Source organism: Tachysurus fulvidraco, chromosome 3 (assembly GCF_022655615.1).
Source record: "Tachysurus fulvidraco isolate hzauxx_2018 chromosome 3, HZAU_PFXX_2.0, whole genome shotgun sequence".
In the NCBI taxonomy this organism is placed as follows: Eukaryota; Metazoa; Chordata; class Actinopteri; order Siluriformes; family Bagridae; genus Tachysurus; species Tachysurus fulvidraco.
Window position 1 is genome coordinate 26,802,096 of NC_062520.1, and position 71,082 is coordinate 26,873,177.

General features: G+C 38.9%; 4 protein-coding genes and 1 long non-coding RNA gene across 5 annotated transcripts in view; 3 read left to right on the forward strand and 2 right to left on the reverse strand.

Annotated features, from left to right (window-relative positions):
• cadm4 (cell adhesion molecule 4) overlaps positions 1-1,288 on the reverse strand; it is a 199,305-nt gene extending 198,017 nt beyond the window's left edge. Inside the window, exon 1 of the mRNA XM_027153494.2 lies at positions 1,022-1,288. Coding sequence (XP_027009295.1) covers positions 1,022-1,094 — 73 coding nt within the window. The 5' untranslated portion in view covers positions 1,095-1,288. The remainder of the gene's footprint in view (positions 1-1,021) is intronic.
• An 8,775-nt stretch (positions 1,289-10,063) lies between these two features.
• On the reverse strand, positions 10,064-18,283 carry si:ch211-79k12.1 (uncharacterized protein LOC568891 homolog). The gene is made up of 7 exons (XM_027153527.2): positions 18,125-18,283; positions 15,885-16,006; positions 15,061-15,271; positions 13,188-13,342; positions 11,973-12,117; positions 11,551-11,692; positions 10,064-10,776 (listed from the first exon to the last, which is right to left on the reverse strand). The coding sequence occupies exons 1-7, from the start codon at positions 18,180-18,182 to the stop codon at positions 10,689-10,691; spliced, it is 921 nt and encodes a 306-aa protein (XP_027009328.1). The 5' UTR covers positions 18,183-18,283; the 3' UTR covers positions 10,064-10,688.
• A 20,754-nt stretch (positions 18,284-39,037) lies between these two features.
• On the forward strand, positions 39,038-40,243 carry LOC113644063. Its single transcript, XR_007140219.1, has 3 exons — positions 39,038-39,282; positions 39,439-39,833; positions 39,921-40,243. It is a non-coding gene; the product is annotated as an uncharacterized LOC113644063 (long non-coding RNA).
• Positions 40,244-45,803: 5,560 nt separating this feature from the next.
• Positions 45,804-47,120, forward strand: LOC113651946 (fatty acid-binding protein, brain-like). The gene is made up of 4 exons (XM_027160921.2): positions 45,804-46,239; positions 46,407-46,564; positions 46,729-46,830; positions 46,921-47,120. The coding sequence occupies exons 1-4, from the start codon at positions 46,170-46,172 to the stop codon at positions 46,969-46,971; spliced, it is 381 nt and encodes a 126-aa protein (XP_027016722.1). The 5' UTR covers positions 45,804-46,169; the 3' UTR covers positions 46,972-47,120.
• An 11,146-nt stretch (positions 47,121-58,266) lies between these two features.
• LOC113644794 (fatty acid-binding protein, brain-like) lies at positions 58,267-59,334 on the forward strand. The gene is made up of 4 exons (XM_027149902.2): positions 58,267-58,427; positions 58,578-58,735; positions 58,969-59,070; positions 59,158-59,334. The coding sequence occupies exons 1-4, from the start codon at positions 58,358-58,360 to the stop codon at positions 59,206-59,208; spliced, it is 381 nt and encodes a 126-aa protein (XP_027005703.1). The 5' UTR covers positions 58,267-58,357; the 3' UTR covers positions 59,209-59,334.
• The last annotated feature ends 11,748 nt before the right edge of the window (positions 59,335-71,082 follow it).

Here is a 71,082-nt window from a genome sequence, read left to right on the forward strand (position 1 = left end):
CAGATGTTTTTAGCTCCCGAGCGATCGTTGCTTATTCACTCCTAAGAATGGTTCGTACTTTTCGGATGGGTCGAATAAAATATTTGAAGAATATATCATTTAACACCTAATCTTACTCATATGTGTATGTGCACCGGTTACATGGACCACTGACCATTGAAATGGAAGTGTTTCAAAACAAGGGAATAATAAAACAAATATAGATCTTATGCGTTCAAATTTCAATTAGTTTCACAGTGGTTCCAAAAGTTCATGTAGATCCGTCCTCCAATCTCTGAAGCCCTCTAAGTGATGACAGGAAGCAGGGACCGGAGCGCAAAGGAGTCTACAGTAGAGAACAGATGAGCCAGAGAACAATGAAAGGATCAAGGGAAGAAAGAAAGGGTTATGGTTTCGTCCCAAACCACACACCACCGTACTAAGGAACGTGTAGCAGCACGTACACCACCGAATCTTTATAGTTACTACTATGAGTTGTATTGTACTGACTTCCGATTTAGCCTAAAGGTCCGCGCCGGTTTGGAACGCAGCCGTGTTATGACGTCATTCTACACCCAGGCTAAATGGACTGCACGCGCTTTGAAAGTCAAAATTTATTTCACATCCGTGGGAGAAAAGCCAAGCTTATAGACTATGCAAAATTGATATACGCAGTACATAACCCCGTGTTATAAAGGAATGAAGCAGTTTTCAAACTGAATGGAGCAAAATTGAAAGTAAAAGTACTTCCTGTGTAGGTTTTTAGTTCTGAGTAAACTGAGCACACGTAGTGCATAAACGTTTGTAACAATGCCATGTGGAGAAAATGAAATGTTGTGATAAAGCACGAGAGCTGCACGATTACGCACGCGCCGTAACCACATGCGCACTGATTACTGAGATGAATGGAGAGAAATCATGCACACAGTAAACAGTGGTGTTTACCCGCATGGACATTATTAAAGGGAAGGACAGAAGAGAGAGAGAGAGAGAGAGAGAGAGAGAGAGAGAGAGAGAGAGAGAGAGAGAGATCTGGTCTTACCTGTGTACAGAAACGTCAGCAGGAGTAGTGTGAAGGAGACACCGCAGTACTTCCAAACGCACGGAAATGCCATGACAGCTCTATTCCTGTATTTAAGTCCTCTTCGAGTCGGATCCCGAGAAAGGTGAAGTTGCTTTCTGAACTCCAGCGTCGGTTGGAATGGACTGGTTCTTACATACTAACGCCACTTTGACAAGAGCTGCGCTGAATCGAGCGGCTGCTGGAAGCTCGTTCACTTCACAGCGCTGTCAACTAGCAGGGGAAGGGGGCGTGGCCTTAGTCCGAACGCGACCAATAGCGTCGCAGTGAAGGAATCATGGGCGGGGTTTTGATGGCAATTTAAAGGTGATCGTGGGCGGGGTTTGTTTGGCAATTTAAACCAAAGAAGTCTGATTGTAAAAAGCAGCCCGCTTTTTAAAATAATTGAAATCAATGCGCCATAAACGTGATTAACTGCAAGCATTAGCGACATTACAGACCACAGGATGCGCTTTACAATCCCAACACATTACAGCCTGATCTAAAACTTCTGAGGCTTTGCTAATGAAAATGGATTTAACTCTGCATTTAATGCTGTGCATTACAGGTTGGGATTAGATAAATAATAAATGGTGTGTAAGACGACAAAGGAAAAGAAACTTTGGGACATGGGACAAGGGTACAGAATGCGCATCCTGAAGGCATTGCTTTTATAATGTACAGATAAGGTGATGTGATAAAGCAGAAGGAGATTGCTGTAAATGCGCAATGCAAACCTTGTGTTTGGCGACACCTGGTGGTGGGTTAATAAAACTACAACGCTAAAGGCAAATGGTGGCGAGGGCACAGATTTGGTCCTGCAAAATACAAAATCTTGAAGCCCAAAGTGGGACAAAAATAATCACTCTGGGACTAAGATGGAACCTAGAATTGATTAGGTTGAAAATAATATTTTAGATGTGTTAGAAATGCATCTCATGACATATGAGAGCATATGAGATTGCTTATTTAATGTTAATGAGCTGATGAATTTAATTAAATAAGCCAGACTAGGGAAATCATCACACTCTACTGGCCTTTATCATTCCATTTTTTACATGAAAAGAGTTAGCCTATGATTTATTTAGGTTTTAAACTTTGTTTATTTCTTTAGTGGTTGTTTTATTTCTTCACTGGTTTTAATTCATGACTGACTGAAGATTATCTGTCAGTCAATCTTCGTGGGCAGAATTATTACCAGGCTATTACCAGTTGTTATGGTTTACGGCGACTGGAGTAAACCTTTGACAACCCTTGGCAAAACCTTAGATTTATATTGTCTATGATTGTCTTTAAAAAATCCTGGGCTCTAGGAATGATTTCTCAGCAGTTAAAGAAAGTAGTCGAATCCTCAGAAGCTTGGGTCAGAAAGTGTTGATTAATTTTCTGTTACAGCAGGTTTGACAGTATTGCTGGCTGCAGGGCAAATCGCAGGTTTATAGTTAAGTGCTTTTTCTAATGCATTAAGGTTTCCATAGAAACTACTCTTTCACAGGGACATACAGTATAGAGCAGCCATTAAACATAATGTAGGTCTAATTATAAAGGGAGTCTATATAAAAACAACAACAACAAACATGTTATTTAAAGCCTCAGGACACAGACTGATTTGGTTACGTGACAAACCTCACCTTATGTCTTATTAGATTAGGAATAAAGAAAATGAGACTGGTGAGAGAAAGATTATTTATAGCTGTTGTAGAACAAGTGATAATAGGAACTATTTTAGCGGGCCTTCCACATCATTAAACAAACTATAAAGAGATAAAAAAAAAAAACAAGTGTGATTATAATATAAATAAATAATGTTAACTCAGACAAATTGCTTTGATATGCACACATTGGGAGTTGTTAATGTGTTTGACTATATTATCACACTCAGACATGTTTTATTCCGTAAATGGGATTGTATAGGGCTTTTTATTTGTCATATCTTGTCATTGTGTAATTTATATATTTAGAGTATACAGAAGTATGTATACTGTAGAGTGAATCTTTGGAGTGTGAAGGAAACTGCTGTATTGATCTCAAGTTCACTGCATATCAGGCCACAACGATAAGGGCGGGATTTAAAATTTTCACAGAATCGGCCACATATTGTTGTCTCCGTATCATTGTCATGATGCTGAGCATGTTCACTGAGCTGAGATGATGAGTGAAGGTGTAGATCAGACTTCAGCTGCTAGCTCAACTGGAGGGAGCCGCTCATCGGCGCCAATGTTCGCAAATTAGGAAGTGAAAATCTTTTGTTTACACACATGCACGCAGAGTGTGAAAACGACAGTGAAATTCTGAGCACCCAACACTTTTCAGAACACTCACTCATTTACACTAACCTCTATATCATGAGTCAATCGCTGGAACAACATGTATGAGGTGTGTTGCAGGGGAGGCCATGTGCTTGGAGGCAATTCTCAGAAAAAGATATTCTTTGGTATTTTTTTTTAAATAAATTATTAACCTTGAGTCCTTTTTCTATTTCTTTAAACAGCTATTTCAACATTAGGTACAAAGAAATGACCAAGTTGAGATGTTTCCATTAGAAAAACATTTCTTTCACAGCTTTCCAAGCCTGCTCTGTTTAGGCTTCATTTTTCTTTTTGCTATGTTGCTGAAATAACATTATATTTTCTATGTGAATGCCATCTGAAAGTGTATTGTTGTGGAACCCTTTCTCAGGTGTCTTCACAAAACTATGCTGATTCAAACTGCCACTGGCTCCAGTCAGCTGCGATAAAACGCTCTCATGGATAACGAGGTGGTACACGGGAAATGTTTTCTTCTTTCAGTAGCTCGCAGGGGAATGTGTGTGTAAATGATTTCACTTATATATTAATTGAGATACCTACAAAAAAAAACATCACCCTGCAAGCATGTTAGGTTGAGTTATAAAATATACAGTATTGCCAAATAGAAGTCTTTTAGGATTGGTCACCTTGTGCCAGTGAAGTCTGTTTGGTTTACAATCTTTTTTACTGAGAGTCATAAAAAGCATTACTGAATGGCTCTATAAATCCTTGGCCAAATTGAATATATTTGTCATCTCAGTTTTTCATCAAGGAGTTTATTCATAGTTTATTGCTTCAGCTAAACTATTGTACAGGAAGCTATTTTTTCCCCCTTACCATTCCCTTTTTGTAGCATAATTTATAACAGCTTAAATAAGCAAATACAGACAGGTGAAAAATTAAAGGGGAATTAGTAGTCCTGTTATTCTGTAGGAGGCATTTGGTTGATTTAGAGATATTAGACTCCAAATACTAGAGAATAGACATGCTAAAGACTACTCTAGAGACTAGAGATACTAGAGGCTCCAAACACTTGCGACTAGAGATTCTAAGGAAACCAGACAATAGAGACTAGCGATTCTAAAGACTCCTAACTCTAGAGACTAGAGTTACTAAAGACCTCAGAAGCTAGAGACAAGAGATATTAATGACTCCAAACACTAGAGACTAGCAATAGTAGAGGAACCAGACAAGAGAGACTAGTGATACTAAAGAAACCAAACACTAGAGACTAGCGATTCTAAAGACTCCTAACTAAAATGTTAGATACTAAATAAACTAGAAACTCCAAACTCTATAGAATAGAGATACTAAAGACTCCAAAATCTAGAGACAAGAGATATTAATGACTCTGAAATCCAGAGACTTGCAAATATGAAAGACTCCAAATGCTAGAGACTAGTGATACTAAAGCAGGGCTGTCAGGTGTCACGCATTGAGAGTGACAGTCACGCATTTCGGTCTTTTGTCATGCTCTCCCGCCACACATCGTGTTTCTCACGCCGCAAAAACCTTTTGACTATTTATCATATATTTAGATGTCACGCTTGCCTGTCTTCAAAACTTGAGAGCCCTGCTAAAGACTCCAAAAACTAGAGACTACCAATACTAGAGGCACCACACAAGAGAGACTAGCAATACTAAAGACTCCAAACACTAGAGACTGGAGATACGAAAAACTCCAAACACTAGAGATTAAATAAACTAGAAACTCCAAATGGCAGAGACAAGAGATACTAATGAATCTAAAGCTAGAGACTAGAGATACTAGAGATTTCAAATGCTAGACTACAGATAAAAAAAAGACTCCAAACACTAGAGACTAGAGATAAAAAAGACTCCAAACACTAGAGACTAGAGATACTAAAGACTCCAAACACTGGAGACTAGAGATAAAAAAGACTCCAAACACTAGAGACTAGAGATACTAAAGACTCCAAACACTAGAGACTAGAGGTACTAAAGACTCCAAACACTAGAGACTAGAATTACTAAAGACTCCAAACATTAGAAACTAGAGATACTAATGGCACCACACAAGAGAGATTAGCGATACTAAAGACTCCAAACACTGGAGATTAGCAATACTAAAGACTCCAAACACTAGAGACTAAAATGACTAAAGACTCCATACATTAGAGACTAGCGATACTAGAGACACCACACAAGAGAGACTAGCGATACTAAAGACTCCAAACACTGGAGATTACAGATACTAAAGACTCCAAACACTAGAGAATAGAATTACTAAAGACTCCAAACACTAAAGACTAGAATTACTAAAGACTCCATACACTTGAGATTAGTGATACTAAAGACTCCAAACATTAGAGACTAGCGATACTAGAGACACCACACAAGAGAGACTAGCAATACTAAAGACTCCAAACACTAGAGATTAGCGATACTAAAGACTCCAACACTATAGACTAGAGGTACTAAAGACTCCAAACACTATAGACTAGAGATACTAAAGACTCCAACACTATAGACTAGAGATACTAAAGACTCCAAACACTGGAGACTAGCTATACTAAAGACTCCAACACTATAGACTAGAGATACGAAAAACTCCAAACACTAGAGACTAAATAAACTAGAAACTCCAAATGGCAGAGACAAGAGATACTAATGAATCCAAAGCTAGAGACTAGAGATACTAGAGATTTCAAATGCTAGACTAGAGATTAAAAAAAGACTCTAAACACTAGAGACTAGAGTTACTGAAGCCTCCAAACACTAGAGACTAGAGATACTACAGGTATAGGGAAAAAAATCAGACCTCAGTCACATGTCCACTTGACCATCCCAGAGCCAGCCAGACTGGTTTGAATGTTTCAGAAACTGCTAATCTCCTGGCACTATAGTGTTTTTTGTAAAACCAGTAGAACTGCTGGTATACTGTTTTGCTATGATGGCTTAGGACTACAATTACTATAATAGCTTTAAATGCCTCCATCAGTGAACAGTTGATAACTAACAAAATAGGGTTCATTTTAAAATCAGAATGAATTTCCAGGTTACATAATTGCACTATTTGACCATATAATACACAGTTAAAGAAAGGAAATTATTTATAATCACACGCTCCAGCGTATCCCAGATGAAGTTCATTTTTGAGTCGGTTCCTCACAAGGTTTCTTCCTCATATTGTTTCAGAGAATTTTACCTCAGCACCGTCACCAACTGTGTCATATCATGAATATATATATATATATATTTCTGTAACAATGCTTTTGACAATATGTCCATTGTTAAAAGCAATAGACAAATCAAATTCTATTGAATTGAATTGTGCAAGGGGGGCACGGTGGCTTAGTAGTTAGCACGTTCGCCTGACACCTCCAGGGTTGGGGGTTCGATTCCCGCCTCCGCCTTGTGTGTGTGCAGTTTGCATGTTCTCCGCGTCCCTCGGGGGTTTCCTCCGGGTACTCCGGTTCCCCCCCCCCGGTCCAAAGACATGCATGGTAGGTTGATTGGCATCTCTGGAAAATTGTCCGTAGTGTGTGAGTTTGTGAGTGAATGAGAGTGTGTGAGTGCCCTGTGATGGGTTGGCACTCCGTCCAGAGTGTATCCTGCCTCGATGCCCGATGACGCCTGAGATAGGAACAGGCTCCCCGTGACCCGAGGTAGTTCGGATAAGCGGTAGAAAATGAATTGTGCTACAAGAGCAGAAGGCCACGACACATTCCACTCCTGTGTGCCAAGAAGATGAATCCGATGCTACAGCAGGCACAGGCTCACTTACAAAATAAACAACTGAAGCTCAGACAAACTTTTTCTGCATTGGTCTACTGCCACATGATCCATTAAATTGCATGAATGAGCAGGTGTAGAATTGTTCGTAATGAAATGGTCGGTAAGTATAGTGTGGTTCTCCATTCTGATAATCGTGTAGTATATAGTAGTGATTTGGGGCATAGTCCTATTGAACACCTCGCTATCACCTCATTTAGAACTAAACGCACTAGCAAGGTGAGATACAAAGGACATGAAAAGTTAACTCAATAACATTTTCACAGTCGCGCTCTGTGGCGCATTTCTCTGTAATGAAGAGTCAGTGTTTAAAAAAAACAGTTGCTCCTGCATTATTAATTTCAGCCTCCGGTCAGCCGCACAGCAATAAAATCAAACATAAAATGGTGTAGGGAGTAGTAATCAAATTAGCAGTTATGATAGCATGGACATTAATGAAGTGTAGCACCTCACTACAGTTAACATTATATAGGAGCTTATATACAGATTGAAGTTGTTGAGGAGGGATGGATGCTATATAGCCAGTTCCAGAAGTAGAAGACGATATGGAGTATAATAAATCTGGTACCAGTCATGCAGCACACTTAGATAATAGGCCTTTTATGGAATTTTTAATGAGACCATTTTACCTAGTACAGTTCTCGCCTATTAAGACTTTCACTAGTAGAGCCTATTTATTTTTAGCCTTACCTACAACCAAACCATTTTTTCACAAGCACACACGACATCAAGGTCTTTTTGACCTTCTTTGCTTTGGAATATAGCATCAGAATCCGAGCATCAGAGAAAATATCATTTCATTGAAAGTCAAAAAGCGTTTAAAAAAAAATGAAAAACTTACACTAATCATTTGCTAAATATACACGAACACTCTGTGCCCACTTTATTAGCAACACCTGTCCAAGTGCACGTTCATGCAGTTATGTAATCGGCTGATCGTGTAGCAGAGGTGATACAGATACAGTGATAGAAAATGATACAGGTACACGTCATAAAATGAGGATAATGTTCTCATTAATGATCTCTGAGCATGATTGTTGGTGCCAGATGAGCTGGTATTAGTATTTCATAAACTGTTGGTTTTCCTGTGATTTCCACATACAACAGTTTTTAGAGTTTATACAGAATGGAGTAGAGAGAGAGTGCAGCCTGAAACCCTTGTTGATACGAGAGAGAGCAGAGGATAGTGGCCAGACTGGCCTAAGTGATATATATTATAGTGTAATTAAGTATATTAAGTATATAGTAACTCAAATAATCATTCTGCGAGTGTGAGCAGGAAAGAATTTCAGCATGCAGAACACAGCAAACCCTGTTGTGGATGCAGAAGAAGCATCAGGTTCCACACCTTTCAGCCAAGAACATGAATAAGAGCCTCTCATTGTTGGTTTTAGATTCCTGTTCTTAATTGGTACACTGTAGGAGTGGAACTTGATGTGGTCTTCTGCTGTTGTAGAAGCCCTTGACCTGCCCAACTACCTCATGGTTCAATGCTTTAGACATGCTAAAATGCTTTTCTGTTTGACAGGATTTATTATCCGAGTTACTTTACAGACTTTAAGGCAACTTGAGCCAATAATTTTCCTCTGATCTCTTTCATTTCCATTCACAGAAATGTAATGCCACGGTTTAGGTCAATAAGAACACACTTCGATGTGAACACTAGCTGTTGACCTGTAAGTGCATTTTTTTTTTGTTTGTTTTGCATTATGTTGCCGTCACACGATTAGATAACTGCATGAGTGGGTTCTTAATAAAGTGCTCAGAGAGTGCAGCACGATGAGACTTTTCCATCTTTGGTGTTTTTAAATCTTAAGTCTCAGGAGTGTCTTCACTCGCTGTCAGATAATCTAGTACTCCTTAGAGGGGAATTATATATTTTTTTTAAAAGATTTGCTGATGCTTCATGAAGATGGTAAACCTGCTCTTTCTAAAATTATTACTGTGGAAGGTTCTCTGGAGGCTTGGTGAAAAGACATTATTAGTTAGCACTAAGGAGGACTCAAAACTAGAACAGCAGCAGTGCGACTGGGGTGTAGAGGATGAAAAGGTATCCTGGAAATACTGGAATTATGCTACAGTAGTAATGGAATTTCTGTGAATCATGAACAGACTTTCTCATTCTCCTATACTGTGTGCTTCATTTCTCAAGCTGGATAGAAATGAATTTATAATTCATTAATCATTTGAAGGAGCATTTGCACAATACAATATGGTTGCATAAGAAAGCTCGTTAGCATACATCTTAGAAATCGTAATTAACAGTGACGCACTGTGATTTTACTGCACCCACATAAATGTAATGAAATCTCGGTAAAAGGCATTATTTTATAATTAAAGAAATATAAAATGTGGAAAAATATATTAATAATTGGAAAAATGAGGCACCAGACTACTGCTTTTTTGTCATGACAGTTGCATGAGAGTGTGAAGAGGATTTTTTAACAGTCGAGAACACAGCAGTTTCCCTGTGTTCCACGTGGAAACAGTGTAGATACCATTTTTTTCTGTATTTTCATCTCAAACCATTTTCTTTTCACCTCGGTTAATTTGTATATTTTCTATAATGTCTGGAAATTTCCCAGATGACAACATTTTCAGCTACTGTTATATTTCAGCATAATAGATTTTTATTAGCGTAGACATGAGTCAAAATAAAAGTTCCACTGCTGCAAAGTCCTTTTCCTTTGCAGTTTTGCAGCTGCTATGCTGCATCACAGGGCGGCTTAACTGACACAGAAAGTGCAGTCTGCCCTCTTTCAGGTAAACCACCTCACAGATGCTCACGATTGGTTAGTGTCATTGTGACTGACAGTGAGAAAGAGCATGCCATTCTTCCCAGCCAGACAGCATGCCCGTTTGCTCACTCGGATTTTCGGATAGCTTCATAAGTATTTATACACGTTATCTCTGGATAATAGGGTGAAATGTTTTAGGAGACTTTATCCAAATAAAATCAGTAACAAAAAAAGCCATTTTATTCATTTTAAAGATTTTAATGGAATTAACTTTGAAAAGTACAAAGAAATGATCAAAAATAGTGCAAAAGATTTAAAGTGCTATCATATTTTTATATAGACTTATAAGTTTCATTTAGTAAAAGTACAGTCGATGGAGAACACAGTAATAAACCCTTCACCTAGTTTCGCCATCATATTGTGTATGCCAGAATGATTGTCTAAGAAAAAGATGCTGCCAGCATAAGAGACTTGTTTACAACTCGAGGCTGGAGAAAATGACTAGCAGGAAAGTGTTCGCATGCGGTTATATCTCAAAAAGTTCAGAGATTTAAAGCTCACACCAGCATAGGCTTTGACAACAAGCGTGAATCTCAATTTTGTTGGGTTGTGAAATCAATACAGAGAAAATTGCACACCTTTTGTTGAGGAGTACTGCTGCCAAACCTGCTGAATTGGAACCATTACCATGAAACAATCATGTCTGTCGATCTATCCCACAAACCCTTTTCCTACTGTCTTCAATTCAATTCACGGCCTGTGTTTCACTAGCAAACTATATCTTATCCAATCTGGCAGGCTCTTTCTCTCCTAAACCTCACCACTCCCTGTCCTCATCCACCTCTCCCCCCCCCTCCATCTCACACATTACACCAGCGGCTGTTTGTCTCCAGTGGTGGAATTCAGAGATTCCACGCTGTTCTTGTAGATAGGTTTCGTCTGAGACTGGTCATCGCTGGGAAAGAGAAAAAGATAAGGATAAGGAATAGAGACAGAGTGAAGAGAGCAGTTTATTAAAAAAAATAGCATAATGGATTAAAAGGAGTGCGAAGCAGACAAGTGAGGGAAGCGCAGATGGGGCTGGTCTTTCTTATAACACTGCAAGTAATAACATGCAGGAGGAAAAGACAATCGCAGCCCACAGGCTTTAATACAAACTAGAGAATGAGGGCATTTTACTAATGGAACAGGACCATCGGTCCTCAAGCCTAATGCGACCGTATCGTCCCTCGGCGGCTTTGCAATCTGAACTGTTGCTAATCCTCAGGTTATGTGTAACGATATGTGTAACGATCATTTTTTAATAATAATAATAATTCCCCCGATTTTCCCATCATTTGTCTCTGTTTGTGTTACATTTACAAATATTTACATAAAGTAAAATTTAAGAAAAGTGTGCTTCCATTTTACCTTGAAATATCACGATTTAAATGCATTTCAATACAGATCCTTTTTTATGCATTAATGTGTGCATCTATTTAACGTCTCATGCTGGAATTATCCATTCCCAAGAATCAGCTTTTAAAGTTAGTGTAAACAAAAAATGTATATTTTAATCTTAACCCTGAACACATTCAACACTATGATACAGTATATTGATCCTTTATTTTTAGTCTATACAAGGAAATATAGATATTGAGTGACAAGCATTTACCCAAATTATAGATCATTATTCACTTAAAGAAAGCTAACGCTAGCAGAGCTACATGGCATCTCAGTCCATACTTACATCGGTCCCTTGCTCTTGTTTGGTCTGGTACGGCGGCACAAGAAGATCGTCATGGCCATGATGATCACCAAGAAAACTGCCAATGCTGCACTCATGATGAGATAAATGCGTCCGGTTGTCGACTCATACCATGCGGATTCCTCTGTGATGCACAAAGCGAAATGCATTATTTTCTCTGTTGTTTCTTTCATTGTTACTTCTTTCAGTCTCCTTAAGCACATCTCTCTACCAAGGCCACAGCTTTACCTAACCCGGAACTGCAGGTGTAATCCAGTGACCGTGTTTTCATAGAATTAATCACACACTCAAATCTAAACATCTAGCCATTAACATGAACATCAGTTCAGCTCACGGACCAATTCTATTATTTGTTACTGAGCCTTATCAGCAGCCCTGCGGTGCCTCCAGTAGGTAAGACTGACCTGGCAGGACGGTGAGTTTGATTGTCCGTTTCTTGATGAGGGAGCTCACAGTTGGATGCTGAGCCGTGCAGGTGTATTTCCCACTGTTCTCCTCATGCACATTCTTCAGTTTGATCTTACTGGAGGGAATTATCCAGTCCTCTCCCTGCAGAAGGACACAGACACCAATTTATTTTGACGTGTAACAGTTAAAAATAGAGTAATATCAGAGGAAAAAGTAACATCCATCCAATCTCTACACCCCTTATCCTACTGGGTCAGAGAGACGCTGGAGCCTATTCCAGGAGCCTCGGGGCACAAGGCAGGATACGGCCTGGACAAAATGCCAGTCTATTGCAGGGCACAATTGCGCACACACAATTTAGTGATGCCAATCTGCCTAAAACAATCCCCAGGGCACAGGAAGGACATGCAAAATCAACTTACACGGTGGAGGCAGAAATCAAACCCCCAACCGTATGTGTGTTACAAGCAAAGTGAAATAAATTTGAAATTTTTTCACTATTTCAGCCTTGCATCTGCTAATCCTGCCGTTTAACCATGGCCTGCATCTTCCTCCCTTCCTTACTCCCTTCCGTTCTTCTTTCCTTCCTTAACAAAAACCTATAAAAAGGTCATCCTCCAGTTTGCTTTTTTTCCTGCTTAAAACTAAGGATATCTGCAGTTATACAAGGACTGGAGCTCATTTTCCAATCACTGACACAGTAATGACACTGTGACAATTTTCCCATAAAATTCCCATAAAAGTCCGCATTTCAATCAAAAAAGAATTCTACAACGAGTCTCATCGTGGGAATCGGTGATTACTGTACGTCACCCTGAAAACCTGCTGTCATGGAGTGTCGTCTTCTTCATTGATTTTTCTAATGTACTCCGTTCACTGATGGCTTTCAGCAGAGTTCTTAAATCTTAATAAAGGAGCACCACTGGGTCCCATTTACACACTATTATTATTTACTCTGGAGATGACAAGGCCATTAAGAAAAGCAGGGTGCAATTTTTTATGCTGGGGATCACAATTCTATTGGAGGGAAGTAGGGGTTTTCATGGCTTCGGGGTGTATTTCATTACAATTCCCTTACTGACGATGTGTTTCCGGGAGGCTTATATATAACTTCTAAACACCATCTCCCTTTTTACTCATTGCTACAGTGTTTAGAGAGAGTAAACATATTCATCATCATTACGGTATAAAGATTTCTAAAAGTTTAGTACCTCTTTCAGCCAGGTGTAGGTAGGAGTCTCAGAGCCAGAGCTAGAGCAGTCAAGCTCCACATCCTCCCCTTGTGGTACACGCAGCTCATCCTCTGGGGCGAGATAGCGATAGAACGTGCTGCTGCCTGCTCTGTTCACCGACACCTCTCGCAAAACTGAGGAGGTCAGTGGAGGAAACAGGATGAGGATTAAAAGATGAAGCCAAAATTATAAAGGAGTCGTTATAAACATGGAGGACCTAAGGCCTAAATTTGGATTGTTACATATAAAGCATTGGGAAGTTAGCATTTTCCTCTAAAGCCTGTTTTAACAATCTGTAAATTCATGGTCAACAGACCATGTGAGCAAATGTTGTCTGTTCTCGGATCATATATGTACAATCTGCTTATGTCATCACTGAACATTCTTCACTGAGCTGAAGGTGTGTGTCCGTTAGCATGTTTTGTTTCACGCTCTACATTTTCATTGTTACTTTCACGGAATTCTATGCCGCCCACTTATCGGTGCATTTTAGTCAGACGTCATAGCAGCACTGACGCAACGAGATTTAAATAAAAACATTTTTTACACAATGCAAGAACTTTCAACTGTTTTCAGATGCCTTTGGTCAAAGTAAGACTAAATGGGTTGGCAGTGTGCATGTCTCATTATACTGTATGCTTTTAAAATCTCCACCAAAAAACTGACGCGTGATCCAGAAAAATCAGGCTAAAATTCATCTGTCGTGAAGCCGGCTTACAACACTGCATGAGCGCTCAGTCTAAATGTCACGGTGTTCTGCAGAAACAAAATATAAGCATACTAGTTATTTTTCTTTTTTTCAAAGACTGGTATGTGTCATGTGCCAGACAAGACCGAGATAGAAGGAACTGGAAAAAAGTGAAAACATGAGTAAATTTATCAGCCATAGCTCCTATATATTAAACTGATAATTACACAAGAACTATGTGGGATGCACATAATGAGATCATGCCATGTTGAAGCACTATGGGAGATTCTTCCCAGACTTATAGCTCTGAGACGGATCAATAGAAAGAATAAATTATGGTTTAAGTCTTGGCTCACTATAATATTACATGAAATGGGTATTTTCTTCATATATGTGTGTATTGGCCCGTTTCTTTAATCTTTCCATCTACCCCATTGCGATTTTCTGATAAGCCACTATTATCGACTTGTTCGGAGACACAGCATAACCCCCACTCAATATCAAGCCCAGTTCTGTCATGTTGAAAGAACAATAATTTTCCCTCTGCCTCGGCTCTCACAAGCAATTTCGTTTCAACTGTAGCCACACGAGATGCACTCGCCACACAAGGCATCTTACATCAGAGCCTCAGCTCAGCTTGTGTTTTGTAATTACATGCTAAACTCCAGACACTTGACAAACCTGATTCGGGTTGTGGGTAAAACGATGGTTATTATTTTCCTGAAGAATGTGGAAGGATACTGATAATTATAAAGAGACATCAAAGCACTTCTGTAAGTAGGCAGAAGCCAATCGGCAGAAATATTAAATTGTTAAAAAAATTTCTAATTAAATTCAGCTAAAAAAAAAAAATTGGATCAAACTCAACACTTGTACTCATGTAGGTCAAAGGTCATGTTGATGTACAACGTAGGATGTTCGAGTTTCACACGTGGCTGATGTGTATAGAACGACTAAACTGTTGGTTTAATTGTGGTCACATGACTTCAACCTCTTATTTGCATTCACATCTGTGTGCACATCCCTATCCATAAATACATAAAAACATCCCGTTCGGACAACTTTTCGCACTGCACTCAAACCCGGAATCTGTTTCCCCAGAGTTTATAATGACCCAGAGTTAACTATTAAAGTGTGACAGGTTTTAAAGCTAAAAGCACTCACAGTGCACTGTTAGCTTAAAAGGCACTGATGAATTGTCCAGGTCGGTGATGTCCGGCATGCAGCGGTACATTCCAGCAGACCAGGACTGGACTCTTGCTAACGTAAGAAGCAGACGGCCATCTTCTCTTGTCACATCCGCATCATACCAGAAACAGCGGCGGTAGTAATAGCCGTACCCGCTCATATCCAGCCGGTGCCACATCTCCGTGTGCTGCAGGGAAAAGAGCAAAGGCATTCATATGGAACCTACATAACACAGGTCACAAGAAAAAGTGGACTACATGGTTCCTTGACACACACATTTCATAATGCAGAAACCTTTCAAGAAGGTTCATCTGTTCGACAGCTTTACATAGCACAGATCTGTAGAACTAATGAACATTAGAGTTTCAAAGCCACCAAAAACAGTTTCTATGCCGTGGCAGATGCCATGAATCCTCCCAAGACCAATTGCTCTGATGTGTTAATTAAACAAAGTGATAAATGTTCTCTGTGGCCTCTTTTAACGCACACGGCTCCCTGGCATTTGCTCAGGCCGTTCTTTTGAACAGCTTTCCTAAATAACGAAACCCAAATCTGTTGCTTTTTCTCCTTTTGCTCAGTTAGGTTTACACTCAGGCCCGAGCACCACCATAATGAATCACCCGAGCGGACCGGCTCTGACCGTCAAGGAAATATCAAATCGAATCATCTGTTCAGATACATAAAGCAAACCAGCATACTATTCATTTAGTCTGCTTCATGCTTCCTGGTATTTAAAGCTATATGCATGATAAAGTGTATTATAATTGAGACATTTTTAATCACTAACGTATAATCCATACCCGTGATAGCTTCTCAAAGTGTACTGAGCTCATGTTGGTCTCAGCTTCTGTGTCAAGACATTCCAGAGTTACTCTATCTCCCTCCATGACATTTTCAGTAGGACCTTGCACGAACAGAGAGGCTGCAAAACACACACACACACACACACACACACACACACACACACACACACACACAAATTAAAAATTAAGCATATAATATGTTGTTCAGTTAACAGACAGTGACATGTTTGTTAGCACAGAACCAACGAGTTAGACTTTATGTCTGTTATCTCAACAACAGTCTATTAAGAAATATTCCTGCTTTATTTGTGCTTTTAACTTTTTGTACTTATTTTTGAACAGATTTAATTTACTACTGTAAATTTTTTACTACTCTTCAGTAGTTGAATCAGCTGAATTAATTTAAATTTAACCATCTTACATTCAAGAGACCTTGATTAATAAACACCAAAAACATTTGACAAGTGATATATTAAAATATCCCTTTGTGTTCCTGTAATGTAATTTTATACACTACAAACTTGCAAAGTAATAAATTACTTATTTAAACCACAAGCATTTCCAAGCCTGTAATAATTATCTCATTTGAAAGATACCTCCAGGCCCAGAAAGGAGCGATATGACCGGAAAGTTATGTTAGTAAGCTGCAAGTAATAAAGAGTTAACAGAAGAAGATTCACAGCAACTAAATTAACTAACTAAACAGTAAAATACTTTATATCTTTATGGACGTGTAATGTATTTAGTAATGTAGCGTGGTCAGAATATAAATGACACATTGTTATGAACTTTTTTGGCTGGTGGGATAGGTTTGAAGGAGCTGCCTCAGTTCCTTCCATGTGAACAATCAAGGGAACTTCCTGAACTTTGTGCAAAGTCATTCTCTCTCTCCTGGTGCCAGTGGCATTCGCGTTATGAAAATAAGGTCATGTGATATACAAGATGGTGGACTTACTGTTGTGAGAGTGTAGTGCTGATGTATGAAAGATAAAAGTAGGCCAACTTTCTACTGTGTATATATAAAGAGAGAGAGCGAGAGAGAGAGAGAGAGAGAGAGAGAGAGAGAGAGAGAGAGAGAGCGTGTGAGAGAGAGAGAGAGAGAGAGAGAGAGAGAGAGAGAGAGAGAGAGAGAGAGAGTCTAGAACCTGGAGTCTATCCTAGGACACTCAAGGCACAGGACATCCTGGACAGGGTGGCAACCTATCACAGGGCTCAATCATAAACACAGCACACACAAACCAGACTAATTTAAGATAATAATCATCCTCTGATGCATGTCTTTGGACTGAGAAGAAATCAGAGAGCATGGGGGGGACCACTGAAGCACAGGTAGCAGAGGATACTCCACACACACACACACACAGATGTTTGATTCGAACCGCCAAATCCGGAGGTGTGAGGCAAACTTAATAACCACTAATTTACAGTGCCCTATATACATAAATTTAAACGAATAGCCACTCCTGTGTTATAAGTGCAATGACAATGCCAAATGTAGTGATTTATTGCCCCGATGTTTACTGTTTTGCTTTTCCTTTATGCTATTAGAGTGATGACGTTCGTCCTCAGTGCTTCCCTCTAGAATTAGGGAAATAAAAGTGAACAAACCTGTTCAGCTACATGACCAAAAAAACAGGAAGAAGAAGAAGCAGAAGGAGAAGAAGTAGTAGCAGAATTATGGCGCAGTTTGATAGGCTTGTGTAAGGCGTGGGGGGAAATCCAGGTACTTTCTGACCTTTTGTTATTGATATGAGAATGTACAGAAGACTGTAAACACACTTCCCTCATATGACTCGGTGACATTTCAACTTTATCTTCCCATTTTTGATTTTGCTTTGTTTTCTTCAGAAATAGAAGCCTAGACATTGTTCCTCAATTTAACAAATACTAGTCAGATTAACCAAGTTCATCCAAATTAACCGTTTAACTTCGATAGTTTAAAGATTCTTTTGAAAATTCCTGATGTTTTTGCCGCGTGAATGTTTAGTTTCATTTTCTTTTTAAGCACCAAATTGATATTATAATTTATTTATAAAAAAAAAAACACTGCGTTTTGTTTATTGTTTCTATTATTAATAATTATTAACTAATAAGCGTTCGACAGGGAAACCAGGAGGCTAGACAATGTTTTGGTTTCGCCTCATTTGAATAAGAACATACTAGAAAATTCACAGCGATAAATAAGTCAATAGCGTCCGAATGGAGTCAGATGATTTGATTAGGTTTAAGATATTTACCCGTGTTGTCCCGCACCAGCCCCACCATCACGGCGATGAACAAAACGGAGAACTTCATTTTGTGCGACGCTTCAACGTTTCTTTCTTCTCCAGTGTTAGACAATAAACTTCTAAAGCGAAAGTTTGCTCTGGTTGTTTATCAAGGCTTGGGGGCGGAGCCACAATGTTTTGCGTGTTATTCAATCGGCGTTACATGGATAGCCTACTGTACCTGTGATGGTAAACTTCGGTTAAATTACACGCTGCTTCTTTGATCAAAGAAATAACTATCAAATCGAAGCAAAAACAAAACATGGTGCATATATTTAATTGTAATATCCTTATAATTCCTTAAAGGGTGCAGCTCGAGCGCTAATTTTGCTCAAACTGAACACGCGCTGGTTTCCACTGCGTCACCTGTCTCTATGGAGATACGACCTGGCTTAGGTTTCACCTGAGTGTGTGTGTGTGTGTGTGTGTGTGTGTGTGTGTGTGTGTGTGTGTGTGTGTGTGTGTGTGTGTGTGTGTGTGTGTGTGTGTGTGTGTGTGTAGATAGATAGATATAGATAGATAGATGTGATTCACCTGTGTGATAGATAGATAGATAGATAGATAGATAGATAGATAGATAGATAGATAGATAGATAGATAGATAGATAGATACTTTATTGATCTCAAATTAAATTCAAGCATCCAGTAGCAATGTACACGTAGTTCAGTGAAAGAATGGCGTTATCATACAAACTTAAAAATATATATATAAAATATAAAAATATAAACTTCCTAGCAGTAGTTATTCACAACTTGAAAAAACACGGTTAATTATTTAAAAGTTGGATTCCGCTGTGACAAAGGCTTTTGTATTAATATTTATAGATCATACATTTTTATTTAGCTGGGGTTTAATCTTTAATAGGCTAAGAGACTGCATGGGAAACGGTCCTTTTGCTTTTTACTTAAACTTCTGAGGAGAGAAAAAGAGAAGTGGGGCATTCTTTGCATGAGACTGCATGAGAAAACAACAAGTCTAAACGTGTCAGTCTGGCAAAGTGGAACTGCACAATGGCAGAAAGAAAAGCTGTTAATGCGCGTCGGTTACTGTTTGTCATGACTTGCTGGTGGATCAGTGAACACTTGCAGAAACCCTTCGACACTGTAGGTGTTAATTCAACGCTTTTTCTCTTCTTTTTTCAAGCTGGTCTTGTGCTCGGTTAAGCGTTGTGCTTACACACACACTTACACACACACGCGCACACACACACACACACATAATTATTTCTAAGATTAATAAACACTGGTATGAAACAGTATAGGCTGTATATGATTAATTGTATTGCCTATAGTTTACAGTGTAGACAGGAACAAAGCAAACAGAGAAGCAGCCAAACACACACATTGTGTAACAGATTTTAGCTTTCTTCATATCAATTTGGAGCGAGATTTGGTGTTTCTATCTAAAATTCACCAGTGTTTAAATACATCGTATCATATGTAATTTAGCATGAATCACATGTGCTCTGTTGTCTTCACTCCTATTAGTTGTCACTGTACCAAATCACTCAATATGAATGACTGCACCTCTAATGACCCCTCTGTCAAGGTCCACTGATCGGCCTTATCCAGGACGGTGACGAGTCTGCTTACAGACTGGAGGTTGAGCGGCTGGCTGTCTGGTGCAGCCTTAACAACCTGGAGCTGAACACGCTCAAGACAGTGGAGATGATAGTGGACTTCAGGAGAAACCCCCCTGCTCTCCCCCCACTAACCATCATGGACAGCATTGTCACAGCAGTCGAGTCATTCAGATTCCTGGGAACCACAATCTCCCAGGACCTGAAGTGGGACATTCACATTGACTCCGTTGTAAAAAAGGCTCAGCAGAGGTTGTACTTCCTTCGTCAGCTGAAGAAGTTCAACCTGCCACAGGATCTGCTGAAACAGTTTTACACTGCCATCATAGAATCTATCCTCTGCACCTCAGTGACTGTTTGGTTCAGCTCAGCCACCCAATCTGAACTCAGGAGACTACAGAGGGTAGTCCGGACTGCTGAACAAATCATTGGCACAACTCTCCCCACTCTCCAAGACCTGTCCTCCTCCAGAGTGAGCAAAAGGGCAAATTCAATCACTCTGGACCCCTCACATCCAGCACACTCACTCTTTGAACTGTTGCCATCTGGTCGATGCTACAGAGCCCTGAGCTCCAGAACGACCAGACATAGGAACAGTTTCTTCCCTCAAGCAATCCATCTGATGAACAATTAACACCATGGAACACACAACACCTAATATGTGTACTATGTATACCTCAATTGCACATTTCATACTTGCACATCTGTACATACATACATACATACATACATACATACATACATACATACATACAGTATTGTCTATATGTTTACTGTTACTTCAACCGCACATTTCACAATTGCACATGTGTACATACAAATTGTATATATTGTACACCTCAATTGCACATTTCTCACACTTGCAAATTTGTACATACAATTGTCTATATTTGTATATGTATATTTCATATGTATATTTAAACTGCACATTTCACATCTGTAAATGTGTACATACAATTATACTGTATATGTCATATATACTGTATATGAATTTTACAGGTAAAATTGATTCATTTTTCATTGGGTCCTGTGCAAATGTTTTCTCCGTGCTTCTCAACCCTTCATGTGTATTCACAAAGCAAACCGGCATTGATCTCTTCATTTCTTAGGCCACTGATATCTCTAAAGCAAAAAAAGAAAGCATAGAAACACAAACTGATAGCGATTAATCAAGCTGTTTCAATGTTTCAAGCTAATTGTTTATCTGACTCTGGTTCTCCTGACTCTTCTACACTTTCACTTCCATTTACTATGCTTTAAACAGCAGTTCCAGTGAACCATGACTGTTTGAGGACATATTAGATTCTCATTTATCATGTTTATGTGATAAGATCTGTTCACATGACATGTTCTTGCAGGAATGTTGTATTTCTTATTTTGTACATATTATTTTAGAGAAAAACTTTAGGAAATGATATTTGGCAGTTAGATAATCAATATAGTTCAGTACAGTGAAATAATAGGATTAGTCATATTAATTAACAAGGTTTACCTTGTACTCCTGCCTATGACACACTTTTTAAAGATGATTTATTATTCAGAACAGCTTGCAGTGAGGGCTTGCAGTGGGGTCAATAATATCTGATATCTGAAATCCTTTAGCCTCATCTATTATGTTTGTCTCTTTGTATCCGAAGCTAAACCATTCATGCTGTACCAAAAACGGAATAGAGAGCTGAAGTAGATTTTACTTCCTTGTTCGGTTGAATTTCATAATGATTCTCTATTTTAATAGTTAATTGTAATAGTCAATATAGAGCTATGTGAGACCAGGAAGTACTATTTATTGAGAAACAAACAATCCGAATCCATCTCAGATGAAAGTTTAATATTTTAAATAGTATCAATTCTGATCTTCTACCCCTGGTTGGAGTCTCGTCGCTCGGTGGTCACCTTACCAGGGATTGATCTACATGGTCAGCCAATGTTTCACGGGATCATTATGCATGAAGTCGCCCGGAGACTTTCATGCCTTCTTTTGAACCAATGTTGTGTCAGTCAGCTGTATGGTCTGGTCTTTATCAGCATTCAGGTCTGTGCTGAACTTAGAGTTTACGATGACCCATTAGTTCCTCAGGAGCTCTCGGTTGCACTATTATTCAATTCAATTCAATACAATTTTATGTGTATAGCGCTTTGTACAATTCTCATTGTCTCAAAGCAGCTTTACAGAACAAACATAAAACAAAAGGTTATAAAGAATAATATAAAGATTAACATAATACAAAATTAATATTAGATACATTTAAATGTATTTGTATTTATCCCCAATGAGAAAGCAGTGGCAAAGAAAAACTCCCTTAAAAGATAAAGGAAGAAACCTTGAGAGGAACCAGACTCAAAGGGGAACCTCATCCTCATATGGGTGACACAGGAGGGTGTGATTATAAATATACAGTCTGAAAAATGTTGTATTGATGCAAAAGATCACATGGAGTTCAGATCTCCTCTATAGTATTGCAGAGTCTAATTGGAGCTGGTAGATCTCTAGATGCCTCAGGATTCTCACAGAGTCAGCCTCATCTCAGTGAAGGTCCAAAATCTTCATCGCATGGAAGACAATTGGAGCTGGTACAATTTCTGGATGCCTCGGGATGGGCAGAAAGAGAGAAGCAGTGGAGAGGGATTAAAGTAGCTGTTGTTCATAATATTAGAAAGCGCTAGATGATAATGTCCATTTGGTCTGACGTATTAGAGCACAATATTATGGGATGTATTAAGTTTTTAATCTACATTTAAACTGGGAAAGTGTGTCTGAGCCCCGACCACTATCAGGAAGACTATTCCAAAGTTTGGGAGCTAAATAAGAAAATGCTCTATTTAGTAGACTTAGATATTCTGGGAACTACCAGGAGTCCTGAGTTTTGTGATCTCAGAGAGCGTGAAGGATAGTAACGTGTTAAACGACTAGTTAGATAAGTGGGAGCTAAACCATTAAGAGCCTTGTACGTACTGTAAGTAGCAGCAATTTGTAATCAATTCTAAACTTAACAGGTAGCCAGTGTAGAGATTATAAAATTGGGTTTATATGATCATATTTTCTTGTCCTGGTAAGAACTCTGGCAGCTGCATTTTAGATAATAAACTGTTGTAGAAAGGACATAATTTACATTTACAGTTTTTACTGTAGAGTGTCACCAAAATGAGGATGGGTTCCTTTCTGTGCCTGGTTCCTCTTAAGGTTTCTTCCACATATCATCTCAGGGAGTTTTTCCTTGACGCCGTCAACTCCGGCTTGCTATAACACTGGTGGATAGATATATAGTATCCTAAATTTTAAGTTTATCTTTTTTAAAATTAATTTTAAACTTTAATTGTATATATTCATTTATTTATTTTTATCCTTATTTCTTATTATTATATATTTATTTCTTTTCCCCTCTCTTCTGTTTCCATACTTCTGTAAAGTTGCTTTGAGACAATGGGAAATTGTTAAAAGTCCTATACAAATAAACTGAATTGAATTGAATTGAATATCAAAATGTGAAAAGGTCTAATAGTCTATCAAATGATGGGTATAAAGGTTGAGATCTAAACAAGTGAATGGTCATAAAGTAATCAGAATAAAGCTTTGAATGATATATGTCTCATTCCAGAAACTAAGACAAAGAAGAGCAACATTTCAGAACTATACATAGTAATAGTCCAATATTTCTGTTCTAACTGAAATGCACACCTTTTGGGGTGTCGAGTATCTGCACCAGCTGCTCTTAAACAATGGTTGAGACCAACCATCTTGGGGTTATCCACAAACTTTATTAACTAGTTCTTTACTAGTTGTTTAAAATGAGACAATGGGACTGGGCTTGCAGTAAAGAGAGTCCAAGGTTTTCTAGCTGCAGCTACTACTGTCTTCTGGAAGTCTAATCAGGCCCAGCGGACTGAGAGAACTTGACTCACAGCAGACACTTATCTAAAGTGTCCTCCAAATGAATATAACAAAATCTTAACTAAAAATTTCAACATTTCATGAACCAACCATTTTTTAATTAAAATTTTTATTATATTGTTCATTAAATGCAATTACGCCTCAAGGTTTTCGGAATTCAAGGAGAATTAATAAAAAGTAATAGCATAATGATGATGTACTTCCTGTTGGTGAATGCTAGAATAAGATAAGTATGTAAGCCATTATTTTTGAGACATGAAGGCTTCATGCTCTGACGGTTGATTTCAATACACACAGGGTGAATCAAGACAAAACAAAACAGGGCAGTAGTACATGGAGGACTTTTCAGCTTAAATTGAGCTGGTCTGGTGTGACATCGCAATCACAATATTGAGTGTATAGTTCTGTTCACCCTTCCTAACCATTAGGGGGGGTAACAATCACCTGGATACCTTTGTGTGTGTGTGTGTGTGTGTGTGTGTGTGTGTGTGTGTGTGTGTGTGTGTGTGTGTGTGTGTGTGTGTGTGTGTTTGTGTGTGAAAAGTCCTACGTAAATGATAGAAATTTCTTTTTTTCTTCTCACCTCATGCAAAAAAAAAAGCTTCTTGGTTTGACTTGATCACATGTACATCTACTTAACAGCTTGTGACTATGCTCTGTGCTTTAGGGAAGCTGTCCTCCAATGCTGAAAATAGATTTCTGCCTTCACTTCTGCCACAATGAATGTATAAAATAACTTTTAATACATTTTGATCATTGCCAGATGAAAAACAGTGGAACTCCCTTACTTAAAGTGATTATAAAGTGAGGCATGTTGTACAACATGCTCGTGCAGTCGATGTCTGAATCCCTTGGAAGCTGGAAACAGGCAGCAGTTGATCCTCAGCTTTGATCATTTTTTGATGAGCTGTCTGTTTCGGATTAGTCCATGTGTCTGAACACAGCGGGAGCGTAGTGGCCATCATGGAAGTTTTACCATCATAGTTCCAAGATGAGATTAATGAAGAATGTGAATTTCTCTCTGGGATGAAAAATGATCTTTCCATCTATCATCTGTCTCTTAGTGGAGTGAGCATGGAGATTGTCACTATGCACCCTTCCAGATTATTTAATTTCAAATAACTTCAGAACCAACATAAACCACATCTCAATGATATGGTTCCAGACATGGAAATAGATATAATTTGAACATTGAGGGGCTCAGTATGGGTGTCTCAGTATGGGTGATTATCTGGGCTTTATTAAACCAAAATGACATTCAAGATTTATTTAGGTTTATTTCTCAAAGAGCATATGCTTTAAAGGGTAACGGCACAATATACACTCCTGTGAGAACAACATTGGACAACCTTTATTCAAAGACTAATACAATCTGCGTACTATTATGCTATGTTATTGAAGGTTTTGAAGTTACCTTGGAGAGTGTAGACAAGTGCTGCATGACAGGTTGTGTTTTTATGAACCTACTGACAGTACAAACCAGCACAGGCACATTCGAGTCATGATCACTGATCTTTACTAGATGTCATAGTGAGGACTACATATAAACTGTGTAAATGACATTTGCTTACTTCTGTAAATGTAAATACATTTAACAATGTTTGAATGCTCTAAGGGTGCGACCCAGTGGCGCAGTGGTTAATATTACTGCTTTACAGCGCCAACGTTCCACGTTGGATCCTGAACTTTCTGTCTGGAGTTCCTATAGTATGTGCCTCTTGTGTCCATTTGGGTTTCCTTTGAATTCTTCAATTTCCTCCTACCTATTAAAAACAAGCCAATATGTGGATTTGCTATGATGAATTGCACCTAGGTGTGCATATGCTTGGTGTGCTGTGATGGACTGAAGTATTCCTGCCTCATGCCTGGTGTTCAGGGGTTTGGCTCAGGATCCGAAGCAACCCTGACAAGAATAAAACAGTTACGGAAAGCGAATGAACAAATGCTCAGGGCAGCAGTTTTCCACTATCTGTGTATTAAACTAATGTCATCTATTGCTAATAAGCACATATAGAATAACAGAAGCATCCTTCAACACTAAGGTGTGAGGCAGCATTGCAAGGAAGGTCTACCAGCACTGCTGTTTGTTTTGCAGTTATTTTCAAAGCATAAATGATTCAGATTTCATTTGCGAAATCAGGCCAAACCTATAGAGAGTCTCGGGTTGTCAAAGTTTGTGTGGCTGCTAGAGTAGGTGGCATTAAAAGAGGCAGTTTTGATGTTGATTTCGAGTGCACCATGCTTTAGACAAAATTATCGTGCCCCGTGAAATTTAACTGCTTATACCTTAAACATTTCCCTTAATGACTGTAAATTTAATGAGTGGCAAATGAGCTATTCATCAAATGTGAATGAAAAGTTTGTATTTAGATAAGAGATAAATACGAAGGACTTTTTTTTAAGGCCTAAGCATGGAAACCTAAGAGTCATTTATGTATATTCATACATTTATGCCATCTGGCAGACAATGTCATCCAGAGCATTTTTGCTAAGCCATTTCTACTTATATGAAATAAATGCAAAGTTAATCATTAGCTTTTGTTTGTCACCAGTTTGCTACGAGTTTATTAAGGCCACAGTCGCACACCAATATACGCCAGTAGATGTGGTTAAACATTTTTTGAATAACCAAATGACTTCTGAAATGGAAACAGGTCAGCTGCTAGTCAGGCATTGATAATCATATACTGGACTGGAAACGTATAATAACAAATTAGAATAAAAATTGATTTTAAATAAACACCACAGTCAAAGCTAAATTAATTTATTCAGTGTGCGCAGATTAAATACAGTACCATGACATAAGAAACTGATTTAATATTTGACAGCAAGGCCACTAGATGGCAGCAAAACCTGCATTGACGTGCAACAGAAAGTTCTAGAAAGGTGACGTCAGTCCGAGTCTTTGTCTCAGTCATTCAAATTTAGGTGTTTATTCTTGCACCGAAATTAGCTTAGTATTAAACCACACTTACTTATATAGTATATACACACTTGCTTATATATTAATTCACCATACTGTGGACAAAGTACTGAAATATATAATGTGTCAAAAATATGGTGTTGCTTTTGTATTCAAGCATTAAAATGTAAAAAGTACTGATGAAACTGATGAAAAGTCTTTTATTATTATTATTATTAATGAGTGGTAGATAAGTTTTTTACATTATATCATTAGGTAAGTTTGGAATATCTTCCATCATCTAGAATTTGAGTTGCTACCAAGCCAAATAAATTAGCTACTTATTTTTGGAAAATGAACAAAACTTACTGCCAGACGCTTTTTCAAATTAGATGGAAATATGGCTTTTACAGAGCCAAAGGAGACACCATAGGCCATGGTTGCTCGTCATCCATCGTTATCCTTATTAAAAGGCACAAAGTTAACTATGTGATTAATGAGAATATGTAGCATGAGAAGGTTTACATGTAATGCTGAACTGGCACTTTTTTATTTTATTTACCTTAATGTGTCTGTTAGGATACTATAGTCTACGTCATTGGTTGCATACAGGCATAAAGGTGTAAAAAATAATTTTTTTTAACTGATGAATAGTCATTTTTTTTATAACTGATCTAAAAATGGTAGATAATGTTCCACCTATGCCATTTTGCCTGAAAACATCATTACATAATTATGTAAGTTCAGAATATATGCCATCAGCTAGAATTTGACTAGCTACCTTTTTATTGAAAAATTAACAAAATATTAACAAAAAAATCCATCAACATGCTTTTTCAAATTAGATGGAAATCATGGCTTCTACGGAGCCAAAGGAGACACCATAGGCCATGGTTGCTCGTCATCAGTTTTGCAATTGCTGACTTGTGGCTTATCCTTATTAAAAGGCACAAAGTCAACTATAGGATTAATGAGAATGTGTAGCATGAGAAGGTTTACACTTTTTATTTCTTATATATTTTACATTAATGCACCTGTAGTTTTAATATAGTCGGACGAGAGAACGAGATACTTTAAAATTTGTAACAAATACTTTGAAGATTTAAATAAAGTATTAGAGAGAATTGAAGTAAAGTTTATGTTTTCAGCTCCCTTTGTACCTCTAGTGTAGTAGTCAAAAATCTCACTAAAGCACTAAAACTGACACTTTGTTTAGCTGATAAAATGTCTTGTCTTCTTAAACTTAGTTTTTAGACTTTACTTCCTTTATTACCTTTTCAAAGCTGTGTATAGTCAAGTGGTGGTTGTGTAACCAGGAACTTCTGAGCAACTTACAACTCAATGTATTTTATGAATTTCTTATAAATTTAATAGAAATTCCTCCCTGCCAAAGCCATCAAGTATTCAATTATTGAGACCCGAGAGAAAGACTGTAGCAATAGCATTTCAAAGCCGTTGCCATAGTCTTCAGTTAACGTAACATAACACATATCTGATTAGACAAGACAGACATGTCCACCTCCACTTTTGGTAAAAGAAATTAATCAGAGGTGATTGTAGTGAGAGCAGTATAACAATCTGATAAGCCTAAAAAGCCTAGTATGGAAAACTGTTGGATATTTAAAATGGAAAACATTTGCAAAAGCCATTATCTGTTTTGTTTTGTGTGTTTTTTTTTTTTTTTTTTAAAGCAGCAAGGTGTTCAATAATCGTGTATTTACATGCTGTTGGAAAGCAACAAACGAAACAAATATGAACACGAGTACATTCAAATTTATCATTCAGTTAAATCAAATAATAGAAAATTAACCTAATTGTGGCCAAATTATTCTCTGATTATAATTATTGAAATATTAAAAATTGATCTTCATTAAGATATTATGATTAAAGTGAAATATCTTTTTGCCCACCAGCATCTAACTACACAAATCCAGTCACTGAAAGGTATTAAACATGTTTATTTGGAGAAATGGATTACTGACAAAAAGGTCATTTTCAAATTGAAAGAAAAAGCTTGAAGCATTATTTTAAAAAAAACTTTATCAAACAGTGATTAGCGACAAAATTTAGCTGGCAATTCTCAGACAGAAATAATGGCATGTAAACATAAAATTTTATTTCAGTTAAGAATTTAATTTAAGTTATAAAAAAAGAAAAGGATTAAGAATAAATAGAAAAAAGTGAGATCGCACATAGATGTGTAATGCCTTGTTTATTTGAACATATTATTAAGATATGTATTTACACTTATAGCAGTTTTTTGTTTGAAAAGTAACCAAATATAATAATTATTGACGAATACGTTTATATAAAAGCTGTGATGCAGATTCAGGGGAGTCACAAGTAGACTCAACAGGCAAATATTTATTAAATAACCTAATAAAATGCACAAACAATCCAAAATAGTTAGCTGGATTCATAGTCAAACAGAACATGGAGTAGATCAAATCCAAGGTGCAAAAGACAAACTCTGCAACGGAAAGTACATAGAAACTGTCATACACACAATAGCAAGAAACAAACAGCAACGATTCAGAATTGCAGCTAACACTTACAACACTTCACTCCAATTTTGGTTTGAGCTTGGCCTCTAAAGAACCAGAAAGTAAAAGCGGTGTTCAAACAGCTGAATGTGGCATGACTGGGCATCTGCCTTGCCTTTTTGGTTCCTGGTTGGTAGGTCACAGTAAAGCTAAACTTCAAGAAAAACAAGGCACATCTGGCTTGGCTTGGCCATTCAGGGTCAGGGTTGAAGGTTTCCTACAGTGATTGTTCTGTAAATCTATCAGGGCTATCAGTTAAGCAGTTTATTTTTTTAAGATTTGCTTTATTTTTAAAAAATACTTCTAAAGAGCCAGGGTAATAAACCTAATATACCTCAATTTAATATTCCAACACAATAAATAAAATATATTGTGTTCTGAACAGCTGACTTAACAAACTCCAAAACATTCCATGAGCCCTCAAGCCCTGTGGATCAATAGAACTTTACAGGTTTGTTTTTCCTATTTCTTTTCTTCACCTTAATCACAATCAAATTAGGTATTAACACATGTCCGCATGTGAGAATTACAGACGATTTTTACTGTATCTCCTCACAGAAGATATATACCATGGTAAACGTTTTTCTTGAGCAGTTCCAATGCCTCCTGAGTGGCAACAAGTGAAGTGTCCTGGTCATATGAAAGCTGCCGAGAGGGCCTCCTCAATGTCTTGAGTTTCTGTGGGTAAATCATGCTTTTGGGGTGTGGGTGTTGGGAAGGAGCTCTATATCACAATATCATGACTCTATGGCAAAATATCATGGCCAGGGAAATCCCAGAATCACGGGGTTAGAATGCCTGTGGTGGCATCTCAGGACAGGCAGCACATCGGTGTTTGGTTTAACTGCAGAAAAAGCAAGGCGGTGCCGTACAGTAGTAAACGACGGCACTGCCCTGTGGAAACCATGGTCCTGCTCAACAGCATGAGTTTTTGGTGAAGTTCATGCTGAGTAGGTCCTCCGTGACACAAGGGACCGGGCATGGAGTATATCTGGGGCCCTGCTTTGTAATAGTTTGTCCAAGTGGATGGTCAGCATGATTTACTGTGCTAGAAGAATGCCGAAGTTAGAAAAGCTACATATTAAATTTTTTTAATAAAATGCTTTTTTTTTTTTTTTAACAAATAACTTTAAGTAAAAACAACAAACAGCATTTTGTCCTGTGGGAGACTCTTGTGTCCACAAATAAATAAACAAAAAATTTCACAATCTGTTTTTTAAAGCACCAGGTTGAAACTTGGTCAAAGCCCAGAGGGTTATGCAAATGAACATTCATTTGACTGCAAAGGTTTGGCAGATGGTCAAGGTGTCATTTTTGGTTCCCTACAGTGATTGTTCTGTGAATCTATCAGTGCCATCAATTAATCCGAATCAAGTTTTCAATTCAAGTTTATTTGTATAGCGCTTTTTACAATGGACATTGTCTCAAAGCAGCTTTACAGAACATAAACATAGAACAGAAGGTAAACATAAAGAGTAATATAAAGAATTTATATAAAAATTAAGCAGTTTTTTTTAATGGTTTATATTTAAAAAATATGTTCGAAAGAGCCAGGGTAATAAAATCCCAATCTTATATACATCAGTTTGATGTTCTAACACAGCAAAAAAAAAAAAAGTTGTGTTCTGAACAACTGACTCAACAAACTTCAAAACATTCAGTGAGCCCTCAAGCCCTGTGGAACTTTACAGGTTTGTTTTTCCTATTTTCTTTTCTTCACCTTAATCACAAACAAATTAGTGTGCATGTGACAATTACAGAAGATTCTTATCTCCTCAAAGGGTAGGAGGTATACAGAAGGTATAGTATGAAAAATCTTGTAAAGCTCTTGATAAGTTCAGCAACATTTTTTATACAAACAGGGGCCTGATACTACATTTGGAACATGGACGCCTTCTTTAGAACATGGAAATTCGTCAAAACAGTTAACCTTGTTGAATTCTTGAAAGCAATATGTAATTTTTAATACTGCAGTTACATTTCTTTTAAATAGTGAAAAATGACTCCCATTTCCATTTTTTTGTTGATTATTTATTATTTTTTTCATTTGCTGTATATTTTCACAAGTGTACATGAAATAAACTGTACATGATGCTCCACTAACAGCTCTACTAACTTTCCAAAAAGGAAGCCATTTGGTGTGGAAAATAAAGAGAGTCAGACATACCAGTCAAATAAAGTTCACACTGGATAAAGTGTTCTGTGATGGTACCATAGAGGGTAGACTATGTTTCATAAGAGCCTAGAAATCATTTCCAAATCATTCCGTCATTTCTTTTCACAAACTATGTTGAAGTTTCTCACATTATGTAACTTGGCCGGGGCTGTTCGGGGTCAGGGTAATCTTTCCTTGAGAAGTTCCAGTTTCTCCTGAGTGGTGACAATTGAAGTTTCCTGTTCATATGAAACTTACCAAGAGGGCCTCCCCGATGTAGTCCTCCATGGCTTGAGGATCTGGAAGAGAGTAGGTAAATTATGCTTTTGTGTGTTGGGAAGGAGCTCTGTGGCACAATATCATGGCAATTGTGGTGGCTCTTTCTGATTAAATACCTTCTAGAGGTCTTGGAACTCCTGGGGACATGGGCCTTTTGGGTGAGAGTGGGACTCTCCACTGATGTTGCATGGTAGGGTAGGCTAAATTGTTTCCTAAGGCATAGTTTGGGGACCACTGTACCAGTTCCTTTTGTTGCCACAAGATTTGTGGATCATAGGTGTGGAACCAGGAAATCCCAGAATGAGGTGGTCCAGGGTGAAAAAGTGACATACAGTGTGAGCTCCTCCTTATAGAACAGGCTAATTTAGAGTGTGATCGATGGTTTGTGATGTACAGTATCTATCCCCGATGGGTTGATTATCCACTGCTGTGACCTTTATGAGATGTCTCATGGTACGGTGGGGAGCTGGAGGTCTTGCACCAGTTGGCAGTGGATGATGTTGACTGCTGTTCTGGCATCTATCAGGGCTGAGACAAAATAATCCCGAGTAGCATGGCGGAAGGCGGAACTGAGCAGCTATCGGGAGATTAAATGGACAAGAAGCGAGGCTCACCTTTTGTGGCCTGTGGGGGCTATTCAGGACAGGCAGCACATCTGAGTTTGGTTTGGTTGCAGAAAAAGCACAGGCGTAAAATAATTAAATAAAAATTAATACAACAATCTGTGTTTTTAAAGCACCAGGTTGAAACTTGGTCAAACCCAGGTTTTCTGCAAATAAACATTCAATTGACTGCAAGAGTTTGGCAGATGGTAAAGTCATTTTAGGTTTCCTACAGTGATTGTTCTGTGAATATATCAGGGCTATCAGGGAACGCCTCGGTATTCCCCTGGAAGAGAGGGAAGTCTGGGCATCCCTGTGTAAGACTGCTGCCCCCGGAACCCGGTCCCGGATTAGCGGTAGAAGATGGATAGATGGATGAATGAACTTCAAAAAAGCCAGAGTAATAAACCCCAATCTTATATACCTCAGTTTGATGTTCTAACACAGCAAAAACAATGTTGTGTTCTGAACATCTGACTCAACAAACTTCAAAACATTCAGTGAGCCCTCAAGCCTTTTGCATCAATCGAATTTACAGGTTTGTTTTTCCTATTTTCTTTTCTTCATCTTAATCACAAGCAAATTAGTTTTTTCAAGTAAAGAGTCCTGATACTACATAGTATACATGGACACTTTCTTTGGAACGTTTTAAGCTTGTTGAATTCTTGCAGGGGGCTTAGTGGCTTAGTGGGTAGCATGTTTGCCTCACACCTCCAGGGTTGGGGTTCGATTCCCGCCTCCGCCTTGCGTGTGTGGAGTTTGCATGTTCTCCCCATGCCTCGGGGGTTTCCTCCGGGTACCCGGTTTTCTCCCCTGGTCCAAAGACATGCATGGTAGGTTGATTAGCATCTCTGAAAAAATTGTCCGTAGTGTGTGATTGCGTGAGAGAATGAGAATGTGTGTGTGCCCTGTGATGGGTTGGCACTCCGTCCAGGGTGTATCCTGCCTTGATGCCCGATGATGCATGAGATAGGCACAGGCTCCTCGTGACACGAGTAGTTCAGATAAGTGGTAGAAAATGAATGAGTGAGTGAGAGTGAATTCTTGCAAGCAATAGATCATTTATAACATAATGGTGCTATAACATAATGGTGCTTTAACTCTCTACATTTGATTATATTGTCTTCTGGTAAAGTAGGTTCCTGTCTTTTGTATACTATCTGCTTAACTCACTTTGTTCTAGAGTAGTGTGATTTGAATTGTGTTATATTCTATACCATTGTTGATTTTTATAGTGTTGGTTTTTGTTGTTCTCTCAACTGATTAATCAGTAGTAGTTTCAGTCTCCCTTAAGGTGTGAATTGGGGGCAGGGCTTACCTACTTAAATTGAAGGTTCTCGGCTGTAGCGGTTTGTTAGTATCTCTCTCTCTCTAACATTAGTGTCTAGTACTGTTTTGATATTCTACCATACCTTAATTCTCACACTTGTTTGACTACAAATATGTGCATTAAACCCATCTCTGTACTCAAGGCCTACTCTCGCAGACGCTCTCATCCACAAAGCAGAGGTCACAATCCCAGTAACCTCATCTACCTTCCTCTGTTGTGTAAGTCTCAAACAGTGGTGGTAGGTGGGCTCTGGAATTGTCAGTCTGCGGTAAAGAGAGCTGATTTTATCTCCGCTTTAACTTCCCATTACTCCTTTGACTTCCTTGCTCTAACAGAGACCTGGATATCCCCACAGAACACTGCTACACCAGCTGCTTTATCCTCAGCCTATGCTTTCTCTCACTCACCACGAGAAACAGGCAGGGGTGGTGGTACAGGTTTATTGTTGTCAAAGAAATGGTGCTTTACACCTCTACTCTTCTCTCATTTAACCATCTCTTCTTTTGAATGTCATGCCATTTCAGTTACCTCTCCTATCAACCTTGTTATCATTGTTGTCTACCGCCCTCCTGGTCCGCTAGGAGACTTCCTGGAAGAAATGGACTCAATGCTTTGTGCTTTCCCTTCCGATAGCTTCCCCCTGACAGTGCTTGGTGACTTCAACCTCCCCTCTGACAAGTTACATTCATCTTCCCTCCTGTCTCTTCTCGACTCTTTCTCCCTCACACTCAACAGCTACATCCCCACACACAAAGGAGGCAATGTCCTGGACCTGGTTTTCACCCGTCCTTCTCCAGCTACAGACGTGACTGCTACCCCACTCCACGTCTCTGATCATCACCTGGTATCCTTCACCATCACTCTACCTATCTTACCTAAAACTACCTCTCACCCCCTCGCTCTTACTCGCCGCAACCTTCACTCTGTTTCCCCTTCATCTGTAGCTTCTGGCACTTTTTCTTCCCTTCCTGATACTGAGTCTTTTTCCTCACTACCCTTGGACTCAGCCACAGATACTTTCCTCTCATCTCTTTCCTCAACTATGGACTTCCTCTGCCCTATGTTCACTAAACCCAAGAAAACTTCTTGTTCCGCTCCTTGGCTTTCAGATGTGCTGCACAACAATCGAAGAGAGCTAAGATCATCAGTGAGAAAGTGGAAGAAATCACAAATTGATGCAGATCTTGATTTTTACAGAACACTTCTTGTCAAGTTCTCCTCAGATGTGACTTCTGCCAAGACTTCATTCTACAAGGAAAAGCTTGAAGCTTCCTCACATGACCCTCAGAAATTCCACAACATCATCTCTTCTCTGCTCAACCCCCCGGTTCCACCTTCTTCATCATCCCTGACTGCAGAAAACTTTGCTTCTTTCTACCAGGAGAAGATTGAGGAAATCTGCCGGACCTTCACTTCACCCTCGACTGCACTTACATCTCAGAGTATGCATTCCCCTACACCTTCGTTGTCACATTTCTCAACTGTAGCAGCAGAAGAGATTTTACAACTCATCCAGTCCTGCAATCCTACCACCTGCCCATTGGATCCACTCCCTACCACTATGATCCAGACCATCTCACAAGAACTCTTGCCCTTCATTTCCACTATCATCAATAGATCCATAGCATCTGGTCAGGTACCAACTACTTTCAAGAGAGCAAGGGTTATTCCCATCCTAAAGAAACCTGCTCATATCAGGTAACATGGAGGGGAGTGACATCTGATCCACGCAGACTTTCCACTGGCGTCCCACAGGGCTCAGTACTTGGTCCTCTTCTGTTCTCCCTGTATACTCACTCTCTTGGTGAAGTTATTTCATCACATGGGTTCCCTTACCACTGCTATGCTGATGATACACAACTTATCTTCTCTTTCCCACCCTCAGATGCCACAGCTTCTGACCGGATCTCAGCATGTCTGGCAGAAATTTAATCATGGATGACTGCTCATCAGTTAAAGCTCAATCCTAGCAAAACTGAACTGCTGTTCATTCCAGGTGATTCATCCCCAGGTCATGATCTTGCTATATCCTTGCACAACGATCTGATCTTCCCTTCAGCCACAGCTCACAACCTTGGGGTAACCATGGACAATCAACTGTCCTTTTCCTCTCATGTTGCTAATGTGACTCGCTCATGTCAGTTTCTTCTCTACAACATTAGAAGGATTCGGCCATTTTTGTCCACACAGACTGCCCAGGTAGTTGTTCAGTCTCTTGTCATTTCTAGACTGGATTACTGCAATGCACTGCTGGCAGGTCTACCTATGAACGCAATCCGTCCTCTGAAAATGATCCAAAATGCAGCTGCCCGGCTTGTTTTCAACCTGCCAAAGTTCTCGCATACCACCCCGCTGCTGCGATCCCTCCACTGGCTTCCAGTAGCTGCACGCATCTGATTCAAAACACTGATGCTGGCCTACTGTACAAAGCCAAAAATGGACAAGCTCCCTCTTACCTCAAAGCCCTCATCATTCCTCGCACCGCACCCCGCACCCTCCGATCTACCAGCACTGCTCGACTGGTTCCACCATCTCTCAGGGTAAGAGGCAAGTATACTACAAGACTCTTCTCTGTTCTGGCACCAAGGTGGTGGAATGAACTTCCCCTAGAGGTCCGAACAGCTGAGTCACTGGCTATTTTCAAGCGGCGGTTGAAGACCTACTTATTCAGGAAACACTTCAACTAGCACTTCTTTCCTTATCTTTTGCATTTAAAAAAAACAAAAAAACAACTGAGACTTTTTCATTGTAATTTTGAACAAATGTTTTAAACTCATGGTATCTTAAGTATGTAACCTAGTGAACCAGCATTAATGTATTCAGTGTTAGAGATTTATTAAGCACTTATGTATGTCGCTCTGGATAAGGGCGTCTGCCAAATGCTGTAAATGTAAATGTAATGGTACCATAAAACTATGATGTGTCAGAGCGGTGAACCATTTGGTCTGGAAAATAAAGGGAGGACAACATACCAGTTAAATAAAGTTCACACTGGATAAAGTGTTCTGTGATGGTACCATAGAGGGGAGACTATGTTTCCTAAGAGCCTAGAAATCATTTCCAAATCATTCCGTCATTTCTTTTCACAAACTCTGTTGACGTTTCTCACAGTATGAGAATGTAGTCTTTGCATGAAGCAAATCTTATGGAGCTGATCTTGCTGTTTTTTTCCAAATCATCTTGTAAAATAGCAATTACTTTTGATCTACAACATATAAATGGATGCATTTTTTTTTCTCTAGAATCCCATAAGACTTAAAGGGAAAACATGATTATGGTGAGGCATTTAAGGCATTTAATTAGAACTTAAGTTACAGACTTTTAAACAAAAATCATGTAGTAATATATTTTTGGTGAAATGCGGTGGTCTTAAAGGACAACGCATTTATGAGAAGATTTAACCATTAATCAGTGATGAAAACTGTAGAACTTCTTTGTGATTATCTGAATAAATTAATCATTAATAGAATATCAATGTGCATACAATTACACAAATTTATATGCATTATACATTCTTTTAATGCAAAAAATGCATTTAAAAATGTAAAAAAAATATATATATAAAAAGGTGTATCTATTTTTCTCTATGCCTTACAGACAACACAACATTATTGTAATTTATGTGTCAATGCTTCACATAACAACGTATCTGATTTAATGTAAGAATGAACTGCATGTAACTACAGTACTCACCTCTTTGGAGTATTTTTTTATGAAATACTGCTACACAAGATAAAACCTCCACTTACAAAACTTACTTGTCTTTGCTGGACTTGTTGAATTTACCTAGACAAACAAACGCTAAAGGATAAGTGTTAATAATTTGTTTGCTCGGACAGATAATACTTCACTTCGTTAATAGCCACTGCATGGCTTATAAAGTTAACAAACCCAGAAGAGGTCAGAGAGCTTGCCAGACCTAGGGGAAAGTGGAGGTTTATAACGCAGTACATATTAGAAGAGTGTGAGAATCACAGAAAAATGTGAGGGAATTTTGTTCCACTTGGCCGTTCGACTGAGGGTGGTACCCCAAGGTGAGGCTAATATTAATACCCAGGCTCCCACAGAAGGCTTACCACACCCTCTCCATGAATGGGACACACCTTCTGATACGATGTCCTCTGGTATGCCGTGGTTGCATAATACATGCCCCATTATCATCTGGTGGTTTTCATGGCCATAGGTAGCCCCCTCTTCAAGCAAACCCTGGCAGAGCTGTCTTAAGGCTCTTACTTGGGCGAAGGTAGGGCAAGATTCCACGTTGTTTTTGACATCCCCAGAAAGGGAGGGCCACCAGAAGTGGTTTTGTATCATCCTCATCGTGCGTTGAGCCCCTGGGTGACCAGCTCACGTGCACCCATTGCATAATTCATCATTTGTTTTACATTGTATAGACATGGCTGACATGGATTTTATTGGTCTTGGAGTATACCAGGATTTCATCAATGTTGATAAAAGCAGATCTCTGAAGATTTTGCTTAAAATTGTTTCAATTAAAAAATATATATATCTTTGTCTCAGATTGGCTAAATCACCTTTGAAGCTGTTGTAAAATCTTTGATAAACATTTGTATTATTTTATTTTTGTATTTTGTGCTAGGTTTTAATCTAATAAAATTATTCCTCTAATGCCTAGTGAGCACTACACAAAAGTCAATTTGGGTATGACACGTCAAACATTTTTTTACAGAAGCAATTTTAATGTGCTTACATTTTGCATTGGAATGGGTTAGGGTGTCTGCCTACATTAAAGCTCTTATAAATAACCCCGATCTGCACTTTGCTCCCTTTGTACCTCTAGGGTGAATTGACTGAACCCATCATCTCTCAGGGTACAAATACAGTAAATCCCAGCTGAGTCACTGAGTGTCTTCAAATGTCTTGTCTTGGATTATTAATATCGGACTGTCTTCTCCAGCTGGGTTTTCAGACTTTACTACCTTTCTACTTTATAGATTGTACTCTACACTTAGTCAATGACCTAGTGATCTAGCATGAAGATATGTTAAATCGAGACAAATCAGACAGAACAGACACGTCTACCTCCACTTTTGGGAAAATAAATTAACCAGATATGACAGTAGTGAGGGCATTATTATAATATGATAAGCCTAAAAGCCAAATTTGGAAAACTTTGGGTATTTAAGGTGGAGAACATATGCAAAATGTAATTTTTTATGTGGTGTTTGGGCAATTTGCCCACCAGCAACTAACTATTCAAATCCAGTCACGGAAACTTAAGAAACTTGTTTATTTGGAGAAATTGATTATAAACACTGACAAAAAGTCATATTAAAATAATAAAAATCAGCTTGAAACATTTGAAAGAATATAAAAGAAAAAATAAAAATTAAAAATTAAAAATCGGATTATTGTGATTATATATATCGGTCAAACCTAGTGGGTTATACAAACTGACATTCATTTGACAGCAAAAGTTTGCCAAGTATCAGGTTCCCCACAGTGTTTATTCTGTGAATTCTGATCAATTAAGCAGTTCTTTTAAGATTTTACGTTTTTTAAAAAAAAAAAAGCTTCAGAAGAGCAATATTGATGTTGCAACACAACAAAAAGAAAAACCAAATATTCGGTGAGCCCTCGAGTCCTATAGACCAATACAACTTTGTTTGTTTTTTAAAATTACATATACACAAAAATTACAGAACATTTTTAGCTCCTCCCAGAAGATATAGTATAAATAACCTTGTACAGCTCTTCAGAAACAAGAGCAACATTTTTGTAAACATTTCATAAACAGAGGCCTGATACTACATTGACAACATGGAAGCCTTCTTTGGAACATGGAAACTCAAAAAAGTGAACCTTGATCAATTTATGAAAGCAGTCGGTAATATTTTTAAATTCTGCAGTAACATTTCTTATGTATGTGAATGGAATTGTTTTGACATTTTATAAATAGTGAAATATGACTATTTGGAGTTTGTGACATTCATGCTTGGGTTGGATTTAATGTTGTTCTCTTTTTTGCTGTATATTTACACAGGTGTACATCTGATGATTCTAATCTAACTGAGACTTTTTCCAAAGAGGGAGACCGATTTGTCTGGAAAATAAAGAGAGGCCATGAAGGCAAAGAAATAAAGTTCAAACTGGATAAAGCGTTCCAGGACGGAGTCATTGTACTGTAAGTGCTTTGAAATCATTTCCACATCAGTCGTTATATAAACTGTTGAATTTTCTCTCAATACGAGAGTGTAGTCTTTGCATGAAGCTGATCTTGTTTTATTTATTTTTATTCTTTTTGCCATCCAACTGGTATTTTATATTTTTCTCTAGAATACCATAAGTCTTAAGGGAAAACAAATGGTACAGGTGAAGAAATGGGGTACTAAAGAAATCATAATTACCCGTGACATTAATGCCAATATCATGATTATGGTGAGAATGTATTTAATTAGCACTTGTTAAGTTACAGACTTTTACACAAAAAGCATGTAGTAATATATTTTTTAATGTATGTTACAGACTCTGTCATTTGGTGGTGTTCAAGGACAACGCATTTATCAGAAAGTTTAATCATTATTCAGTGATAATAGCTGTAAAGCTTTGTTTTGAATAAGTTATATGAATAATTTAATCATTAGTAAGATATCAATGTGCACACAATTACACAGAACACAATATTATTGTAAGTTACATGCTTCAGTTTATATTACTGGGACACTAAATGGTGCAACGTATCTGATTTAATATAAGGATGAAGTGCATGTAACTTCTGTACTCAAGTCTTTTAGGATTTTTTGATGATATACTGCTACACAAAAGAAAACCTCTACTTATAAAACTTACTTGTCTTTGCTTGAAATGACCCAAAGAAAGAAAAAACACTAAACCATAAGTGGTAATACTAAGATTAATTATTTATTACAAGTTCTCGCCAGACCTATGGGAAAGTGGAGGTTGAATCCACAGTGCACTTTGGAAAGGTGTAAAATTCGTTGACAAGTGTGTGAGGGAATTTTGGCCATATTCCACCCATATCACGTTCATAGGAAACTTCCCAGTTGATTTCTTCCACTTGGCAGTTAGACTGAGGGTGGCACCCCAAGGTGAGGCTTCAACAGAAGGCTTACCACACCCTCTCCATAAACAGGGCCCCCCGGTCTGATACAATGTCCTCTGGATGGCTGTGGTTACAAAATACCGTACATGCTCCATTATTTATTCTTTGATAACCCCAGAAAGGGAGAGCCATCAGAAGTAGTTTTGTGCATTGCAGAGAAGCTCTATGGAGCAGTCCCAGGGCCAATGGAATGCGATGTTTGGAGGCCCAATCCCTGTCAACAAAAGTTAACATTTCCCATGGAATCAGGCCTACCAGGAGAGAGTCCCCAAAGGGCTTGCACAGTTGGGTGTTGTTAGACTGGAACGCTGTGAGCTGTTGATGATAGGTTGACAGCATTTCACCCTGTTGCACAATAAGAGGCTGAAGTTGCATTAAATCCATTGATTCTGTGGAAGGTAAAGTATTCTTTAATAAATGTCCAGAGCATACAGCTACCTTCAGAGCATACAGCTACCTAGTGAAGGGAGTCCTAGCATTCAATAGAGTCTCTGTCACCTCATATAAGAGGCCTGCCTCTAGGAACTGGTAACACATGGTGTAGGAGAAAGTGTTTCAGTGCTAGAAGCGCAGCCCTAATCTACAGGCAATTTATGTGCTATGAGAGGTAAGGGCCCTTACATAGACATGGGCAGGGTGATCGTACAAGATCGCTAACTGGCCCGGAGTGAGGCACCCATCGAAAACATTCTGCAACGGCGACACGCCCCTAAAGTGTGACTCAAGGCCAGAAACCGTGGTCAGTCCACACAATAGAAGGGTATGAAGCCCACGGCATGTAACCCTTATGATCATAAGGGAGTGTCTGCGAGGATGAAAGCCTGTACCCTTGACCCAAAAGGATAACATTGGCAGCTGCCGCCATGAGGCCGAGCACTCTCCATGCCTCAGTAACAGAGGGGCTTCAGCCTAGCCATATAGCTTTTATTGCTCAGAATATGGGAGCCACCCAAGCAGGGAACATGTGTGCCTGCATCATGGTGGAGTCCCAAACTACCCCAGAAAGGTGGTTCTCTGAGAAGGAGAAAGCACACACTCCCTGTGTTGAACCTGAGGCCTAGATTTCTCATAATGTCAAGCACATTCATTGAGATTGCCTAGACGACTGGTCCAGTCGAAGCCATAGCCTTCTAGGCAATTCAGTGCACAGATGCCCAGGAGACGCATCGGTGCCAGGGCAGCATCCATGCACTTTGTAAATGTGCATGGTGAAAGGGCTAGGCCAAAAGGAAGAACACAATACTGGTTCGCATCGCCCAAAAGGGAACCTGAGGAATTTCCAACGCTTCCAATGTGAAAATAAGCATCTTTGAGGTCATCACACACACTTATTATCACAAACCAGTCCTCAGACCTGATCTGGGACACAATAACCTTGAGCATGAGCATCTTGAACTTGAAAGTCATCAGAGTACAGTTCAGAGCTTGTGAGTCCAAAATCGGATGCAGCACCCATTCATTGTGGGAAGAATGATATATAGGCTGTAAAAGCCGTAGTCCTGCTCTGGGAGGGGAACATGTTTTATGGCCCCTTTCTTCAAGGGTGAGAGAAGCCATTGATTGTGGGCAACACACCCTGAAAAAGCAGAGGACTGGAGATGAATTGGATCTGTACCCTTTTTCTATGGTATCCAGGATCCACTGAGACACACCTGGCAAAAGTTCCCATGCTGCCTGGGTGACTGAGAGTGGTGTCAAACTGTGCATATCTCCTGGGTGCCCTGAAACAGCACACTGGCAGGTGCTAACCCAGGGTACAGATCTGTGCAAGGAAGAGAAGCAGGCACAGATGCTAAGAAGCCTACCTGAAAAGGATGCTCCTAGGAACCCCAGCATGAGGGCATCAGGTTTCCTTCCTAGCCTGCCTGGCCTCTTGATTGTGGGGTCTGGGCCTGTACATGCTGACCGGCTTCCCTGGTCATAGACGGGGGGCACGGGCCACCACACTTTCCCTTTTCACTGTTCTGAATGAGCTAGGAGGGGATTGGGTGTGGCTGGAAGATGGCCCAGGTTGGTCGCAACAGCAAGGGATAAACTCCCTGAACGCCGCCGATTGGCGTTTCACTTCCTGGTTCCTGTCGACGACAGTAATCACTGCATTGCCGAAAAAGCCCTGGGGTGAAATCGGGGAGTACAGGAGAAAGGACTTATCTTTATCTTTAATTCCTGTTAAGTTGAGCCACAGGTGCCTCTCTGTGGCAACCAGCCAGGAATGAAAGAATGAACAGCCTATGGAGTGGGCCGTCTGCTTTGTGGCACTGAGCACGACATCCGTGGCTCAGCAGAGCTCTGATGAGCACTCTCAGCAGGTCAGACTGGTAGGCCTGCAAAACTTCCAATCTAAATCCAATTTAGACACAGTGCGTGTCACCAGCTCAAGGAGCTCCTCAAGCACCACTGATTGCGTTGGCAGTTCAAAGTGGGAAAGCCCCTCCACACCCACATCGAACTCCTCAGAGACCGATATGGAAAGCAGCGTGCACTCCTGAAACCAACAACGTCTGTTAACTCAACCTGCGAACCCCATGATCAAAGCTGGCGTGCCACCTTGGTGGATGTGGGATCTGAACCATGAGTTGCAGACGAAGCTGAAAATACAGCCAAGCAGTATCGGAGAGTACGCAGCGAGAATCCCTCACAATGCATGCAGCCGGCTCCCTCGAGAGCCGAACGTGATATAGTGGGAGCACGGATGTACGCATCTCTTAAAATGTTTGGATCACAACATAGCTCTCCCTGCCTTGCTTTTCCCTGAAAAAATATATATATATATCTGCCTGCACTAGATAGACAGGTCAGACAATTGACACACATACACAAAACTAAAAATGAAGTAATGTGACGTAAATGCCCTTATATGGACTTATTAGCCATTAAATTGGCACACAGAGCTTTAGACACAACTTCCTCACAGAAGCATTCCCAAAGCATCAGCCCTGACACAGCGTCAAGTTCCCTAGAAAGGGAACTGACAGTGGCAGGGGAAAACTCCCTGAGATGATATGAGGAAGAAACCTTGAAAGGAAACATCTCATAAGGGAACACATTCTCACTTGGGTGACACCGGAGAGTGTGTTTATAAGTAATGTCCTTTCCGCAACTAAATATTTAAATGGTTGTTGTGTAACCAGGAATATCTGAACAATTTATAACTAACAATCTAAATGCAGTGTACAAAACCTATATAAAAATATCAGACTAACAAATAACTATATGTAAAAACCACAAACAGCAAATCAGTTATGTCCTGAGTGATAAGTGGTATATCAGTCACATGTGAATTATCTGAGTAAATATCTGAAATAATAATAATCAGAATGAGAATAAGAATCAGCTTTATTCACCAAGGATTTTGTTGTGATTACAGTAGCTCTATTAAACATAATATATACATACTATAAACACAAATGATAGAGAAATATGTAGACTAAAAGGGTAAAAAAATAAGAATATAAATAAAGGTACAGTTGAAATAATATAAAGGTGCAGTTGAGTTCTTTACAGACAGGCCTAATATATTACATTTGTGTATAGTGTACATTTCATAACCATTGAAAATATACACAGGGTGGCTGGGCGCACCCTTAGAGATAGGGTGAGGAGCTCAGTCACTCGAGAGGAGCTCAGAGTAGAGCCGCTACTCCTCCACATTGAGAGGGGTCAGCTGAGGTGGCTCGGGCATCTGTTTCGGATGCCTCCTGGACGCCTCCCTGGGGAGGTGTTCCGGGCATGTCCAACCGGAAGGAGGCCCTGGGGAAGACCTAGGACACACTGGAGGGACTATGTCTCTCGGCTGGCCTGGGAACGCCTCGGTATTCCCCCGGAAGAGCTGGAGGAAGTGTCTGGGGAGAGGGAAGTCTGGGCATCCCTGCTTAGACTGCTGCCCCCGCGACCCGGCCCCGGATAAGCAGTAGAAATGGATGGATGGATGAAAATATACATATGCAATTATATAGATTCTAATTAGAGATGTTGCACTGAAGAATATTGCACTTGGGGTATAGGTAATTGTGGTTGTGCTTGCAGTTCAAAATCAATATGGCCTGTAAAAAAATGTTTTGTGCCAAAATGTTTTAGTGTGTAGTGATCTATAGCATCTGCCTGATGGCAGAAGTACAAACAGCTGTTCAACCTCTCTTTTGTATCCAGATTCATCACCATTCTGGATGAGGCCAATGACTATGTTATATGCAAACTTCAAATGATTGTCAGAGGGATCCTTTGAAATTCAGTCGTTGCTGTGTAGAGCGAAGTGTAGTGGAGAAAGAACTCAGCCCTGTGGAGCACCAGTGCTAATGGCCCAGGTGCTGGATGTGAAAATCTCCAGCCTCACTAGCTGTTGTCTGTCAGGAAGTTAGTAGTTGAAATGGTAGGTAGGAAGGCAGAGCTAAATTTAATAAAAAGAATCCTGGCATAGGTCTCTTGCCTTTCAAGATGTTGCCAGATGTAATGCAGGCCAGTGTTGGTTGCATCATCCACTGATCTATTTGCCCAATAAGCAAACTGAAGATGGTCCAGCAAGATTCTTTAGTAATGTTCTTTAGATGCACCAGCACCATCAAATTACTTCATGACCATAGATATCAGGACAACAGGTCTGCAGTCATTTCGCCCTGTGATCTCGGGTTTCTTGAGCATTTTAGGCAGGACAGGACTATGCATTGATCCAATGACATATCAGAAATCCCAACCAGTCTTTAAGTAGCACATTCAACAAAGATGACGCTTTTGGAAACTATGCTGCAGGAGCACAAAAGATGTTCTGTCCTCAACCTCCTCAATGTTTCAGCAGTGTTTGATATGGTCACCTACAAGACTCTCTTGTCCACCCTAAGGAGTCTTGAATTTTGTGGATCAACAATTTTGTGGATGCTTCCTACACTCATATTAGGTAACATGAAGGAGAGTGACATCTGTTCCATACAGGGCTCACTAGTCACAGAGAGGGCTCACAGAGAATATATAGGTGACAGGAACCAATGACAAAGCAGAGACAATCAGAGACAAAGACAACACACCTGGAGGAAAGATTGAGTACAATTAGTGTCCATGGTAACAAATAAGTGGGCGGGGCCAACAATTAACAGCAGGGAATGACAGCAGACAGAAACAAGGAAAACACAGACAGACTCATTACAATATATATATCTATATATATATATATATCTATATATATATATATATATATATATATATATATATATATATATTATGCAAATCAACATTCATTTGACAGCAAGAGCTTGCCGATTTGACATTTGACGTTTCCCACAGTGCTTGTTCTGTGAATTCTGCTCAGTTAAGCAGATCTTTTAATATTTTTATTTTTTTTTTAAATGAGAAATACTTCAGTATGATGTTGCAACACAGAAAAACAATAAATAAAAATTAGAAAATATATGTTTAGTTCTGAATAACTGACTCAACAAACTCATCAAAATATTCAGTGAACCCTCGAGCCCTGTAGACCACTCCAACTTGACAGTTTTTTTTTTAATTAGGTATAAACAAATTAGGCATTTGAGAATTAAAGAACATCGTTATCTCCTCCCAGAAAATATAGTATAAATAATCTTGTACAGCCCTTCAGAAACAAGAGCAACATTTTTGTGATTTTCAAGTAAACAGAGGTCTGATACTACATTGGAAACATGGACGCCTTCTTTGGAACATGGAAACTCGTCAAAAAAGTGAACTTTGATGAATTCTTGAAAGCAATAGGTAAGATTTTTTAATACTGTAGTGACATTTCTTATGTATGTGAATGTAAAAGTTTTGACATTTTTTAAACAGTGAAAAATGAAACATTTCTATTTGAAGTTTCTGACATTCATGTTTGGGTTGTATTTTCTTTTGTTTTTGTCTTCTTTTGCTGTATATTTTCACAGGTGTACATGAAACGAATGATGTTCCAGTAACTGAGACTGTTTCCAAAGAGGGGGACCATTTGGTGTGGACAATAAAGAAAGGACAACATGCTGCTCATATGAAGTTCACACTGGATAAAATGTTCCATGACAGTACCATAGAGGGGAAACAATGTTTTGTAAGAGCCTAGAAATCATTTCCAAATTATCTGTCATTTCTTTTCACAAACTCTTTGCATGAAGTGAAGCTTAGGAAGCTGATCTTTTTTTTTTCCATCCATCTAGTAAAATAACAATTACTTATAATCTATAAAATATAAATGCATGCATATTTTTTCTCCAGAGTACCATAAGCCTTAAGGGAAAGCAACTGGTACAGGTGAAGAAGTGGGATAAAAAAGAAGTCACGATTATCCGTGAGGTTAACGGGAAAAACATGACAACGGTGAGAATGTATTTAATTAGCACTTGTTAAGTTACAGACTTTTACACAAAAAAGCATTTAATAATATTTTTTTTTAATTTTGTCTTACAGACGCTGAAATTTGGTGGTGTTCAAGGACAACGCATTTATGAGAAAGTTTAATCATTAATCAGTGATGATAGCTGTGAAGCTTTTTTGTCATTAAGTTATATGAATAAATAATCATTAGTAAGATATCAATGTGCACACAATTACACTGAAATATTGCAATTAAAGCTATTTCAGTCAGGACCACTTGGGTCAAAATAAAGACAATTCTTTGAAATATTAAAAATGTTTTTATTTGCAAGCTTATGAAATTTACATTTGGCGGAATGACTCTGTTCTGAATTCCCCATCCTTTTCATGAGCTCCATGAAAGCTAGTCAGGGAACAGAAGCAGCTTCGTGGGGGGACAATCTCCCATTAACTGGGAAAGCAGCCAGACAAAATCCCCCCCCCATTTAGAACAGAGCCTGCATCAGTGACAACAGAATGACACTGATTAAGTTAAACACACAGTTCCAAGGAGGAGCTAGGGGAGGAGGTGGGTTGCAGCAATGCAAAGGAAACAGCCAAGCAGACAGACTGAAAAAAGCATTTAAATAGGGTGCTGTTTGAAAGGGACCAATAGCGCGCTTAGGAATCAGATCAGCTGATGGGCGGGGTTAGAAAATTTACATTAGCTGATAGCCGAGCTTGACTATGTGGCCTGCCTGAACTGACTCTGAGCGCTATATATTTAAAAATGTGTATCTATTTGTCTTTATGCCATACAGAGAACACAATATTAGTGTTATTTATGTGCTTCAGTTTATATTTCTGGGGCACTAAATGGTGCAATGTATCTGTTTTGATATAAGTATAAACTACATGTAACTACTGTACTCAAGTCTTTGGAGGATTTCTGGATGAAATACTGCTACACAAAAGAAAACCTCCACTTATAAAACATATTTGTCTTTGCTGGACTTGTTGAATTGACCCAGAGAGAAAAAAACACGATAAGTGGTAATACTAACCATAAGTGGTAATGCTAAGTTTAAATATATAAGTCATACAGAAGTTATTTTGAAAAAGTTTTTTTTTAATGAATTCAGTAAAAACTAGCAGTACATCTCTGGCCTATCTATTTAATATTGTTTATGCACAAGTTACATATAAAACATATTAATCACTGCCTGATTATAATTATTGTATTTTATATTATTTTTACATAAAACCTATTGTAATGAATGATTGCACATTGGATATGTGGGATCAATTCACAAGATTAATAGTCCAATAATAGCAAATCCAAAACAGGAGATAAAAGAGTATTCAAGGACAGGCAGGATGTCAAAACACACAAACAACAAGCCAGTGAGGCAGAGAATCCAATAGACAAAAGATACAAAAAAAAAACCAAGTCAGAGCAATCAGGCAAGATTGGTACACAATGGCAAACAGAGAAATAATACTTCCCTTCCCTCTGTTAATAGACATTGTGGAAGAGCGAAAGAAAGTCTTTTCAACCCATAAGTGCTCAATACATGGGAGATCGCTCCCTTTGGGAATTACCAATGAGTTCACACACCACCACCAAGCTGACAGCTGCAGATGGTAGGTGACTGGGTTAATATGGCTTTCAATTATAAATGGTCCGATAATATGTGGGCTGAGCTTTTTGCATGGAAGCTTTAACTTGATGTTGTGGGTACAGAGCCAAACCCTTTGACCTGGCCTGTCTGTGGATGGGGCGTCATTGTCGGATGGCCTCTAATTCCTGTAGTCTAACGTGAGTATTCGGCCAAATCTCCTTGCTGTGGTTAAACCAATCATCTACTGCTGGCATTTCAGAGGGCTTCCTAGACCTAGGGGAAAGTGGAGGTTGATACTCCAGTACACATTGGAAGGGTGTGCGATCCGTAGACAAATGTGTGAGGGAATTTTGTGCATATTCTACCCATATCACTCCACCGTTGGTGTTCCCTACTGCAATATGTTCATAGGAAGAGCCCCATTTATTTGTTGAGTTGTTCCACTTGGAAGGCAGAAGGCTTATCACAGAATGCTTACCACACTCTCTCCATGAACTGGAATCCCTGGACTGATACAATGTCCTCTGGTATGCCATGGCTGTAAAAATACATCCTCCCTCATCATCCTGGCAGTTTTAATGACAACGACTGCAAAAAAACTGGCCCTCCCTGGCACCCCCTAGAACCGCTAGTGGTGGGTAACCCCCCCGTTCAAGCAAACCCTGGTGGAGCTGTCTTAAGGTTCTCACTTGGGTGCAGGTAGGGCAAGATTCCTCATAGTCTTTGACAATGTAGATGATTACGCATGATTTCAAATCTCTGAATATTTGTTCACGAATGACTGGAACACCACAGACATATTGTATTAGTAAGTATTCATCTCCCTCCTAGATGCACACTAGATTGTAAGAGCTTCACAGATCTAATTATGTGAAAAACTAAACTAAATCACAGATAATCAATGCAATGGGGAGGCCTCCATCCTTTTTTTAGGGTGGCCCAATCCCTGTCAAAGAAAGTTTGTAAATCCTGATAAAGCCATACCCATGGAATCAGTGGTTTATTAATAAAAAATCCAAAACAGCAGACAAAAGAGTAGTCAAGGGCAGACAGGAGGTTGAAATACAGCCAGTGAGGCAGATAATCCACTGAATAAACAAAATATACAAAAAACATAGTCAGAGTAACATTAAACGTCAGTACACAATGGCAAACAAATAGAATAAATCCAACAAATTGCTTGGTACGTTTCAAAGAGACAATCATTTGAGTCGATAGATGGCTCCCTCTGGTGGTAGTTGGTGCAAATTACTGACAAGTTTGTTGCACTTATCTGAACATGAAAATATACTTTTGTAAAAATGTCCTTTTTTTTCATTTTTTGTTCTAACGCTGCTTTATCTCTAAATACAAAAAGAATAAAACAGATTACAAAACAGTAAAATGTCAAATGTTTTGTTTTACAAAAATAAAACACACAAGTGATTCTTACCCTCATTTAATTTTTTTTTTTTTTTTTTTTTTTTTTTACAGTATTTCTACTTTTATATCTACGTACACTCACACCTTGGAAGAATATCCCCAGGGTTGTGAAGTGCTTTTGTGTAACTTTACTGTTTAAAAGCTTATATATATTTAAGGTTTAAAATTGTTAAAAAATATATTTGTCTCAATAAAAATGTCTTTGTCTCTGATTGCTGAATCACATCTGAAGCTGTTGTAATATCTTTGATAAACATGCACCTGTGACACCAGCACAATACTTACATTGTGTATTATTGTATATGTTGTATTTTGTGCTAGGTTTTACTTTTATAAAACTATTCCTCTAATGCCTAATGAGCACTACACAACACTCTTAAAGTCAATTCGGGTATGACATGCCAAACAATTTCTAACAGAAGCAATTTAATGTGCTTACATTTTGCATTGGAATGGCATAATCTTTACTTCTGCTTACAATGGACTGTAACATGGAAAAGGAATAGTTTATTGTGAATATTATTAATAATACATGTAATTACTTATTCTTATTTATTAGGGGGGCACGGTGGCTTAGTGGTTAGCACATTCGCCTCACACCTCCAGGGGCGGGGTTCAATTCCCGCCTCTGCCTTGTGTGTGCGGAGTTTGCATGTTCTCCCCGTGCCTCGGGGGTTTCCTACGAGTACTCTGGTTTCCTCCCCCGGTCCAAAGACATGCATGGTAGGTTGCATCTCTGTAAAATTGTCCGTAGTGTGTGAGTGAATGAGAGTGTGTGTGTGTGCCCTGTGATGGGTTGGCACTCCGTCCAGGGTGTATCCTGTCTTGATGCCCGATGATGCCTGAGATAGGCACAGGCTCCCCGTGACCCAGTAGTTCGGATAAGCGGTAGAAAATGAGTGAGAGAGAGTGTGTCTTATTTATTTATTTATTTATTTATTTTAAATGTCTGCCTACATTAAAGCTCTTATAAATAACCCCACTCAGCTTCCTTTGTACTGTACCTCTAGTTCAAATCAACTGAACCCATCATCTCCCGGGGTACAAATAAAACCCAGCTGAGTCAACGAGTGTCTTCAAATGAAGACCAAACATTTTCACTAAAGCACTAACACTGACACTTTGTTTATCTGATAAAATGTTTTGTCTTGTATTATTAATACTGTACTGTCTTCTCCAGCTGGATTTTTAGATATTTTTAATACTTTTACTATATTAATACTTTTACCTAGGTATACTACTTTTTAGGCTGTACTATACACTTGTAGTCATTGACCTAGTGATCTAAAATGAGGATGTGTTTTAATGGAGAGTGCAGATCACTTCTACAAAGTCACTCTGGATAATGGCATATGCTAAATGGCCCAAATGTAAATCATCAAACGTTAAACATTTGATGAAGACACAAGACCAGAAAGGAAATGAGACAGGTCTGTAGAGAACCTCTTGTACATAAACTTAATGTATTGAGTTTTATATTTGTAATAACGTGTAGTTTTTATGATCAGTGAATCATTTTTAGTGTATTAAAGGAATTTCTACTGTAATATTCATTCAAAGAAAAACTCCCTGAGATGATATGAGGAAGAAACCTCGAAAGGAACCAGACTCATAAGGGAACCCATTCTCACTTGGGTGACACCGGAGAGTGTGATTATATATAAACTTTATACTTAACTATATACTTACCACAACTGTATATAGATAAATGGCTGTTGTGTAACCAGGAATATCTAAACAATTTACAAATCAGTGTATTTTCCGAATTTGTTAGATATAACATACCGAAGCCAAGAAATATTCAATGATAGAGACCAAGCAATAGCAGTTCAAAGCCAGAGCCATAGTCTCCAAGTAATGTAACAGAACACATACAGTATCTCATTAGACAGAACCAGTGGTGTCAAAAGTATTCACATTCATTACTCAGGTAGAAGTATAGATACTAAGGTTTAAAAAGACTTCTGTAGAAGTTGAAGTATCAACTCAAGCTTTTTACTCAAGTAAAAGTGTAAAAGTACTGGTTTCAAAACTACTTAAAGCATAAAAGTAAAAGTAATGCAAGGAAAAAATGCCATTAAGGACTAAAGCTTAAGCTATGTCACAGGGGCCTATCGTGCACTACCCCACCTCCTCAAAAAACATATTTCTAAAGGCCATAATGACTATAATGTGATATTAAAATGATAATGTTGAAAAATTTGAGATGCACTGGACTACCTGTTTCAGGAGCGGGAGATACGACTAGTTGGCTATAAGTAATGGTGCAAAAAGTCAAACTTCAGAGGCATGTCATCAATAACCTTTATTGAAACAAACACATTGGACTCAAACAACAACAAGGTAATCAACATCAGTTAAGCACAGAACATGTGACAACAAGTTACCAATAGGCTTTGTTCATCCACAAAAGCAGCTGGTTCTCAAAGTTCTTTGAGACAATGCATGCTCTTCTTGGCCTGAAGACCAGCCCTGCAACACCAAACAGTCTTTCACAGGTTGCTGAGTCAGGGAGTGCCGTATTAAGCTTAAGTGATAGCTGGCATACAGCTGGGAAAGACTTCAGTACCTCTACTGTGTCTCCTGGGCACCGCAGGTATGCATCCAACTGCTGGGTTGTTTCAAGAGGGCTGGTCTTCTTCAAAGAGTAAAAGAAGTCCTCTACCTAAGATGATTGGGAGCCCTCACTGATGTGATTCTTGGCCTGACAGTCCAAGTGGTTTCTGATGTAGTCAAGGCCTGTGGAATAAAAACAAAAATCAGGACAATTTAGACAGTATTGTAATTGTATATTGGGCAATGTGTGTGTGTGTGTGTGTGTGTGTGTGTGTGTGTGTGTGTGTGTGTGTGTGTGTGTGTGTGTGTGTGTGTGTGTGTGTGTGTGTGTGTGTGTGTGTGTCATTAAATTTCATTTTAATCTCAATTCAAACTCATTTCACCGTCTCCATAGAAATTACACACATTAAATGTATAGTTCACCCCAAAATAAAAGATCTGTCATTATTTTCTCATCCTCATGTTGTTATATAAAAATAAAAATAAACAATAAAAATTACGTTAAAAGACGGGGGGCACGTGGCTTAGTGGTTAGTACGTTTGCCTCACACCTCCAGGGTTGGGGGTTCGATTCCCGCCTCCACCTTGTGTGTGTGGAGTTTGCATGTTCTCCCCGTGCCTCGGGGGTTTCCTCCGGGTACTCCGGTTTCCTCCCCCGGTCCAAAGACATGCATGGTAGGTTGACTGGCATCTCTGGAAAATGCCCGATGACGCCTGAGATAGGCACAGACTCCTCGTGACCCGGGGTAGTTCGGATAAGCGGTAGAAAATGAGTGAGTGAGTTAAAATGCAGTACATGTCGTCGATGGGAAAGAAAATTATTTATTAGTTTGATCCAAGAGCGACTTTTTTACGCGCCTGCGTTGTAGTCTTTCAATAGTGCGTCATCAGCTGTCTGCTTTATTTGAACGGAGAAGCACAGGCACGCGCAGCGAGCACGCGCAATCAGAGCTGGAGGCATTTAATCGGCGGAAAGACGCAAAGACGGCAACCAAAAGCAGTGAAATTTCACTATTTTTATTACCAGAGTTGATAGAACAAACAAAATATTAATGCAAATAATCTATTCGATACTAAATAAAAATAACATTTATTGATTTGGTCTTTGTCTTGTGATTTTTTTTTTATTAATGACTGCACTAATTGGACACACTGTTTGTAGAGAATGCACACATACATATATAATATATAATATAAAACTTGTTTTAAATTCTCACTGAGGGCTAAAATCCCTAAAGATGAAATCCTAGAATTCCACTGGTGCTTACCATCATTTATCAAAATCTCTTCTTTTGTGTTCATCAGAATAAAGAAATTCTGTATACAAAATTTAATACAACATGAGAAATTTAATACAACATGAGGATGAGAAAATTATGACTGAATTTTTCTTTTTGGTTGAACTATCCCTTTAAAGCTGTTTTAGGACCACAAGCAGCTGCTGGCAGTAAAATCATTTTAAACAGCATTTGGCTCATAGTTGGGCCTATTACCTCTTTACAAGTACAGGTGCATGCATTCTCATACACAGACAGCATTATGACTATCCTTAGTACATACCTTATCAAGCAGCCGTAGATTATAGCTTTGCTCAATTAACTTACAAATATTGCACATAGTAACAATATAAGCTCAGATAACATTTGGTTAAAGTTGAATTTCAAATCTCACACCGATCCACCAAAATAGTTTGCAACGTTGAATCATAGCCTACTGGTAGAATGTAAACCACTGGCTTGTACCCAAGTATGCCACAGCAAACATCACAAATTTATCATTATTAGTATGTTAATAGGTAACTACAATATTGTCAATAGTCGACTGATAATAACAAACTATAGCTTTGTACAATTAACTTACACATATAGCAATAATTTAATAAGCTCATATAACATTTGGCTAAAGTCGAATTTCAAATTTGTTAATAATTGAGTGATAATAACAAAATTTCAGCTCACCTATATATGCTTTTTAAAATTAGATGGCGAGTTTTTGAAAGCCATTAGCTCACAGTATTTGGGTGCGCATAGTTTACAGCGCATGCGCAATGAGTTCTTTTTCCATCCAATCATTTCAAACAATTCTTCCAGGTACAGCCATTGGTTGTATAAGGGTTGGGGTTGGTTGGTCTTCCTGGTTACCAACCTCCTCACTGGTGCTGGTGCTGGTTGTTGAGACATTTGGTTTGAGTTTTGAGCCTCTGCCATGGACGTCTTCGTACTTGGCTCCCTCTGCTATGTACAGCGTTGGGTAACTGAAGTGTGACATGATTTGTGTCATGTGCAGGTGCGATGGATCATGTACAAAGAAATAGGGTGTAAGAATTTCTACTTGAGTAAAGTAACGAAGTATTTGTACTTTGTTACTTGACACCTCTGGACAGAATATACATGTCTACCTCCACTTTTGGGAAAATAAATTAATCAGACATGACTGTAGTGAGGGCTGTACAGTATTACAATACGATAAGCCTAAAAGCTTAGTCTGAAAAAGTTTTAATATATAAAACTTAAGTTTTTAAGGGTATTTAAGATGTAGAACATTTGCAAAATGTGATTTTTTTATGTGGTGTTTGTGCAGTTTGCCCACCAGCAACTAACTATTCAAATCCAGTTATGAAAGTTATGAAACTTGTTGTCATGTTGGTCTTGGCTTTTTTTCAGGTTTTCATGTCTCTTATTTTGAACCCTGTCTTGTATTGTTTGTGTCTTGCTTTTCTTGTCCTCGTGTTCTCTGAGAAATAAGAGACATGAAAATGTCATGTTCTGATTGGTTGTTGTTAGTCATGTGGTCCTCATATATATTTGACCCTGAATGTTTGCCATGTTGTTGGTTGGTCGATTGTTGTGTGTGAGATTGTGTTTCTCATTGCGTCGTGTCATTGTCTTACCCAGGATTACTTTGTGTTGCGTTCAATAAAATCTTCATCTGCATTTGGATACTCTGCCTCTTCGTTCTACACTTGTGACAGAACAACAGACCAAACTATGGATCCAGCAGTGAGGATTATATGCCTTTGTCAGGGGAGTCGGCCTCTTGAGGATTTTGTGGAGAAATTCTGTGAACTATGTTATAAGGTAAATTTTAATTACTACTTATTCCGATATGGTTTATTGAATGAAATTTCACAGTTCATGAGATCACATACAGTACCCCAAACTGGACTCTAGAACAATACATAGACTTTGCTGTGAGGTTGAGTGGTTCTGACTTCACTGTGGGGGTTGTGGAGGATAAACATGGCACTAATCTAAAGTCTGCTCAAGCCTGCCATGTCAAACCCGTCTCAGTCTTGCCTGCCAAACTGGAGCCAGTTGAGGACACGCCTATCAGGCATAAGCATGTTCCCATGACGTCTGCCGGGTCAGGGCCTGTTCACATCCTGTCTGCCACTCCTGAGCCTCCAAACAAAATGGCTGCTGCACAAGAACCCTCAGCCAAGATGGTCGCCTTAGCAGAGCCTTCAGCAGTCGTGGACCTTTCTTCGGCATTTAAGAGTGTTATCCCAGAGTCTTCAGCCACCATGGACACCATATCAGTGTCTCCAGCTTTGAGTGTTGCATATGAAGATGTCAAGGTTTCCCATAGGTGCAAGAGACTGGAATGCTTCATGGCCCAGGTCCTCCAGTGCTGCATGGTCTGGGGCAAAGCTGGGACCTTCTGCTCCACTGCAGAGGTCTGCCAATGGTTCAATGGTCCCCCTTTGTACCATGGCCTACTGATCCATGATCCAGGCCCACCTCGGTTCCACATTCCAGATCTACTGTTGCCCCATGGTACAGGTCCACCACTTCTCCGTCATCTAGGACTTGCGCTACTGTGTGGCCCAGGCCCACCTTTCTACAATGATCTGGCTCCAGTCCTGCTTCATGGACCTCTGTCCCATCCCCAAGACTATTCCACCATGCTCCTGGACCTTTTGTTTTTTTTTAGGTGGAGGATTATTTAAGGGCATCAGGAGCCACCCTTAGAGGAGGGGATTGTCACGTTGGTTTTGGCTTTTTTTTATGGTTTTCATGTCTCTTATTTTGAGCCCTCTTCTATTGTTTGTCTTGCTTCCCTTGACCTCATGTTCTCTTGCCTAGTGTATGTGCCATGTTCTGATTGGTGGTTGTTACTCATGTGTTCCGGTTCTCTTTTGTCCTTGGTTCCTCATGTATTTAACCTTAAATGTTTGCCATGTTCTTGGTCGGCTGTTGTGTGTGAACGTGTTTCTTGTTTTGTCATTGTCTTACCCAGGATTACTTTGTGTTGTGTTCAATAAGATCTGCATTTGGATCCTCTGCTTCTTTGTTCTATGCACATGATACTTGTTTATTTGTAGAAATTGATTAGGATTACTGAATCATTCATTCATTCATTTTCTACCGCTTATCCGAACTTCTCGGGTCACTGGGAGCCTGTGCCTATCTCAGGCGTCATCGGGCATCGAGGCAGGATACACCCTGGACAGAGTGCCAACCCATCGAAGGGCACATACACACTCTCATTCACTCACACACACACACTACGGACAATTTTCCAGAGATGCCAATCAACCTACCATGCATGTCTTTGGACTGGGGGAGGAAAACAGAGTACCCGGAGGAAACCCCCGAGGCACGGGGAGAACATGCAAACTCCACACACACAAGGCGGAGGCAAGAATCGAACCCCGACCCTGGAGGCGTGAGGCAAACGTGCTAACCACTAAGCCACCGTGCCCCATAACTGAATCATATTTAAATAATTTCAAATTTATAAAAACTTAGTTAGTTACTCAACTACTTCATAAGTGTTATCTGGTTCAATAGTAACCAATTAATTGATGAATACTCATAGTAAAGTGTACTAAACCAATATTAAATATCAAACTAAACAAATAACTATGTAAAAAAAAAGCAAATCTCTCATGCCCTGAGTGATATCAGTCACATTTGAATTATCTGAAAATATTTGCTTGTAATTAGGTGTTTGTTCAAAATGGATATGGTCTGTAAAGTTTGTTGCAAAATGTTTTTGTGCATCATGCTCTTTAGTATCTGCCTGATGGCAGAAGTACAAACAGCTGTTTAATCTCTCTTTTGTATCCAGGCTCATCACCATCATCGATGAGGCCAATGACCATGGTGTCCCTTCAAAAGATTGTCCGAGGGATCTTTTTTGAAATTCAGTCGGTGGTGTATAAAAAGAAGAGTAGTGGAGAAAGAACACATTAGTAGTTGATATGGTAGCTAGGAAGGCCGAGCTAATGTCCATAAACAGGATCCTGGCATAGGTCCCTGGTCTTTCAAGATGTTGCCAGATATAATGCAGGCCTGTATTGATTGCATCATCCACTGACCTGTTTGCCCAATAAGCAAACTGAAGAGGGTCCAGCAAGGATCCAGTGATGTTCTTTAGATGTGCCAGCACTAGTCTCTCAAATGACTTCATGACCATAGACGTTAGGGCGGCAGGTCTGTAGTCATTTAGCCCGGTTATCCTGGGGGAGTGAAACTAATCTTTTCAAACTTGCAGTAAAACCCATTCAGGTCTTCAGCCTGTTATTGACATGTCACAGAGCTTGGGGATGTCATCTGGTAGCTGGTGAAATTCAGTAAATATACTGAAGGTTGCATACCCTGAAAGAAATGGTTAAACATGTATAATCATGTGTCTTGGGAAAAATAAATAAATAAATAAAAATTCTTCATAAAAGCAATACTTCAGTTGAAAAAAAAAAAGTTCTTAATAGCTGACTCAACAAACTCAAATATTCAGTGAGCCCTCGAGCCCTCTAGACCAATCCAACTTCACCTTTTTTCTTTTTTTCAAATTTGGTAAAAACAAATTAGGCATTTGAATATTACAGAACATTGTTATCTCCTCCCAGAACATATAGTATAAATAATCTTGTACAGCTCTTCAGAAACAAGAGCAAAATTTTTTGGATTTTCAAGTAAACAGAGGTCTGATACTACATTGGAAACATGGACGCCTTCTTTGGAACATGGAAATTCGTCAAAAAAGTGAACTTTGATGAGTTCATAAAAGCAGCCGGTAATATTTTTTAATACTGCAGTGACATTTCTTATGTATGTGAATGTAAATGTTATGACATTTTTTGAATAGTAACAAATGACCATTTCTATTTGGAGTTTGTGCTTGGGTTGGATTTATTGTTGTCTTTTTTGCTGTATATTTCCACAGGTGGACAACCACCCGATGATTCTAACCTAACTGAGACTGTTTCCCAAGAGGGGGACCATTTTGTCTGGACAACAAAGAGAGGCCAACATGCCACAGAGATTAAGTTCAAACTGGATAAAGCATTCAGTGATGGTACCATAGAGGGGAGACAATGTTTCGTAAGAGCCTAGAAATCATTTCCAATTTACTCCATCGTATCGTTATACAATCTCTGAAGTTTCTCTCTATACGAAAGTGTAGTCTTTGCATGAAGCAAATCTTGGGAATCTGATCTTATTTTAATTTCATTAAATTTTTATTTTTATTTATTTATTTTTTGCCATCCAACTGGTAAAATATCAATTTCTTTAAATATGTAAATATTATAAATGCATGCATATTTTCTCTCTAGAGTACCATAAGCCTTAAGGGAAAGCAACTGGTACAGGTGAAGAAGTGGGGTAGAAAAGAAAGCACAGTTATCCGTGAGGTTAACGGGAAAAACATGACAATGGTGAGAAGGCATTTAAGTAGCACTGGTTAAGTTACAGACTTTTACACAAAATCATGTAGTAATATAATTTTTCATTGTATCTTACAGACAGCAAAATTTGGTGGTGAACAAGGACAACGCATTTATGAGAAAGTTTAATCATTAATCAGTGATTAAAGCTTTTAAAGCTTCTTTGTGATTGTTATCTGAATAATTGAATCATTAGTAAGATCAGTGTGCATAAAATTACACTGAATTATTGCAATTAAAATATATATTTTGAAATGTGTATCTATTTGTCTTTATGCCATACAGAGAACACAATATTAGTGTAATTTATGTGCTTCAGTTTACATTTCTGGGACACTAAATGGTGCAACGTATCTGATTTAATATACGAATAAACTACATGTAACTACTGTACTCAAGTCTTTGGAGGATTTTTGGATGAAATACTGCTACACAAAAGAAAACCTCCACTTATAAAACGTGTGTCTTTGCTGGACTTGTTGAATTGACCCAGAGAGAGAAAAACACTATAACTGGTAATACTAACCATAAGTGGTAATGCTAAGATTAAATATAGCTGCAAGCAGCGATGGCGGCCCTCGCACGTTTTTTTATCGCTATACGGTGCCTCCCAGAAAACAATGCACGGTGGGCAAGTGCATCAAGTGGGTAAATATCAGTGGACTATTATGTTGTTACTGAACTATTTGGGGACTGCAAGTAAATGAAACCCCACATTTTAGACAAATGGGGGCGCTAGTGAGCCACTTAAGAGACACACCTTTGTCTGATCTTTTTGTACGCACTTAACAGCCGACAAATGTGATGTATGTGTCAAATTTCAAGTTAATCTAAGCATGCCAAAAGCCTTAAATATGCGTGAAATAAAAGTAAACTTTGACACGATGCCATGGCAACAGTGTTTGAGATATCAAAAATCCGTTCACAATTTCACATTAGATTCAATCGAATGAATCCTCTAGGATGAGTATTTAAAAGTTCATTGGATGCAACTGTGAAAAAATCCATCTTCGTGACTGACACACTTCACAATAAGAATAGTGAAATTTCACTGCTTTTGGTTTGCGTCTTTCCGCCGATTAACGTTACAGACAAACGCCTTCAGCTCTGACTGCGCGTGCACGCTGCGCGTACCTGTGCTTTTCCGTTCAAATAAAGCAGACAGCTGAAGACGCACTTTTGAAAGAGTATGGAATTAATTAATGCAAAGTAAAAAAAAATCGCTCTTGGATCAAACTGATAAATAATTTTCTTTCCCATCGACGACATGTCCTGCATTTTAACGTAATTTTTATTGTTTATTTATGAAAGTAAAAATTATCCTTATAGTTTTAGGGTGGCTGAGATTACAGACAGGGGGCTGAAGCCACCCTAAAAAAGGGCTAGAACCCCCCCTGGGTGACACAATTCACAACGCATTCGCCAGGAATCCTTTTTGACGCCGATTATTACAAACATCTCCGTCATATATGGCCATGTGTGTTCAGGAATGTCCTCGTTGTTAGTTATTTTAACATCGGTGACTCCGTCTGAATTAACATTAGCCATTCCTTTTGTAGGCGCTGCTCATTGTTAGCTCCGCTATCCTTAGTCTATGTCTGATAGCCAGTAAATAATACAGTACACCAGTCACATGGGGAAAAAGCCGCACAATGATAGGATGATGGGCTGGAAACAGCGCTCAATGAGAAGGAATAATACTAAAAGTAACGAGTCCGTTTTGAAAATGTAAGAAGTAAAAAGTAAAGAAGTAAAAATGTAATGAGTAAAAGTAAAAAGTTGTCTGAAAAATAAATAGTGGAGTAAAGTACTGATACCAGAAAAATTTACTTAAGTACAGTAACGAAGTATTTTTACTCCGTTACTTCCCACCTGGTGCCTGTTGGTGGCGCTATGTCAGAGATTCACAATAGGCACATCGATGCGATCGGAATCCTTGGCCGAACATACACACCGCGTGTCATTCCAGTAAGACATTTTTTGCTTTAGATATTAGACATTTCCTGTTTCTCTGAGTTCTCTATAACTTAGTCGCCTCGCCATGGCAGCACCGTTTGAGATATCAAAAATCCTTTGGCCCAGATTTGGGCCAGATAAACAGCTGAGCTGTGGCCCAGATTAGTTTGTGTTTGTCGGCCAAGATATGGCCCACATCTCCTTTGCCAAAACTGAACCAAAGCAGAGCCATAAGTTTACCAAGCATGAGCCAAATGTAATTTATGTGGCCCAAATATGGCACACCTCTTTTTTGTCAAAACTGAACCAAAGCAGTGCCACAAGTCCACCAAGCATGAGCCAAATGTACTTTTATATGGCCCAAATATGGCACACCTCTTCTTTGACAGAACTGAACCAAAGGGGTGCCATAACTCCACCAAACATGAGACAAATAATACAATTTAATGTGGCCCAAATATGAGCCTTATATGCAATTTTTGTATTTAAAACGCCAAACCAGCGGCATTTAAAACGGAATTTAAAACGCCAAACCAGCGGAGCCCTAGCGTACATTAAACTGTATTGTTAAACTGAGGAAAATATTAGCTAATTTGACCCCTTCCTCAATTAAACTAATAACTAAACGCTTAATAACATGCAATATTGACACATAGTGCTGCATATTTCAATTATATGACTGTAAAGTGCCAATCACTTACCTGAACGTAGCTTACACAGTCGTGAGGAAAGCAGAAATGCCGCCTGCTGTCCGTGTCTCAGTCACATTCGCGCCGTAGTCTCACTCCACCAATAGGAGGGAAGATGCATAGCAACCTGAGGTGTGGGACGCAGGATGTCTGCCGCACTTGATTTCAGGATTCCTGTGTTTTTCCACGTATAAGCCAAAGGTTTACCACAAGTCCGTGTTTCTCACTGTGTGCCATAGCTCAACCACATATGGTTCTCATGTGTTCATTGTTATCTGGGCCATATACCTCAAAATGAGAGCATTTCCCGCCGATTTTAAAGTTATGGCAAAACAAATGTGGCCACAATTTGGCCCATATCTGTATAGCCACGCCACATCTAGGCCATATGTGCCAGATAATACCCACATGTGGCCCAAATGTAATTGCTATGTCTCAGCATCATGTTCACCACGTTTGATGTCAATCGCATGAATTTCCTAGGAGGAGTATTTAAAAGTTCATTGCATGCAACTGTGAAAAAATCCACCTTTGTGACTGACACACTTCCTGGGGCCTGTTGGTGCAAATACATTAGATTCGAAAGTCCGTGCTGAGTGACACGAAAAAAAGGAAAATTCGTCTCCATGAACACGAATCAAACAGATTACATTTCGTGACCTCTGTCATGAACTGCCGTAAGACTGGGTTGGTTGGTGGTGCTATACCCGGGACTCACAATAAGCACATCGATGCGATTAGAATCCTTGGCCAAACATACACACCGTGTGTAATCACAATAAGACATTTTTTGGCTTAGATATTAGACATTTCCTGTTTCTCTGAATGCGCCATAACTTAGTCGCCTCCCCATGGCAGCACAGTTCGAGAATTTAGCAAGTGCAATGTCTCGGCATCATGTTCACCACGTTTGATGTCAATCGCATGAATTCCCTAGGAGGACTACTTAAAAGTTCACCGCATGCAATTATGAAATAATCCAAAATGGCCGACTTCCTGTTGGGCGGAGCTCATAGTTTAGAGTGCGAAAGTTGTTCGGGTCGATGAGATCTATATGCGTACCAACTCTCGTACATGTGCATACATAATTGCCCGATCTGTGCACAAATGTTTGTTTTTGCATTACAGGGGGCGCTACAGAGCCCCCTGCCACGCCTGTATTCCAGCCTTTGCCCAATTGGCCAATGTGTGCAATATATATATAATAATAATAAACCCGAGCAAAAACAATAGGGCTTCGCACCATCGGTGCTCGGGCCCTAAATATATAAGTCATACAGAAGTTATTTTGAAAAAGGTTTTTTATGAATCCAGGCCTACCTATCTAATACTGTTTGTGCACAAGTTACATATAAGACATATTAATCACTGCCTGATTATTATTAGTTTATTAGGGCCTGAGCACCGAAAGGTGCGAAGCCCTATTGTTTTTGCTCAGGATTATTATTTTTTAATTTTTAATTTTTTGCTCACATTGGCCAATTGGGGTCCCTTAACATGCTTAATGCCGAGACATTGCATTTGCTAAATTCTGAAGGGATTTTTGATATCTTCAAAAAAAGTTTCTTCTATCTAAGCCAAAAAATGTCTTATTGTGATGACATGCGGTGTGTATGTTCGGCCAAGGATTCCGATCGCATCGATGTGCTTATTGTGAGTCCCGGATATAGCGCCACCAACAGGCCCCAGGAAGTGTGTCAGTCACAAAGGTGGATTTTTTCACAGTTGCATGCAATGAACTTTTAAAAACTCCTCCTAGAGGATTCATGCGATTGAATCTAATGTGAACTTGCGAACGGATTTTTGATATCTCAAACGAATTCAGAGAAACAGGAAATGTCTAATATCTAAAGCAAAAAATGTCTTATTGTGATGACAAATGGTGTGTATGTTCGGCCACGGATTCCGATCGCATCAATGTGCCTATTGTGAATCTCGGACATAGCGCCACCAACAGGCGCCAGGAAGTGTGCCAGTCACAACAGTTGCATGTGGTGAACTTTTAAATACTCCTCCTAAGACATTCATGCGATTGACACCAAAAGTGGTCAACATGATGCCGAGATGTTGCACTTGCTAAGTTGCGAAGGGATTTTTGATATCTTGAACAGTGCTGCCATGGCAAGGCGACTAAGTTATGGCGAATTCAGAGAAACAGGAAGTGTCTTCTATCTAAGGCAAAAAATGTCTTATTGTGCTTGGCCAAGGATTCCGATCACATCGATTTGCTTATTGTGAGTCCCAAGTATAGCACCACCAACAGGCCCCAGGAAGTGTGTCAGTCACAAAGGTGGATTTTTTGACAGCGGCATAAGGTAAACTTTTAAATACTCCTCCTAAGGAATTCATGCAATTGAGACCAGACTTGGCCACCATGACGCAGAGATATTGGAGATGCGAAATTGCGAACGGATTTTTGATCTCAAACACTCAAACACATGGCATCGTGTCAGTTTACTTTTATTTCGGGAATATTTAAGTCTTTTGGCATGCTTAGATTAACTTGAAATTTGACACATACATCACATTTGTCGGCCGTTAAGTGTGGACAAAAAGGTCAGACAAAGGTGTGTCTCTTAAGTGGCTCACTAGCGCCCCGTTTGTCTAAAATGTGGGGTTTCATTTACCTACAGTCCCCAAATGGGTCAGTAACAACATAAAATAGTCCACTGATATTTACCCACTTGATTCACTTGCCCACCGTGCATTGTTTTCTGGGAGGCACCGTATAGCAATAAAAAAAAGTGGGACGGCCCGTCATCGCTGCTTGCAGCTATATTTTTATATTATTTTTACATAAATCCTATGGTTATGAATGATCAGACATGAGATGTGTGGGATCCTTTTGCAGGATCAATAATAACAAATCCAAAACAGCAGACAGAAGAGTAGTTAAGGACAGGCAGGAGGTAGAAAAACAATCAGTCAGCAAGGCATAGAATCCAATAGAAAAAAAATATGCAAAAAACATAGTCAGGGCAAACAGGCAAATAATAAAAACAGCTTGGTATGCTCGGAGAGATAATACTGTGCTCTGTTAATAAACAGTGTGTGGCTTATAAAGTCCTTATAGAGTCCTTTTAACCCTTAAGTGCTCAATACTTATTGCCTCTGGGAACTGGAAGTTTAGGTTGATACCCCAGTACACACTGGAAGGGTGTGAGATTTGTAGACAAATGTGTGAAGGAATTTTGGGCATATTCTACCCATAATACTCCACCCTTTCTGTTTCTTACTGCAATACTTTCATAGGAAGCGCTCCCACTTCCTGGTTGAATTGTTCCACTTGGCCGTTGAACTGAAGTTGGCCCCCAAAGTTGAGGCTAATATTGATACCCAGGCTCCCACAGCAGGCTTACCACACCCTCTACATAAACAGGAACCCCTGGTCTGATACAATGTCCTCTGGTATGCCGTGGTTGCATAATGCATGCTCCATTATCATCCTGTCAGTTTTCATGGCCATGGGTAGCTCCCTGTTACTAGTAAACCCTACTGAAGCTGTCTTAAGGTTTGTGGGCACTTGGGCACAGCTTGGGCAAGATTCCACATAGTCTTTGCCATCCCCAGAAAGGTGTTTTTGTATCATTCTCGTAGTGTGATGTGCCCCTGGGTGTATAGAGCTCGGGGACAAGTGGACTCATTGCATGTTTCATGGTCTTTTTAACACTATATAGACATGGCTGACATGGATTTGGAAGGTCTTGGAGTATAGCAGGATATCACCAATGTAGATGATTGCGCATGATAGCAGATCTCTGAAGATTTTGTTCATGTGTTCTATTCTCTTTGCAGTTCATAATTCAGTTTTAACTTTAAACTTAAATTTAAATAAATTAACAAATTGATTGGAAGTAAATATCCAAATGTACAGCTGGAAATGCGTCTAAATATCCCCAAACGTCTAAAATTAATAATTTACTTAATAATAAATTGCTTTTTAGACCTGAGAGCAGGTTGCAATAAATGATTTACTCAAAATGTAATGATACTTCATTGAATTTAGTTGTTGCTAAGTAATTATTTTAAGAAAATAGTCCACACTAAATAGTACTATCTGTATAGAACATTTCCATGATAGAGATATTTTTTTACTACAATTTCTGTCACTATTCATGAAAGATGTCAACCGGTGACATTCAGTAAATATACAAAAGGTTGCATACCCTGAAAGAAATTGTTAAACATCTACAATTATGTGTCTGGGGAACATGAATAAATAAATAAATAAATAAATAAATCTGCATAAGAGCAATCCTTCAGTTTGATTCTGAAACATTAGGAAAAAAAAAAGTGTTCTTAATAACTGACTCAACAAACTCCAAATTATTCAGTGAGCCCTCGAGCCCTGTAGACCAATCCAACTTCACTTTTTTTTTTAAAAATTAGGTATAAACAAATTAGGCATTTGAATATTACAGAACAATGTTAACTCCTCGCAGAAAATATAGTATAAATAACCTTGTACAGCTCTTCAGAAACAAGAGCAACATTTTTGTGATTTTCAAGTAAACAGAGGTCTGATACTACATTGGAAACATGGACGCCTTCTTTGGAACATGGAAATTCGTCAAAAACGTGAACGTTGAAGAATTCATGTAATATTTTTTAATACTGCCGTGACATTTCTTATGTACGTGAATGTAAATGTTATGACATTTTTTAAATAGTAACAAATGACTATTTCTATTTGGAGTTTGTGTCATTCATGCTTGGGTTGGATTTATTGTTGTTGTCTTTTTTGCTGTATATTTCCACAGGTGGACAACCACCCGAAGATTCTAACCTAACTGAGACTGTTTCCAAAGAGGGGGACCATTTTGTCTGGACAACAAAGAGAGACCATCATGCTACAGAAATTAAATTCAAACTGGATAAAGCATTCAGTGATGGTACCATAGAGGGACAACAATGTTTCGTAAGAGCCTAGAAATCATTTCCAATTTATTCCATCGTATCGTTATACAATCTCTGTTGAAGTTTCTCTCAGTACGAGAGTGTAGTCTTTGCATGAAGCAAATCTTGGGAATCTGATCTTATTTAATTTCATTCTATTTTTTTTTTTTTTTTTGCCATCCAACTGGTAAAATATCAATTTCTTTAAATATGATACAGAGTCCCCAAATACCGAGCCCGAGAAGTTTTTTGAAAAATGTTTTGTTTGAATCCAGTAAAAACTAGCAGTACATCTCTGGCCTACTTATCTAATACTGTTTGTGCACAAGTTACATTTAAGACATATTAATCACTGCCTGATTATTATTAGTTTATATTATTTTTACATAAAACCTACTGTAATAAATGATCGGACACAAGATGTGTGGGATCCTTTTGCAGGATTAATAATAACAAATCCAAAAAAGCAGACAAAAGAGTAGTTAAGGACAGGCAAGAGGTAGAAAAACAAACAATCAGCCAGCAAGGCATGGACTCCAATAAAAAAAATGATACAAAAACCTAGTGAGAGCAAACAGGTAAATAATTTTGGACTACTGTAATGCATTACTAGGTGATTGTCCTGTATCTTTAATAAATAGGCTACAGTTAGTCCAAAATGCAGCTGCCAAAGATATCACTGGGACAAAAAAGTATGACCATATAACCCCAATTTTATCATGTCTACACTGGCTACCTGTTAAGTTTAGAATTGATTACAAACTGCTGCTACTTATGTACAAGGCTCTTAATGGTTTAGCTCCCATGTATCTAACTAGTCTTCTACTAGTTACAATCCTTCGTGCTCTCTGAGATAGGCATCTAGAGATCTACTAGCTCCAGTTGGACTCTGCTATACTATAGAGGAGATGTGAACTCCATGTGGTCTTTTGCAACAATACAACATTTTTCAGACTGTATATTTATAATCACACCCTCCAGTGTCACCCATATGAGGATGGGTTCCCCTTTGAGTCTGGTTCCTCTCAAGGTTTCTTCCTTTACAATCTAAGGGAGTCTTTCCTCACCACAGTCACCTGAGTCACCCCAGACTTGTTCATTGGGGATAAATACATACACATTTAAATTTATCTAATACTAATCTTGAATTTTGTATTCTATTAATCTTTATATTATTCTTTATATTAACCTTTTGTTCTATGTTTATGTTCTGTAAAGCTGCTTTGAGACAATGTCAATTGTAAAAAGCGCTATACAGATCAACTTGAATTGAATTGAAACTTAAATAATCCAACAAACAGTTTAGTATGCTCAGAGAGATAATACTTTGCTTCATTAATAGCCAGCGTGTGGCTTATAAAGCTAACAAACCCGGAAGAGTCCTTTGTGCTCAAAATTCTGGAAATGACTCCCTTTGGAGTTCATTACATAACCAAGCAACACACACACACCACCACCACCAAGATGGTAGCTGAAGATGGTAGGTGACTGGGTTTATCTGGCAGATAATTTTAAAGGGTCCAATGATATGTGGGCTGAGCTTTTTGAATGATAGATTTAAATTGACGTTGTTGGAGAGCCAAACCCTTTGACCTAGCCTGTATTGTGGATAGGGGTGTAGTTGTTGCTTGGCCTCTAATTCCTGTAGTCTCACATGAGTTTTCTGCCAAATCTCCTTGCTGTGGTTAAACCAGTCATCCACCACTGGCATTTCAGAGGGCTCGCCAGACCTAAGGGAAAGTGGACGTTGATAACCCAGTAGACATTGCAAGGGTGTGAGATTTGTAGACAAATTTGTGAGGGATTTTTGGGTGGATTCTAACCATATCACTCCACCATTACTGTTCCCTACTGCAATAAATTCATAGGAAGCACCCCCACTTCCTTTTTAAGTTGTTCCACTTGGCCATTGGACTGAGGGTGACACCCCAAGGTGAGGCTAATATTGATACCCAGGCTCCCATAAGAGGGCTTACCACGCAATCTCCATGATGAGGGCCCACAGTCTGATACAATGTCCTATGGAGGGGTCAGTTGGGAGGCCCGATCCCTGTCAATGAAAGTTGCCTGTACCTGTGGAATCAGGCCTACCAGGAGAGGGTCCCCAAAGGGCTTGCAGCAGTTGGGTATTGGTGGACTGGAGCGCTGTGAGCTGTTGATGATAGGCTGCCAGCATTTTGCTCTGTTGTATGACAAGCGGCTAAAGTTGCATTAAATCCATTGATTCCCTGGAAGGCAAAGTATTCTGTAATGAATGGACAGACACAGGATGTGTGGGATATGCTGGCAGGGTGACCACTGGGCAGCCATCGGCAGAATGTCAGGATTAACAAGAGAAAGAGAGGAAGAGAAAGAGAAAGAAAGAGGAAAAAATTGTTAGGTATGATTGTAATCAGCTGATGTAAATTATGTGCATATAAGATAACACTTGGTGAAACCCAAGGGGGTTATGCAAATTAACATTCATTTGACAGCAAAAGTTTTCCAAGTTGAAATTTCAGGATTCCCACAATGCTTGTTCTGTTCATTCTGAGCAGTTCTTTTAAGATTTAATTTTTTTATATGAGCTCCTATCAAAGAAGCAATACTTCAGTTTGATGTTGCAAACACAAATAAATACAAATTTTTAAAAATATTCAGTGAGCCCTCGAGCCCTGTAAACCAATCCAACTTCACAGGTTTTTTTTTTCCAAATTAAGTATAAACATATTTGGCATTTGACAATTACATAACATTGTTATCTCCTCTCAGAAAATATTGTATAAATAATCTCTTACAGCTCTTCAGAAACAAGGCCTGATACTACATTGGAAACATGGATGCCTTCTTTGGAACTTGTAAACTCGTCAAAAACGTGAACTTTGATGAAATCATGAAAGCAATAGGTAATATTTTTTAATACTGCAGTGACATTTCTTATGTATGTGAATGTAAATGTTTTGACATTTTTTAAATGGTGACAAATGATTCCCATTTCTATTTGGAATTTGTGACATTAATGCTCTGGTTGGATTATTTTTTGTTTTTCTGTGTCTCTTTTTTTTTTGCTTTTTTTGATGTTCCAGTAAGTGAGACTGTTTCCAAAGTGTGGGGCAATTTGGTCTGGACTGGTCTGGACAATAAAGAAAGGCCAACAAACCACAAAAATTAAGTTTCAACTGGATGAAGTGTTCCATGATAGAGAGGAGACAATGTTACTGATTCCATTACTGAACATTTTAAGACTTCAGCAGGAAGGAACTAGTGTTATATCGATAATGAACTCAGAAATTTTGCTGACCTATAAGTTGCTCCGAAACTTTTGGTAACACAAGCCAGTTTCACAATATACAGATGTTGAACCAGCATTATTTATAATTACACTATCTCTGTTGTCACCCAGATGAGGGTGGGTTCCTTTTTTGAGTCCTTTTTTGAGTTCCTCTCAAGGTTTCTTCCTCATTCTTGCTCATTAGGAATAAAAAAATATATATTTTTTAAAAATACTTGCACTACAACAGTGCAACATGACAAATTTAGCCAGCCATGAAGTCTAGCAGAATTGTGTAACCAGTCAGTGAGAGACTGGGTTCAAATCACAGAGACTTTCTCAAAACACTGCTGGTATCCTTAACTGACAGGATTACTGCTGTTATTAAGAGAGGCATAACTATATAATACATAAGGTTATTTGGAAGGAAGTAAATGACACGTGATTAATTTTTGTGGTCTTTTAAATATATTTGAATATAATTAATACATTAATATTACTGCTAACTGTACTATTCAATAATTTTATATCATAGCATATTTTATTTAATTAATACATAGATACACTGTAAAATGTAAATGGACATGACTAATTGAAACATGTCATCAGTCCTCTGATGTGATGACATGACTAATTGAAACATGTCATCAATCCTCTGAAGTGATTAAATGGCATATTTACATACAGTATCAGAACTGAACTGAACAGAACTGAACAGTGACTGCATTAGCCTAACCCATATGACTCAGTAGTTTTAACTTTTTTCTCAAAGTCTCAAAATCCTTTATGCATGGTGTGCTCTTTCACTTACTAACAGTTCATTTAGCTAACAAATATAGAACAACATTAACAATAAAACTATAGGCCAGAGGTATTCAGTTAAAATGTATAAAGTTCCAGGTAAAACACTAATCATTAATGAATAGTGGAAGTGTTGCTGCCTCAGGCAAAGAACTCCACGATCCTTCCTTCTGTCTTTGGTGGGGTTTCCATTTTTTGTCAATCTGAGTTTCATCCAGGTTCTCTGGGTTTCATGGGTTTTGTCTGCTCATGGTGTTATTTGATGGAGTGATGTCCCATAAAAAAGTGCATTCCTGCTTCATGCTGAGTGTAACAGGGAAACACTGGATAAATCAGTTACTGAATTATTGATTTCTTTAAACTTAACTTTGTGGATATGAGTATGTATAAGAAAAGAATAAGTTAAGTAAA

Excerpts from the sequence above, each read along its gene's own strand:
- LOC113644794 (XM_027149902.2), top strand. The coding sequence starts at position 58,358 with ATGGACGCCTTCTTTGGAACATGGAAATTCGTCAAAAAAGTGAACTTT. Across the intron at positions 58,428-58,577 it reads TGAGTTCATAAAAGCAGCCG|GTGGACAACCACCCGATGAT; the intron begins GTAATATTTTTT and ends ATATTTCCACAG. Across the intron at positions 58,736-58,968 it reads TAGAGGGGAGACAATGTTTC|AGTACCATAAGCCTTAAGGG; the intron begins GTAAGAGCCTAG and ends TTTTCTCTCTAG.
- si:ch211-79k12.1 (XM_027153527.2), bottom strand. The coding sequence starts at position 18,182 with ATGAAGTTCTCCGTTTTGTTCATCGCCGTGATGGTGGGGCTGGTGCGG. Across the intron at positions 16,007-18,124 it reads GCTGGTGCGGGACAACACGG|CCTCTCTGTTCGTGCAAGGT; the intron begins GTAAATATCTTA and ends TGTGTTTTGCAG. Across the intron at positions 15,272-15,884 it reads ACTTTGAGAAGCTATCACGG|CACACGGAGATGTGGCACCG; the intron begins GTATGGATTATA and ends TTTTCCCTGCAG.
- LOC113651946 (XM_027160921.2), top strand. The coding sequence starts at position 46,170 with ATGGACGCCTTCTTTGGAACATGGAAACTCGTCAAAAAAGTGAACTTT. Across the intron at positions 46,565-46,728 it reads TAGAGGGGAAACAATGTTTT|AGTACCATAAGCCTTAAGGG; the intron begins GTAAGAGCCTAG and ends TTTTTTCTCCAG. Across the intron at positions 46,831-46,920 it reads ACGGGAAAAACATGACAACG|ACGCTGAAATTTGGTGGTGT; the intron begins GTGAGAATGTAT and ends TTTGTCTTACAG.